The 66,460-nt window shown below is 50.1% G+C and overlaps 6 protein-coding genes and 1 long non-coding RNA gene across 12 annotated transcripts; 3 read left to right on the plus strand and 4 right to left on the minus strand.

Moving 5' to 3' along the window:
• Positions 1 to 858: 858 nt before the first annotated feature.
• Positions 859 to 5,071, minus strand: VAMP1 (vesicle associated membrane protein 1). 2 transcript variants are annotated; one of them, XM_084501474.1, is made up of 5 exons: positions 4,996 to 5,071; positions 4,670 to 4,790; positions 3,768 to 3,926; positions 3,486 to 3,537; positions 859 to 1,366 (listed from the first exon to the last, which is right to left on the minus strand). In XM_084501474.1, coding segments are annotated over exons 1-5 (372 nt in total). In that variant the 5' UTR covers positions 4,998 to 5,071; the 3' UTR covers positions 859 to 1,328. The 2 variants fall into 2 exon arrangements, with proteins under 2 accessions (XP_084357600.1, XP_084357601.1); XM_084501475.1 differs by lacking the exon at positions 859 to 1,366 and adding an exon at positions 2,944 to 3,092.
• A 2,804-nt stretch (positions 5,072 to 7,875) lies between these two features.
• On the minus strand, positions 7,876 to 8,538 carry MRPL51 (mitochondrial ribosomal protein L51). Its single transcript, XM_084501466.1, has 2 exons — positions 8,286 to 8,538; positions 7,876 to 8,148 (listed from the first exon to the last, which is right to left on the minus strand). Exons 1-2 carry the CDS (start codon positions 8,521 to 8,523, stop codon positions 7,952 to 7,954), a joined length of 435 nt encoding a protein of 144 aa, XP_084357592.1. The 5' UTR covers positions 8,524 to 8,538; the 3' UTR covers positions 7,876 to 7,951.
• A 125-nt stretch (positions 8,539 to 8,663) lies between these two features.
• NCAPD2 (non-SMC condensin I complex subunit D2) lies at positions 8,664 to 30,610 on the plus strand. The gene is made up of 31 exons (XM_084501458.1): positions 8,664 to 8,811; positions 9,544 to 9,619; positions 9,706 to 9,764; positions 10,199 to 10,380; positions 10,798 to 10,934; positions 11,252 to 11,379; positions 11,465 to 11,588; positions 11,670 to 11,817; positions 12,139 to 12,336; positions 12,876 to 13,010; positions 13,542 to 13,626; positions 14,221 to 14,392; positions 14,646 to 14,767; positions 15,709 to 15,918; positions 17,788 to 17,962; positions 19,334 to 19,418; positions 19,575 to 19,708; positions 20,798 to 20,930; positions 22,455 to 22,539; positions 22,643 to 22,804; positions 23,046 to 23,257; positions 24,256 to 24,367; positions 24,664 to 24,787; positions 24,972 to 25,127; positions 25,345 to 25,522; positions 26,415 to 26,509; positions 27,285 to 27,365; positions 29,444 to 29,630; positions 29,869 to 29,989; positions 30,113 to 30,280; positions 30,474 to 30,610. Exons 1-31 carry the CDS (start codon positions 8,688 to 8,690, stop codon positions 30,554 to 30,556), a joined length of 4,191 nt encoding a protein of 1,396 aa, XP_084357584.1. The 5' UTR covers positions 8,664 to 8,687; the 3' UTR covers positions 30,557 to 30,610.
• LOC311425549 lies at positions 27,031 to 27,928 on the minus strand. Its single transcript, XR_014686369.1, has 2 exons — positions 27,763 to 27,928; positions 27,031 to 27,489 (listed from the first exon to the last, which is right to left on the minus strand). It is a non-coding gene; the product is annotated as an uncharacterized lncRNA (long non-coding RNA).
• Positions 30,611 to 35,292: 4,682 nt separating the features above from the next.
• Positions 35,293 to 37,779, plus strand: LOC311425566 (C-type natriuretic peptide 2-like). Its single transcript, XM_084501506.1, has 3 exons — positions 35,293 to 35,465; positions 37,083 to 37,379; positions 37,617 to 37,779. Exons 1-2 carry the CDS (start codon positions 35,367 to 35,369, stop codon positions 37,359 to 37,361), a joined length of 378 nt encoding a protein of 125 aa, XP_084357632.1. The 5' UTR covers positions 35,293 to 35,366; the 3' UTR covers positions 37,362 to 37,379; positions 37,617 to 37,779.
• Positions 37,780 to 39,541: 1,762 nt separating this feature from the next.
• GAPDH (glyceraldehyde-3-phosphate dehydrogenase) lies at positions 39,542 to 43,542 on the plus strand. Its single transcript, XM_084501497.1, has 12 exons — positions 39,542 to 39,633; positions 39,994 to 40,047; positions 40,671 to 40,770; positions 41,088 to 41,194; positions 41,280 to 41,370; positions 41,542 to 41,657; positions 41,767 to 41,848; positions 42,019 to 42,170; positions 42,307 to 42,385; positions 42,595 to 42,678; positions 42,816 to 42,913; positions 43,246 to 43,542. The coding sequence occupies exons 2-12, from the start codon at positions 40,025 to 40,027 to the stop codon at positions 43,313 to 43,315; spliced, it is 1,002 nt and encodes a 333-aa protein (XP_084357623.1). The 5' UTR covers positions 39,542 to 39,633; positions 39,994 to 40,024; the 3' UTR covers positions 43,316 to 43,542.
• A 10,406-nt stretch (positions 43,543 to 53,948) lies between these two features.
• IFFO1 (intermediate filament family orphan 1) lies at positions 53,949 to 64,016 on the minus strand. 5 transcript variants are annotated; one of them, XR_014686382.1, is made up of 10 exons: positions 63,263 to 64,016; positions 59,423 to 59,483; positions 59,244 to 59,339; positions 58,793 to 58,933; positions 57,692 to 57,876; positions 56,658 to 56,778; positions 55,937 to 56,032; positions 55,680 to 55,810; positions 55,307 to 55,502; positions 53,949 to 54,077 (listed from the first exon to the last, which is right to left on the minus strand). XR_014686382.1 is itself a non-coding variant. In XM_084501517.1 (9 exons), the coding sequence occupies exons 1-9, from the start codon at positions 64,012 to 64,014 to the stop codon at positions 55,400 to 55,402; spliced, it is 1,650 nt and encodes a 549-aa protein (XP_084357643.1). In that variant the 5' UTR covers positions 64,015 to 64,016; the 3' UTR covers positions 54,540 to 55,399. The 5 variants fall into 5 exon arrangements, 4 of the variants coding, with proteins under 4 accessions (XP_084357643.1, XP_084357642.1, XP_084357641.1 ...); XM_084501517.1 differs by lacking the exon at positions 53,949 to 54,077 and having other exon boundaries at positions 54,540 to 55,502; positions 56,670 to 56,778; positions 57,692 to 57,852; XM_084501516.1 differs by lacking the exon at positions 53,949 to 54,077 and having other exon boundaries at positions 54,540 to 55,502; positions 57,692 to 57,852.
• Positions 64,017 to 66,460: the final 2,444 nt, after the last annotated feature.

A 66,460-nucleotide genomic window follows, 5' to 3' on the forward strand; every position in this document is an offset into this window, starting at 1 on the left:
ATGTTTAGATTGTATGTGCTACTTCAATTCACTGGCCAGTCCAGACACCATTCTTTCTCAGAATGGCTTCCATTTTTTGAATAATTAGCCGAGCTGCACTATTTTAATTTCACCACTGAGCACACATTGTTCTGATACGGTTTTGATGAAGTTAAGCCTGGACAAAAAGATTGTGATCAAAATATGTTGATCAAAAGGAAACCACAAGCCCCAGGGAGTATTGTTTACAACTTAAAGTTCATAACAGCAAGGGCATATGGACCTAATTTTAAAGCAAATCAACACCGGACAGAGTTATAATTTCTTTTTAATGAGTTTAAGATATACAGGTGAAACAAAACAAGGGGGCACTTACCTTTATTCCAGCCATGCTTCAAGGTATGTTGTGAATAGCATGGTGCTTTTGGAGCTCTTCATTTGGATCCTAAATATGTCCCAGCACCACTCCAACCCCCATGAAAAACTGTCTGGGCTGATGGACCCAAAGGTAGCTTATTGTAACTCAAAGGCAGCACAGCCTGAGGAGCAGGAACTACCAGCAACACATTCATTCAAGGGTCCATCTCCCCTTACATTGCACTGTGGCTGGAAGTAATATTGGCTTGCAAAGCCTCTCACCCCAGAGCAGTGAGTCTGAATGTATTGTTACAGACTTACCACTGAGTCAGTTCCAGTGGTATTGGAACTATACATGTATGCTTGACTAGCATCACTGCAATGGAAGACCGCCCGTTGCTCTGAGGGATAACACTTCAGGTATGTGTATGGGATAGAAGTGACAAAAAATGTTCTTCCAAAAAGCAGTTTGGGAACCCAGCCCTTCCCCACCCACAGACAGACCAGACAGACTCAGTAAGGTGGTGAATTATGTTTCTTAGAGACTGTTTAAAGTACATGAGCTGATTACTGTAACATGCCAAGGGGATTACAGTTATGTTTATAGAGGAAATAAACTGCACGTGCATAACTAGCTGTAATGCTGTGGACAGCAGAATCCCTCGCTTTTACTCATAGGGCCTTGGTGATTTTTTTCTCCCCCACACACAGAGACACAGAGGGGAAAGGTAGCAGAAGAAGCAGAAACATACAACATACAAGAGAAAGAAATGGAAAAGACAGCCTAAGGGGACCTCAGCCCCCAGAGGAACAGGAGAAATGAGGCACCAACAGCTTGTTTAGAAGAGTTCGAGAAAACTGCTGGTCTGGGGGCCTCAAGCTTGTATGCCCACCCCCTAAAAGGCAGCAGTTAGTACAAACAGGCTCCTCTTCAGCAGATGCACTTCTGACCATCCGTCACACCTCAGTTCCACTGGGAATTAGGCAAGTGCTCAGGGGACGAGGGCTGCATCACTCCAGATCTTCAACTCTGCTCTCACCCAAGGTAGGGAGGGATGGAATTGCAGGGAGGTGAACTCAGTGTAAATGAAATGCTTGGGCATGGAAGTGAGTGTGCAAAATCTAGCCCCTTCTTAGACACCCTGTGACAGGGGGAAAGGGGCTTCCCCAGCTTACCCACTGCAACCAAAAGCATCTGCTCCTCCCATTTTTTGTACTTTTGTACTGCACTCCCATATGGGAGCTCCATAGGTGTTCTTCCTCACAACCCCTTAAGCCTCAGCTGATCCCACCAGCGTATTCTACACCCAAGGCAGAGCTTCCTCAATTAAAGCCCTCTTTCCTGTCTAGATTACGGGCTACAACACAGCTTGTAAAGACAAGACGTACATTCCTCACAGGACTGCAGAAACTGAGGTACAGGGCAGCTCATTTAATCCCAGTTCGACAACACACTCATGCAATTCACAGCTCTGATTCTTTCTGAGGAACAAGGAAATTGCTTACAGAAAGCCATAGTGCTCCACACTACAAGTTTGTTTACAGCACAGACCACCCCAAATCTAGTGTTCAAAAAAGCCCACAGCAAGTAGGAAGATTTCAGCTTGACTGGCAAGCTCTCTAGAGATCAAAGCTGCCAAACTAGCATCTGATGCAATACCCATGCCCAAAGCAGCATTTCCCTTTGAATCCCTAACTAACAGTATTTTCCTACCTTCTGCTGAAACTTAGGGCTTTCTGGTAGAAGAAACAGAACAGGTGTTCTTACTGAAAGCTGTGTGGCTCACTCAGTCTTATTTGGAATACCTCCAGTCTCCTTCACCTCCACCTATCATGTAGTAGATTTCCTTTGACATTCAATACAGTAACACTAGAAAGCTAAACTCCCATTCCTTGTTCTGCTACTACCTCAAAGTCTTCCAGAAAGCTACGAGATAGTAGAAAACCATAAGGTCTTGGCTTGTGCCTGCATAGATGAAAAGGAATATTTGATACACACCCAACCACCACACCATACTCCTTGCGGTTGTTCATTTGTTACTTCTGGCAGATTTTATGCCCACACACGCCCTTCAGAAAGCAACAAGACTCCTTTCAATTAACTGTGTTCAGTCTGTTGCACTTCACTGAGTTAATCATACAGACTCTCCTTTATTATAACTCACACAGCCACATTCAGAGAGCAAGTTACCTTAAAATAAAGATAGGCAGAATAAATTGCTTAAGTGCTCAAGTGCTTATCTCTCTATGGCTAGAGCAATCTAGATGACTACATCTAGCTCAGTCAGGTGGTTCAGCCGCTAACCAGCGCAAATTAGCAGTTATTTCAGAAACTCAGTGAAAAGCTGAAGTCACTCTTTATGGAGAACACAAGAATCTCACATTAAATCCCGCATCCCCAAAGGCACTGCATTAAGGCATTCTGATTTTGCTAGTCTACAGAGGCACTAGTTGACAAGTTTACACCCAAAAATAAGCCACAGAAATTCCCCTGCAGAAGAGCAGGAGCCACCCACTCCTTCCCTGCTTCCCATTCCTTTGCACTAAGATGACCCTCCCTAAAGCTGTGGCAGCTGTGGAAGAGTCTAACCTGTGCTCAGTAGAGCACTTCAGAATCTTAAATAGAAGACAAACCAGAACCAATAAAGGAATCAATGAAGAAGCTAGGTGGAAGGGAAGATTCAGAGGCAAGAAGAGACAGGCAATGGGACAGTAGGTGGCAGACTGAAGGGGCTACATTCAAGTAAAAAAGTAGACTGGAGACAAAGCAGGAAAAAAAAAAAAAGAACACAGGAAAAAACAAAAGGGCAAGTTACACCAATAATCCCCTAGAGACATCCAAATCCCCCACCAGGAAAGGTACTTGCCAACCCACCCACTTCAAGATGCTGTCCCTCATACTTACAGGTTTACTTGATCAAGTAGGCAAGATTCCCCATTTCTACAATAGCCACCCCCACTTTCATTCCTTACTATGTAAATCATAGTATTTCCACAGTAAGTGTGGGAGTTCCAGCACCACCACCTCCCTTCCCCAGGGAAGGAAGTTACCACTTATGCAACCCTACAGATCATAAATCAAAAAGAAAAAGTTTCAATTCTGGAGCTGGGGCTTCTTCACCTTTGATCCCAGTTCTTTCAGTACTTACTTGCAATCACCACCACCATAATGGCACAGATCACTCCCATCATGATCATCATCTGGAGAGAGAGATTATCAGACAGTAATACTCAGAACAAGATAAGTTCACAGCTTCCCCGATAACCAGGGAACATAAGCCTGAAAGCAGGAGATAAAAAGCCTCTAAGACTTTCCGCAGTGAAATAACCAAGCACGTGATTTACTTATTAAGCTTCAACTGCTCTCTCAAAGGTAGAGCACCAGACTAATTTCCTTCTCATGAAGGAAATAATGAGATCAGGAAACTCACCTTGCAGTTCTTCCACCAGTACTTCCTTTTGAGTTTCGCTGCACTACTCTCAAATACAGAGGCACCAGCCTGAAGTGCATCTGCCCGGTCATCAAGCTCTGACAGTTTCTCATCTCGTTCCAGCACCTTATCTACATTCACACGCATTATGTCAACCACCTGGAGAATGAAGAACAGTAGAAGTGGTTATCATGGTAAAGAGGGTTGAAAGTGTAAGAGCAGTAACACAGCCAATAACTAACGTGAGATACTAACAAGTGAAAGCCTGAAATAAGGAAAAAAAAAAAAAGATAAACACATTTCAAACCATTGACTATTTAGAAATTAGGAGAGGAGTCCTAGACACTCTGCTAAAGCTTCAGTACCATTAAACTATGTTTTCAGCACCCCACTTTCATCCATTTTTAGAAGTCCTCAAGCCCATCAAGCCTATACCACGCCCTCATCACAGCAATCGTTTGCTCAATCACAGCTAACCGCAGAGACAACTTAGCACTACATGTTGCTGCCCCATCGAGGCGTGAAGGAGTTACTGCGTGTCAGCAGACACCAGCCCTGTAAGATCAGGCAGGGTTCCACTTTACCTACCAAATCTGCTCACGGGCTGCTCCCTTGGAGCTGCTGGCAGGGATTAGGAGCTGCTCTGGATGCGGTATGGCTTTATTTCCATAACAGAGGCATAAGATGAGGTACCAGGAATCTACCAGGACTACTCCTTAGATGTAGCACCTAGAATTAGGCAGCTTTTAAACCTAAGTTTTAAATGTAGAACTAATTCATCTCTTCCTCCAGCTTCTTTAGAGGCTGGTCGCAATGCTATTTCACTAGCCAGCACTACATTGACTATTTGCACGTTTCCAGCACCCACAGCCCCAAAGCGAGGAGCAGGCTCCGCTACCAACCTCCTCCACCTGCGCCTGGGTCTGCTGCAGCCGCCGGTTGCTGCTCAGGTTGGGAGGCGACCCGGGGGGGCCCCCGGCAGCGGGGACCCCCTCGGGGGCCGGCTGCTGAGCTGGGTCGGACCTTGGGGGAGGAAAGCAGAGACAAAAGGCGCTCAGAGCCCTGCTGTGCGAAGGGCTGACCCCCCCCAGCCACCGCGCTGCCCCCGGCTGCTGCAATGCGCCACCCGGCCGGCTCGGGTCGCCGCAACCGGGCCCGTGCTCGGCTGCCTGCTCCCCCCCCAGCACCCTCAGGCTGCCCCGTCCCGTCCCCGGTCGGGGGCACTCACATGGGCGGCCCGGAGTGCGGTGGGACCCCCAGGCAGGGCGCGGACGGAGAGCTCCGCACCGTGGGGCGCCCGGCGGCACACTGAGGGGGTAACGGCCGCGCGGCCCTTTTATAGCTGCGCCGGCCTCCGCCGCAGCCAATCAGCGCCCGCCGCTGCGGACCGCCCGCGGGAGTCTGAGCGGGCTGGGGTTTAGGGTTAGGGTTAGGGTTGTGTTTAGTATTAGGGTCAGGGTTAGGGTTAAGGTTAGGGTTAGCATTAGGGTTTAGGATTCGATTTAGGGTTACGGCGAGGATTATGGGTTGGGGTTAGGGTTGGGTTTCAGTTTAGTGTTAGGAATAGGGTTTGCATTAGGATTAGATTTAGGGTTAGGGTTAGAATTAGGGTTAGAGTTGGCTATGGTTATGGCTATGGTTATGGTTATGGTTACGGTTACAGTTAGGGTTACTATTAGGGTTAGTATTTCATTTAGGGTTGGGGTTAGGTTAGCATTAAGGTTACCATTAGGATTAGTGTTAGGGTTAGCATTGAGTTTTGGGTTAGGTTTAGGGTTAGCATTAGGGTTAGGGTTAGAGTTATGGTTATGGTTATAGTTAGAGTTAGCATAAGGGTTAGTATTGGGTTTAGGTTTGGGGTTAGTGTTAGGGTTGGTGTTAAGGTTAGCATTAAGTTTTGAGTTAGGTTTAGCGTTAGGGTGAGGGTTAGGATTTGGGTTTAGGGTTTGGGTTTAGGGTTAGCAATAGTGTTTGCATTAGCGTTAGGGTTAGAATTAGCATTAGAGTTATGGTTATGATTATGGTTATGGTTATGGTTAGCAATAGGGTTAGTGTTTGGTTTAGGGTTGGGGTTAGGGTTAGCGTTAGGGTTACCAATAGGGTTAGTGTTAGGGTTAGCATTAAGTTTTGGATTAGCATTAGGGTTAGGATTAAGATTTTGGGTTAGAGTCAGTGTTAGGGTTAGATTTAATTTAGGGTTTTGTTTAGAATTAGCATTAGGATTAAGTTTTGTTTAGGGTTTAGTGTTAGGGTTAGCATTATGGTTTAGGGTTAGGGTTTATGCTTAATATTAGGCTTATTTTAAGGTTTTAGGGTTAGGGTTATCATGAGGGTTAGCATTAGGGTTAAGGTCTAAATTTAGGGCTAACATTGGCATTTGGGTTAATGTTAGAGTATGGGTTAGCCTTAGAGTTAGGGCTTAGGGTTAGGGTTTGGGTTAGCATAAGCATTTGGGTTAGCGTTAGGGTTAGCATTAGTGGTTGGCTCAGTGTTAGTATTAGGGTTCAGATTCTGAGACCTACTGGATCAGGAGGGAGGATTCCTCCATTCGGGACAGAAAGGGAGGCAAGAACAAACTGGAAGAAGTCTCTCTGCAGCATTTTGCGTGGGGAGGAGGGTAGCAAGCAACTGCTTCAGAGCTACGTTGAACTACAACTTCGTAAGGTGATGCAGGCCCTAATTTAAAGCTTTTAAGGACAAACCTGGAAGATTAGGAGATACACAAAACAGCACATTACAACCTAGCATCCAAAAGGCTGTGGCTACAAAGAATATGGGGACTACTGAGTGTGAGAGAAAAGCCCAGCTGCAGCCTTGGCAGAACTGAGGGGTTTTAAACTGTGCCTTCGGACGAATTGTGAAGGGACAAGTGGGGGAAAAAAGCTTCTGTAGCTTGACAGCCTTCCCACTCCCATTGTCAGGTGAGGACTGCTCCAATATCCTTGTGAACAGAAGGCAGAGCTTGCTGAATTACTGCTTTGCTTCACTTGGTATGAATTCCTCTCGAGACCCAGGGCAAACAGAGCTGGTACGTGGGGACTAAGAGCTGGCAAAGGGAACCAGGTACTTTCCTCATACTTCTCCAGTTTCTGACATTTCTAGACAAGGATTTGTTACACCCATGCTTTACACTTGTGATAACCCCCAGAAGCACCTTCCAGGTGCTCACTCTGTCTCTACTTGAATCCGTAAATATTCTGAATGCTCAACACCTTTGACAACAATCCCACAGGTCTACTACCCTGCTCCGGAGAACACAGACTTTGCAGTTGCTTGAACAGAGAATTTGGCTTCACCTTCCTAAGGCACAGACCCAAACCCTTTTTCACTCCCTGCTGCTTCCAACCAAATGCCTTTAAAGACGGAGCAATGTCACTCTGTAACAGGATACATCAGCAGCAGGTACCTTCCCAATTAGCTAACAGCCAAGCTACAGCTCAGGCAGAGGCATGCTCGTCTTCCAGATTTTATGCTGATTTTTTCTGCAATGTGTAACAGCAGAGTTCACGAGAAACAGGATGCTGGACTTGAGGGATCCCAGCTTTGACTCTCTATAGCTTAGAAACAAGTAACAGTCATGGAAAATTAGAAGCTGAGAGTTTTTTTAAACCAACTAAGTGCCTAAATTGATTAAATGAAAAGCTACTTGCCCGGTGTCATTAGTATGGGGTTGTCATCAGTGTGAAACAGCAACTTATTCTAAAAATAAGTTTTGATGTATTTCAGCTAACAACTAAATCATTCAGACTTAGCATTAATCACAGATAAGTGGAGGACAGGGTGCAAGAGGTAAGCATGAAGTATTGGGAGGCACACTTATTGCTAACTTGATAATTTGGCTATGAGGAAAAACCTAAGATGGAGCATAATGAATTTGCTGGGTGTGAGAACCTGGGCCTCACAAAGACTGAAAGGAGGCTGGAAGCCTGGCCAAAAAGTGGAGGAGTCTCCAGTAAGAGTTAAAAGATGCAGGCTGGGACTGCAAGAAGTGTGCCAGAGATGGCTGTCGGGGGCTGAACCTACAAAGAGCTCTGTCCTGAGGCAGCAGCACGACCTTGGGACCAGCAACACACAGCACAGGCTGCAGGAAGCACTGGGAAACCAAACGTAGGAACAACAGTCTTTATTCAGACCACGACACCGCAGAAGCACGCTGGGCGAGCCAAACCCCCCTTGGCTCCTTCCTAGCGGTGCTTGCCGGTGCGGTTGAAGCGGCGGTACAAGAAGCGGATCCTCTTGCTGAGCTTGTGGTAGTCGTCCACGAACATGCGGTCGCCCACCATCCGCTTCTTGCGCAGGCACCGCTGCAGCTCGTTCCCCCGCCAGCCCCGCAGCCACTTGGGCCCCACGATCAGGTCCTTGGGGTGCATCTTGAAGCCGCCTGCGAAGAGAAGGAGGATGCGGGGTGAGACGAGGCGGGAAACCGGGGAAAGGGGGACCCCAAAGCGGCCGGCCCCGACCCGTGAGGGGGGTCCGTGAGGGGGTCCCGGTGCCCGCGGGCGGGCCGGGGGCGCTCACCCAGGATGCCCACGTTGTCGTAGACCCCGAACAAGGCCCGCTTCTCCGTCCAGCGATCCACCTGCTGCGGCTTGGGCGGCTCCCGCACGCGGAAGCTCGGCGACAGCCCGGCCAGAGGGGACGAGAGGGGCAGGAGGGGGCCCGGCCGCCCCCCCCCCACACCCCCACCGCCACCGATGCCCCGCGAGGCCGCGGGCAGCGCCAGGGCCCGCCCCGCCGCCCTCACCAGCGCCAACATGGCGGCGTCCACGGGCGCTAACGGCCGCGCTGAGGGAAGGCGGGCGGCGATTGGGCGAGGCGCCGAGGGGCGGTGGCCCCTCCGGGCGCTGATTGGCTGAGGCGGCGCCGGGGGCGGGGCGAGTGAGGCCTGCGCGGGCCGTTCGGAGGAGGCCGGCGGCCATCATGGCGGCGCCGTGCGACTTCCAGCTGCCCCTGGTGGCCGGGGACCTGCTGCGCGGTGGCGGCGCGGGGCGCTACGTGGTGCAGGATGTGCTGTCCGGGCGGGAGCTGCCGCCCGCGGTGGCAGGTAGGGGTCCTGCGCACCCCCTTCTCCCCCCCAGTGTCCAGGCGAGGGCTTGTTGCCACTGCCGCCATGTCCCCGTCAGCTCCCCCCCAGCTCCCCCCAACCCCCTCGACCCCCCCAGCCCTCCCCTCAGGCCCCACAGCCCCCCAATTCCCTCTCAGTCCCCCTCAGACCCCCCCACGTCCTCCCCTCAGTCCCCCTCAGCACCTCCCTGAGTCCCCCCCAGCCCCCCCAATTCCCTCTCAGCCCCCCAAGTCCCCTTCCAGCCCCCCTCAGTTCCCCCTCAGTCCCCCCCAGCCCCCACAATTCCACCTCAGTCCTCCCCCAGCCCCCCTCCAAATCCCCCTCAGTCCCCCCCAGCCCCCTCCAAGTACTCCCCTCAATCCCTCCTAGCCCCCCCAACTCCCCCTCAGCACCCCCCTAATTCACCCTCAGTCCCCCCACCCCCCCAATTCCCCCCCAGCCCTCCCCAATTCCCCCCCAGTCCCCTTCCAGCCTCCCCAATTCCTCCCCAGTCCTATCTCAGTCTCCTCTCAGCCCCAACAATTCCCCCCCCAGTCCTACCTCAGTCCCCCCCAGCCCCCTCCAATTCACCCTCAGTCCCCCCTCAATTCCCCCAGTCCCACCACAGTCCCCCCAGCCCCCTCTAACTCCCTCCCAGTCCCCCCTCAGCCCCCTTCCAACCCCCCCATGCCCCCCCTCAGCCCCCCTCACGCCCCCCATCTCTCCCCACAGCTTTCCGGGCCGCTTTCCGGGCGCAGGGCGCGCTGGCCGTGCTGCAGCACTTCGACACCATGTACAGCCTGCTGCAGTGAGTATCGGGGGGCTGCCTGGGGGTGCTCCCCCTCCCCGGGGGTCCGTGCGCTGCCCTGACGCGCTGTGCTTGCCTCCCTGCAGCAACTTCCAAGCCGTGACGCCCGCCCTGAGGGAGGACGCCCTGGAGCTGATGATGCAAGGTGGGTGCCTGCCAAAAGGGGGGTTTTGCCCTCGTTCAGCAGCTCCATGATGATATAAAGGCTAATGTGACTTGGCCAGCTGGGTTGCGCCCTCAGCCCATTCCTGTGTAGGGGTCTGTAATCTTGGTGGGCAGCGCAGAGCCGTGCGTGCTCGCTGTAAGGGCAGGCCGACAGAAAATCCCCTTCCCCACATCCCTGGAAAGGCAAATCCTGGGGGTGCATCAGCTCCGAGCGAGTGCTTCTCGCAGCTGACGGGGGGGCTGCGGGAACAGGGTAGGAGAGCGCTCCCAGGTTTGGGTTGCAGGGGGCAGCCTTACAGCTGGCAAGATGTGAGCACACATCTTTGGTAATCTGATGGCTGCTCGAAGTTCCCAACAAAGAGGATGGCTGAGGAACCTGGCCCAAAGTCCTCACCTCTTTGTGCCTCTCTCCAGTGGCGTCCCGTCATTCCAATGAGCTTCCTGCCATCTTGGGTGATTCTGGGCTGAGCCACGCGGACCTGAGTGCTCACCTGAGCGCTCTCAAGATGAACTGCTATGTGCTGACTGGCCTGTTGGAAGCCTTTGAAAAGGAAACATCCAAGAACGGGCTGGTAGAGGTGGATCCTGGCGGAAAGGTAGGTGAGAAGACTGGGGAGAAAACAACATAGAAAATGCAGGAGCTTGCTGAAATCTGGGTCAAATGGTATAACTGTGTTTATTTAAACGTGGAGCATGCAAGAGCAGTATTTCTGTGAAATCCTTCTTGGAAGGCAGACAAACACATGCCTAAACATCAGCCGGGACTCAAATGCCCAGGCCTGTGTTTCACTCTTCAGCTTTAGAGTTCTCTCCTGTGCTCCAAGAGGACAGCAACGGTCACTTGGTGTTGGCATATAAATGTCTTACACATCTTAATGTGTGCCCCTCAGTGCTGTAGGGTTTAACAGCTGTGTTCGTTGTCAAGGGAAGCAGGATGATGGAGTTCTCTTTTTTTTTTTTTTTTTCCTGTTGTCAAGCTACTAATGTATCACATCACGTAATTTTCTTTCTAGAACAAAAAGAACCGTGCAAAGGTCTCTGAATCCTCGTGGGAAGAGGAGAGGGAGCCACTCTTGCGTCTGTTAAACCAGCTGCTGCAGCTGGATCTCCGCCGGCTTTGGGGTGGCGTGGTGGAAGAAGATTTTGTCAAGTAAGGGAGCGCCGAGAGGGGATGGGATGGAGTGGATGTAGGTGTAAGAAGAAGGGGTTAAATGTTAAATCTGCCAGTGAGCTGGTGCTGCAGCCTTCTGCAGGATGCCCCTCACTGGGAGGCTGAGGAAACTGGGAGGCATTTCGGAACCAGTTCCTTTTCTCGTGTAGAATTCAGATGTTTGTTGCTCAGTTTCTGAAGGATACTGGAGAATCTCGCTGGTCTCAGGGAGAGATGTGTACCTAGCGCAGTTTGCTAGGCTGACATTGGTGCAACCTGCAGTAGTGAAGCTGATTGTCTCTTCTGTGTGGCTTCAGCTTAGTGACAGGAGTCTGCTACCGCATCCTGGGGAATCCAACTATCGGTCACCAGAAGCATCGGGCCACGCGGGATGCAGTGACACATCTGCTTGCCACGGCTTTGAGTCATTACGATCACATGTTCAGTGAGTTCCTGCTTTTTCTGCCTTCTTCTGGAAGCTGTCCCCAGGTATTTTCCCTGACCTCTTTCTCCCTCCTTCCGTCCTAAAGGTGCCACTCTGAAGATCACGCAGATGCTGCAGCACTCTGAACACGTAGCCCCAGTGTTTGTTCGGGCTGTGACGGTCTGGGCTACAGAGTATGGTCTGAAAAGTATAGTGGGCGAGCTTCTGAGGTGAGAAAAATACACCAAGGCTTCTTTTTCTAACCCTGGCAACCCGAGGTGCCCTTTTCCTTGTGTCATCTTTCTGTGCAGGGAAATTGGACAGAAAAATCCGCAGGATTTATCTCGTGATACTTCTGGAGTGAAGGGTTATGCCACCTTTATAACCGAACTTGCTGAACAAAACCCTGCTCTGGTGCTATCCAACATGAGTGTTCTGCTGCGTCACTTGGATGGCGAGGTACGTTTGCAAAACATTTACATGTCTGGAGAAGTCAAGTAGTGGCAGTGTTGCTCTCCGTTTTTTTTCTTTTTGAAAACAGGACCTCTTTTACAAAGATTAAGTAGCCAAAACCTGCCCTTTGGAATAGGTCATGGCCTTCCCTAAAATACTTTACAAAGAAAACACAAAATGTGATGTTGAATCTCTGTCACTTTCCGAAATTCACTCAAGACTTGAGCATGGGACTTAACAGGCCTGAACCCTGTGCTGTCCTTTCCATTGGCATACCAGGTCATGCTCTCTTTTCTGTTCCTGGTCCAACAACTCCTCTCTTTGCAGAGCTACGTGATGCGAAACGCCATTCTGGCAGCTATGACAGAAGTGCTGCTGCAGGTGCTGAATGGTGACCAGCTGGAGGAAGTTGCCCGTGGTACTCGGGACCATTTCTTGAGTACACTGCAGGCCCACATCTGTGACGTCAATGGATTTGTGCGCAGTCGGGTGCTGCAGCTTTTCACCCGAATCGTTCAGGGTAAGGTAAGTGTGGTGTGGAAGTGGTATTGCCTCGGTCACTCTCCCCTCATTTGTTTTCTAAGGGAATTTCTGTCACCCTGTTCTTTGTGTGCAGAGGCTGGAGTCTAAGTGAGAAAGATACTGTCCTCCAAAGGAATTGTCTGCAATTCCTTTTCACAAGAGACCAAAGATGCTAGGGTTAAGGGAAGTGGGGAACAGAAACTGCATGCTTCTTGTTATTACTGGGACAGAGTAGAAGGAAGCACATGATACACAAAGACTTTCGGGACATTGGTATGGGAATACACAGCACTAGGAATATTAAGACTACTCAACAGGACCTTGGCAAACCTAATTTAAGTCCTTGCTTTCAAGAGAAGTCATACCAGATGTGTCGTACCCTTCAGACCCAGATTTTTTTATGAATCTATAATTTGCCTTCCCGTAGACAAGCTTTTCAGTAGAACAGCACGCGGGTGTATTAATGTGTCTGCGAGAAAACAACTTCTTGCAAGTCTCCAGAGCTTCTCGATAACTTTACCTACACTCTCATTGTGCCCCAGGCCCTGCCTTTGACTCAGTTCCAGTCTGTGGTATCGCTGGCTGTTGGGCGTCTCCAAGACAGATCTGTGGTGGTAGTTAAAAATGCCATCCAGCTCCTGGCTGCGTTTTTGTCCAACAATCCCTTCTCCTGCAAGGTAATTCCTACTACTGTGCTACGTGTCTGTTTGCAGGCTATCTGCAGCGTGTTACAGGCGGGGCAGTGCTCTTTCTGTACCTTGTGGAAGAGACAGTGTAACTTCTAATGCTGCTAGCAGGAGCTTTCGGAGGTTTCTGTTGTTCAGGTCTCATTCTCTGGCTCTTCGCTCACTTGGTGTAATTGATAAATATGCAGGACCGAGAGGGTTATGGTCTTGATTGTGGAAAAACCTGCAGCAGTTTGATGTGAATTCACTGTGGGATTTCTCTCCTTAGGATCAGAATTAGGCTTTAGAACATTCTATGCAGAATTCTGCAATTCTTTATATTCAGCTGCAGCTCTTCCTGACTTTCTGAAGCTTAAACTGGTGTTTTACAGCAGCAGCCATTCTAGGATAGCAACCTGGGTCTGCTGCTTCAGTTTCGAAGATACAGGTGTTCTGAGGGGACTGATAACTTAAAGTAGAGAAAAGAGAATTCTAGAAAAAGAAGCTTAAGTAATCTATTTCTTCCCTTCCTGGCATCCTCAGTTAAGCTGCGCTGACTTGGCTGACCCACTCAAGAAAGAGGTGCAGAAACTGCAAGAAATGAGGGACCGCTGCAGAGAAACTGCAGGTAACTTCTCTTCCTCTTTGCCCTTTACAAGGTGTACCCTGTACTGTGGCCAGTAGGAATTATTCTGTACTTTTTTTTTTTTGTCATCTTACGCTTGCTCCCAGATTGCAATGGCTTTTGTCTCAGATCTTACTCATGTGAGACAGTAAGCCAGGTAACTGGAAATAAACTTTTTTTGAGTTTATGTTGTAATAAAAGCACCTTATGAATGCCCTGTTAACAGGATAAGAACTTAAAAACCTCTATGAACGTCCTCTGGGACTTCCATTGTCAACCCTTCAAGGAGTCCTGGCTTCAGCCAGGAGTTAGGTCCAATATTAATTTAAACTTGATTAACCTTGTGTCTCATGCTGCCTACAAAGCAATAAATAGCAAATGATGGTTCTCTCAGCTGCCCTTCAGTGTATTCTTTTTTTTTTTTTAATGCCAAATTCTTATCTACTCATATTCTTGCCTGGATGGGATCAGCAGTGGGAATACTGTCTTGTCTGTGGGGGGAAGAAAGTGTAGGATTACTTCCAGATGAGTTTTCTTTCCCTGCTTAGGGTATCATTTATGTCTTCTCCATTCCCCATCCTCCCTGTTTCGTTATAGCTCCAGCAGTCACCCCAGAGGAGGAGTGGGAAGCAATGCTGCCAGAAGTTAGAGCTGCCGTAGAGCAGCTCCTACCGCTTCAGGAAGAGGAAGATGAAGTGCTGGAAGTTGAAGAAACAGCAGAGGGTACATCAGAGCAAATCACTGGGCTTCTGAAGAAGCTGAATTACAAGTAAGAAGGCTCCACAGTTCGAGAGAGGATTTTATAATAGGGGATATGTCAGTCTATTGTTCTTTGTTTGAGCTTCAGGGTAAAGGGATGATTTCCAATAATGTTATTCTGTGGGAGGAGATTGATGAGGGTACCCAGCACAGCATGCTGTCAGGAACTGCTTTTCCAGGTGTTCAGGGCAAAGCTGGGTGTTTTCCCTTGTTTTCTGTCCGAACGGGTTGCTGACATCCTGTTGGGCGATGTTGTTGTCCAGGAGTGCAGTCCGCCTCACGCAGAAGGCCCTGTGCCGCTTCCAGGGGAAGGAGCCCTTTATTAGCTCCGAGGAAGAAAATGAGGAGGCAACAATCCTGGGCATTCTGAAGAGACTTTACATAGGTAACTGCAGCACGCTGGTCTTTCTCTTCCCTGAGTTCAAGCTGGTACCAGAGTTAGACCCAAACCCTCTGGAATGCCATATCCCTTCTTTCGACATGTAGGCTTCAGTTCTGCATGTACTTGGCAGCTGGATTATTGACTGTTTTATCAGTTCTGGTGGGAAATGTTCCATGTTCCCACTGGAAGTGCATTTCTAATGTTTTAAGTCATATCTGCTATGGGGGGTGAAGCCAGTGTTAATCCACTCCTGCACTTCTGTCCTGTCTGAATTTGTGTGGAGTTCTGCCTCCTGAACAGGTGGTGGCACATAATGCTCACTATTGAGCAACTATCAGATTCAAGCAAAGTCTTATTTCTCTAGGGCTCGTGCTTATATTTTAAGACTTTGCATGCTTTATCTTTTGTATTTGGTTCAGAATAAGGTCTCCCAGCTAATCCCCTTGAACTCATTTCTAGTTAAAAAAAAAAAAAAAAAAAACTACTATCTAAATTATAATCTGAACTTTGTCAGCTCCCCAGATTTGCATAATCTTTGCTACAGAGTTAGTAGTTTTTTCCTTCTCTGTACTCTGCTCTGATTCCTTCTTAGGCCCTTGTCCATCTTCAGGGAACTGTCAAATTCAGATTAACTCCTTCATTGGTTTTACAGAGTTTGAGTAAATTGGACAATGCCTCTCCCGTCCCCTGTTGTAGCTGGTATTTCTGTGGTGCATTATGTTGTAGTACTGGAGTTTATAGCACGTTGAGATTTTGTCTTTGTAGAAGTCTGATGGCAAAGTCTGTAATTTTTTCATTTGTTTTTTGGTTTTATTTTTTGTGGAAGTCTCTTGATTGTTACAAGATGTCAATATGGGGTGGAAGGAGAAGGGTTAAAATGCCCTGAGCAGTGCCTGTTTCTTTTATACCTTCAATACTGTTAACAAGCAAGTGTTTATGCCCAGGTAAGAACCATGAGGATTCTCCATGTGACAACAGGAGTCTTACAATTGAAGAAGTTGCGCCCAAAGAGCAGCCTCAAGAGCAGGCTCAAACAGAGCTGGTCAAACAGGAGATGTTGGTGCAGTATCTGCAAGATGCTTACAACTTCTCAGTGAAAATCACAGAAGCCCTGAGCCTGGTCAGCAAGCTGATGTATGAAAATTCTGTCTCAGGTGTGTGAAATAGCCATGGGGCCATTTTTTTTCCTCCCTTTTAGAGTTTTCCAGGTCCCTCCCCTTACTGAAGAGATGTAGGAGCGGTGGCACACCAAGGAAAAGGCTGGAGGAGCTGCTGTTTACTGAGCAGATGTCACAGGCTCTGGTATATTGGGTACAGGAAGCACTATCTAAACTAGTGTTGTGAAAGGGTCGCATTAGGGTGTGAGTAGGCTTTTGAGGCATGTGTAGGATTGATTTTTTAAATATCAGGATTTTAAAAAAAAAAAAAAAAAGACCAAAATTAATTTATGTAGGCTTCCCCTCTCTTGTGGGAGGAGATCCTCATCTCAGCTGAGGTTCACCCAAAGCAGGCATGGCAAGTTAAGCAGGGTTCTGTTACCTGCTTGATGCTGCTTCAGGTGTTACACCAGGAAAAAGAGGGGAACTGAGCAGCATGTCTCATTAACATCACCCCTCCTTAAACTTTATTCTGTAGCCAAAAGCAATCCTCGTCAGCAGGTCCTATGGCCTGGTTCTCTTCAGTTCTGTACCTTCAGTACAAAGGTGGACTGATGAGTAGTCCCAAATAGGGTTAATTCAGCTACTAATGTTAGACTTTTTTTTTTTTTCCAAAGTGTCATGAATCAGCACTCCTGAGACAGGTGCAGGGTGCAAATCCCACCTTGCTCATCCACTTGTCCCAACCCCTCATGTATTTTTGGAGTGTGGGTGGCTCTGGACACTACAGCATCTTAGCATAATGCAGATGCTTCTGGAGCTTCACCTGTGATGAGAACTTGTATCTTAGCCATGCTACACATGCAGGCTTCCTTCAGCAAGGTTGGGATGTTTTTAGCTGATTGCATACACAAGAACGAACTCGAATTCAGCATCTTTACAGGTCACTTGTAGTTTAAGGTTGAGAGAGTGCCCCTCAGCTGGTATTTCAGTGCCTGGTTGGTTGGTTGGTTGCTAGCTTGTTTTTTTATGGTTGCAGTTTTTACTAGCTTTTGTCCTGTGCAGTACAAGGATGGCAAGTTAGATATCCAGACAGTATGCTGCTGTGGTGCTGAGTGGGACTAAGGGATGTGTATGTTCAGATTTAATTTTTTTTAATTAAGATTTAAGATATGAAGATGCAATTTTATTTTTCTCTGGTAAGAGTGCACCTTCTGGTGTGACTGGGGGCAGCACAAGCATAGCAGACTGTCTAGACACAAGCACTTTCATGTCTGGTAGGGGTACAGCCTCTTTAGTGAGATGTTATTTTGCCCATACTGCCGTAAGCTGCCACTTAACCAGAGTTCGGGCTCTATAAACTGTTCATTGTACAGACTCTAATCATCAGTGTGGCTTTCTTGTGAATGCACTCTAACTTAACGTGTTTCTTTCTTGTCTTATGAACAGAAGACTGGGCTGTATATTTTCAGGAATTGTCAAGTTAGAATCAAATTATGTTATTCCTTATACGTGGCAAATGCTTTGTACCCCATCAATACATCGGGTACCTTAGCTGTTCTGGTTACAACATTGTACTGAGACAGCAGCTTTTCATCTGCTGTGACCATAAGATCTTTTTTTCAAAGCTGCTGTTCCTAGAATAGATTTATTTTTTCCTGAAGTGTGGCTTCTGTGCTCATTTCCTAGTTCTATCATGTCACAGCTAGCTATAATGTTGTTAACCTATGCCCAGTTCCTCCAGGACATCTGTATCTCTGTACTAGGGACCCTATTCTGACTTCAGCCATCTGCAGAGAGTAGCACTGATCTTCAATGCTCCCAGGGCTAGCTGTAAGAGCAGTGTGCCTGTGAATATGTTTTAATGGCCTTTCTAATAAGGAGAAGGAAGAAGCTTCACTAATGCAACTATTCTTTCCTCTGCAGTGGTTCAGGAAGCCATTGAGTTCTTTGTGACGGTCTCCCGGTTTGGTGTGCCCCAAGCACTGCTTGGAGTCCGCAGGATGCTCCCCCTCATATGGTCGAAAGAGCCTGCTGTTAAGGAGGCTGTGCTGAATGCCTACAGGCAGCTCTATCTGAGCCCGAGCGGGAATTCAGAGAGGTATGGGACATCCTATTCAGAGGGCTTTTCTTTCTTTCTCTTTTTTTCCCCTTCTCCATTTTCCTTCCTTTGGGGAGCTGTTGGAAATGGAATATGGACAGAAAGAGAAGTCAAAGTTGCCATGCTTCATGCTGAGCTGAAATGTAAGGTTTGTGTCTACTAGTGAAAATGTTTTCTCTTTGAACTGTTACTAACGCTTGTGCAGTTCCAATGTGGTTTTATATGTGTGGGTATCCCAGTGTTCCTCTGGGACTTACTGATGAGCTTGTGCTTTTGGTTTGTTGTAGTATTCACGTGTAGGAAGTTAACACAGAACTCCACATGAGACCTTACAGGAGGCAAAGTTACAAAGTCTTTTAAATGAAACTGCTATCAGGTGCTCACACTGAACTTTCTCCTAAATTTCACTCATACAAAGCACCACACCAGGAGGCATCTGTTCAAATGATCTGAGTAGGATCCCCATGTGTTGGCGTCAGCTATTGAATATTTGTCATGTCAGCTGGGTTCTTGATTGGCAACAATTAAGTGACTTTTGGGCACGTATTTCAATCCCTTATGAGATCAGCCCATAGCAGCTGGCTCCCAGTCTTGGAGCCATGGGATTTCACCCTCCTTGGGCAATGTTGTCATTAAGAAAATTTCTTTATCACTCACACTACAAAAGGTTGGTGTTTTTATTATGGTTCAGGTGCTTTCACACACATTTCATTCAGACCAATCTTAAATCTTTCTGTAATAGACCTCTGCACACAGAGGGTGAAAGGATGTTAATGGGGTCTTCGTTTGTTGCTGACTGTTACCAAGCTGAATCTTTGCTGTAGTGTTGGCACTTGCTCTTTTTTTCTTAGCACTTGACCACATGCAAATACCATTGGATGCATGCTCACTTATCTAAGCGTGATCCCTGGTGGGAGGTACCATACCTCACCCTCATTATACCATCAAGGCAGCAAACAGCACGCCTGCTTCTTGCCACTGCGTGCTAGTGATGACTGGAGAGGACTCTCCTGCAGATTGGTCTCGGGCCTTATTTGTTCATAGGCAGTTTTGCAGTTTCTTATGCTCTACTGAGTAGTACTGTGACTTGTGGTTAAGAGTAAACTGGGAAGTGGCTGGTGAGTGTCTCTTGTTGGGCATTTGTGCGGAGCATTGGGAAGAACAGCAATGGACTTCTGAGCTCATGGTGTGCTTGCTGAAATTGGTCTGGGTGACTCTGAGAACTGTAGCTTGTGGAAGGGCAAGTTTTCTTGTTCCCAGAAATCAGATCTGTTATCTAATAGTTGTCCTCAGCTCTCTGAATAGGTGAGTGAGTAATCATGACAGTTGCTTTCTTTTCCTTTTTTTTTTTTTTTCTTTTTCATTTCAAAGGGCCAGGGCCCAGAACCTGGTGCATTCTCTCTCTCTCATCGTGGTGGATGCTTCGCTAGGAACAATACAGTGCTTGGAAGAAATGGTGAGTATTTGCTTTGTCTGGGCTTGAATTGTATTTGTGAGCTTAAATATCTGTTATGTTAAAATGGCAGTCAGTGCCGGAAGTGTCTTTTTTGGTCTGAAGTCCGTTCATCCTCTGCTGCCTCTCACTGCTTGCTTTATTGTACTTCTTTTCCAGATCTCAGAGTTTGTGCAGAAAGATGAAATAAAACCTGCTGTGATCCAGCTGCTTTGGGAGCGGTTCACAGAGAAGTTGCAGTGCTCGCCTCTAGAACGACGTGCAGCTGTGATGCTGCTGGGGTTGATGGCACGGTGAGCCTAGGGCCCAGTGTGATCCTGTGAGTGAGAGGATGTAGAGGGAGATGACTTCTATTGAAGAACTGCTGGTGCTGCATCAGCTGACCCTTGGTTCTGCAGCCTTTAAAAAAAAATAGTAACCAGTTCATGGGGTATCGAAGCCTGGAATTAAAACACAATTTTGCTGGGTGCCAACAGCATGATCTGTGAATTAATATGATAGCATTACCTTCTTTGTGTTCTAAAAGTCCATCCCATCTCAGGTTTTACTATGACACAGTTCTGAAACTTCGTGTTTTGAGAAGAATCGTGCGATGCTGCCTAGAGCCTTAGCATGGTGGAAAAAACATTCTGCTTCCTTCTGTGGTCAAAAAGAGTGTAATTGCACTACAATTTGTTTTGTCTGAATAATTTATAATTTCAATTCCTCCATTTCCCAGCCTAGTAACCCTTGGGCATTTAGCTTACCTGCTAGTTTCTTGTTCTTCCTACTTCAGTCGTTCATCAGTCAGAAACAGACCTTCATGACATTCTTTGTAAAGGTCTTGGCTCTAGTGTAAGAGTGAACAGGCACTTCTACAATTTGAGTTTTATATATTCCTCCCAAGGTATTTCTACCACCCCATTCCATGTGTGTGCAGCACAATTGTAAACGTAAATTCAAAATTAAGATACTTTTAAAATCATGGAATTTCTACAAAAACATATTTCTGGGGTATCCTGTGAGGGGATATGTGGGCCACTGTGTTTCTAGACCATGGGTATGTTTGTGGAGTAAGAACAACACTTCCTTTTCCAGAAATCTGCTAAAGGGGGGTGATTTTTAGCTTTTGTTCTAACCCATTAGGATTATTATTTCTTTAAGATTCCTCTTTAAATATGTTAAATTTTGTTCTTACCCTTTTCACCCTGTAAATTGTTCATTCTAAAGCATGGACCTAGTGTCACAGGTAGGAAGGGGAGGTGGGTGTAATGATTTTATTTTTTTTTGTCCCCATAAGGTACTTTCCACAAGGTACAAGCAGCATTTCTATTGTCTATGTATGTTTACTGTAAACTTTAATCAGCACCTCACGTAATACTCCTGTGTCTTGTATTCCACAGAGGGAAGCCAGAGATCGTAGGTAGCAACTTGGATGTTTTGGTGACAGTAGGGTTGTCTGAGAAAGCATGTGAAGACTATTGTTTGGCACAAGAAGTATGCAATACGATCTCCAAACTTGCCAGTAACCCTAAGGTAAGACTTCCAGTTTGCCCATGAGGTCACAGTAATAGTGGTTTAAAAAAGTGGGAAGTAGCTTATATTGAGAAGAGAAATAAGAGAAAATTTTACTAGCTAGGGAGGGAGGTATTTTTTGTGTGTTGAAATGAGGTAGGTTGAGACCATTCAGCAGCACTGTCAGGAAAGCTTACCACACATCAGTGAACATACAGTAAAAAACTTTCATTAGGCAACAGGTTGAATTCAAAGTAGCAGAGAGTCCAGTACGCAAGAAAATCTGTTTTTCTTCGACTTCTCTTAGTCAGACTCCCAGTTCTAAGCTGACTTGTGTCTGCTTGGTCCTGGAGTCCTTTCATCTACTGGTATTTTCTGCTGTTGTTGCCTTTACCCTCCCTATTAATTGGTATTTGGGAGTGGCAGCTGTACAGCTGAGCATAAGACAAAAGATTTTCAAACTTGTTCGTGTTGTAACTGGTGACCTATCACATGGCTTCTCTGTCAAAAAACATTTTATACCTTTCCCCCCAAAGTGTATTAACAAATAAAAGCTTTTTTCTTTTTTGACTCAAATATTTAGGGCATTTCAATTCAGGAGTTCCAGTATGAAAGCAGTCCTCCTCCACACAACACAATCATTCTGTTTTGAGAATGGTGACGCTAATGCAGGAATTACCTTCATGAATTAATGGGCATTACAGCACTTGTAAATGTTCTGAAGATAGTTGTAATTTAATTTTAGGTTGACTTAACTCTGCAGTTCAGTTAGTATGTGGGAAGGGACTGATACTTGACTAATTGTGGTAGCTCTTCTGCCCCAAACCAGAGATTTAGTATGGAGAGTAGGATTATAATAAATTGAGAACTTCTGTTTCCAGCTAGTGAAAGCTGTTAAAACCTCAAGCAGTAGCTTCTTTTCATCAAGTATATCTTGATCAGATAGCCACAGATGTGCTGGGATATCCAAGGCATTGTCAGTTTTGTTTTAGTAGTTCTCTGGGTTATCTTATTCCCAGGCTAGTAGGTAGTGGGAGTGATACAGAGCGTTCTAATCACTGCAAGTGCGAGCTGATGTTGAATCCAGAGCTGTCTTCCACTATTTCTAGTGATGACATTTTACTTTTAAACAAAACCTTGTGGTGCTGGAGTACCGTACCCATAGCCAGGGGCATCCTGTTGATTTACCTTTGCTAATTCTGAAGATGCTCTGAAGGTTTCCATCTTCTTCATAATGGCGAATGAAGAAGCAAAATAACATCAAATCTAAAGAGTCATTTTGAGAATTCAAGAGTTATTCTGATTTAAAGTGAAGTAGTGGAACTGTCTGGTTTGGGGTCATCCTCTGGCCAGACTCTGAGTCTGCGCAGTGTCTTCAAAAGTGACAGAAATACCCCTGCGGTGTGTTTAGTTGCAGAGCTGTGCTGACTGTCACTGCCATGGGCATAGCAGGCTTTTGATTGGGATTGTGCACACAGCAAGATGAAGTGCCAGGGAGGGAACGGGGGAGTTCTGTTGTGTGGTTAAGATCTGTTTTCTCTGCAGCCAGCACTGGAGAGGAACAAAGCCCCTTTTCGACTGCCCCAGGATCACATGCTCTTTGGGTACCTGACTGAGGCTGTGAGTAAAGGTGAGCTCAGGACAGCAGGGGGGTTGGAGGAGGTGGAGTTGGGCTGTGAGACAGCCTGTGCTGTTGCTGTTACGCGTGGTACATGGCTCCGTTTTCTCATCAGGCTTTGTCCAGCCAAGTGGTGACTGGATCCCTTTCATGGAGGCAGCAATAACACTTATTTACCAGCTAGCAGAAGGGGCAGACGAGATCAGCGCTCGCATCCTGCAGGTGTGCAGCCAGAAAGTTCTGGACAAGGTGCAGGAGGCTGATGGGCAGAAAGCTGGTAAGGAAAAAAGATGGTGAAGAAAACCTGTTTGTAGTGCTGTGATTGGGGTGGTTTGGAACAACTGCAGGAGGAGAACAGAGTTGAACTAGTGGAGATGTTGGCATGGAAGGATATGGGTGTTGTGAAGGGGTCTGTGGAGAGTGAAGATGGGTTATGCAGTTAATGAGATTTGGCAGTAACTGGTGTGGGGGGGTAGAGTCCAAGTTAATACCGAACTGCAATCGTTTTTCTCCACTAGATCAAGAGGCTTCCCCCAGCAGAGTCTCTGGTGCTAGCAGTCTCCCTACGTTCCTGCTGATGCATCTGGTGTCCCTTGTGGGCCAGGTGGCACTGCAGCAGGTAGCATATTTGGAGGTGTCCGTGAGCGCAGAGCTGCGCAGACGCCGCATCCTCAAGGAGGAGCAGAAGACCAAGAAATTAGACAGCAGCACGACAAGTCAGAGGTCTCGGGTGAGGACTGAGTTGTGAGGTGTTGTAAGTAAAACCCCAACTGCTCTTGGGTTTGGAACAGGCAGCAGGGAAGAAGCGAAGGGTGTTATCCTAACCGGGTTTATCTTCCTGCTTGCAGAAAGTTTCCTCTCCACCCATCACCTCCTTTCTTAGCATTGCAATCTTCTTGCAATTGCTGCTGGTGTTGAACGCCCATTTGTGCCCTGAGTTTCACAAAAGGCCTTCCAGAACCTTGATCCGTAGAGTTCAAGGACCTACAGTCTCTCAGGGAATGATGATGAAAGTATTTCCCAGTAGCCTTCTTACTGGGATCTGTGTGATAGAAATACCATGGTCTGCCTCAGTGTTTCCTGGAGTCCAGCAAGGTTGATTTCTTTTCTTCTTCCTATTCTTGCTCAAGGAAAAGTCTCGTGTACTTAAGCTTCCAGTCTTTATTAGATGCCTACAATGCTGTGTTCAGAGAAACTTGTACTTCATTTTCTCATCCAACCTGCTTATCAGTAACTTCCCACATGGGAGGAGGTTACCATGAGATTTTCTCAGAAGTAGCAGTTGGATGCAGATTTGGTCCTGCAGATTTGTGTTGTTTTTTTTTTTTTTCCTTGCCATAAGGTTTCTGTAATCTTGCTCACAAGGCCACCAGTTCAAAGGCTGCTTTGATCTTCTTTCTTGCTTTTAGGATTTGTGTGTCCCTTGAATTGTGTTGGACTCGGGCACTGGTGCCAGGTGTGTCTTATTTCTGCTTCAGTTTGTTAGCTTCAGTAACTTAGACTTTCTTTGGTACTTGGTGGCATTTGGACTAGCAAATCCTGGATACCCTTCACAGCTTCATTTAATTCTTAGGAAAAAGGGGTTATAAAATTCTCTGTCAGTCTGTTCTTCCAAACTGTAGTCATGCTGCTGGTGACTTGCACCTCTTCTCTAAGAGAGAATTACTTCACGAAGGAAAGGATTATTGATGCCCATCATCTTCTTTTGCAATTGTCCTTTCTGCACAGAGCACAGGAAATGAGACCACTATGGAAGAGGAACTGGGCCTTGTGGGAGCTTCTGCTGACGACACTGAGGCTGAGCTCATCCACAGTATTTGTGAGACAGAACTTCTAGATGGTAAGTGTGGCTCCGCTGAAGAGCACAGGTTCTGTCTGCAGTGAGAGAAAAAGTACACTGGGTAACACATCTAGAAGGAGGGAGGCTGTTTCCTTCATAAACACTGTCATTTTTCTTCAGTATCAGTTTCTGTGTGCACTTTTTCTTTGTTCTGCCTCTCTGGAGTTGTTATTTTTGATGGCAGTTAGTATAGTCAGTATAGCCCCCAGAAATTTTGGGATAAATCGAGTAATTGTTTTTCAAGAGTACTGCTCAAATAGTGCTCACATACCTGCTGCCTTCGTTCCCCACTCTAGAAAAGCACCTGTTTTCCGCCTTCGTTCCACTGGTGCTCAAGATCTGCAACAACCCCGGGCTCTACAGCGATCCAGCACTTAGAGCTGCTGCAGCCCTGACTCTTGGCAAACTCTGCATGATCAGGTAACGCCAAGATCCTCTTCTAAACCTTCCTGGTACTAAAGCACAAGAAATGTTGCAACTCCTTTGCATTGGAGAGGGGGGAAAAGCAAAGAGCTTTCATACATATGTTGTTGTTTTGGTCTCAGTAGTATCAGAGGCTGGGTTTTGGTGTCCATGCCTTCTTTTCTTTACCCTGTCCCACCAGCTCTGAGTTCTGTGACTCCCACTTGCGCTTGCTGTTCACTATGATGGAGAAGTCCAGCCTGCCTGACGTGAGATCCAACCTCATTATTGCAGCAGGAGATCTGGCCATCCGTTTCCCCAACCTGGTGGAGCCGTGGACACCACATCTCTATGCCAGGTGACGCTGTGCTTATTGCTGGCAGCGGGCAGGTGATGAGGGCTCCGGGGAAGGGTGGCGCTGGGCCTCTGGGAGGTGAGAGTGATGCAGGAAAACAAATTTAAAAGTATCAGTGCAGGGAGACAACAGAGAACCGGCTTGTGGGGTAGGCTGTCAGAGGTCTTGGTGGCTTAGAGAGGCTCGGCTGCCTTCTGTGGTAACTGTGTGCTTCTGTCAGGCTGCGGGACCCCTGTAAGAGCGTGAGGCAGACGGCTGGAGTGGTGATGACACACCTCATCCTCAAAGACATGGTGAAGGTGAAAGGCCAAGTGAGTGAAATGGCGACTCTGCTTATAGACCCAGAAGAGGCAATCGCGGGAGTGGCTCAGAACTTTTTCAGTGAACTCTCCAACAAGGCAAGTGGATGAGCAGGAACCTCAGCTCACCAGAGTGGAGGGGGGCTGCTGAAGGCTGGGTTAATGATGCAAGAGTCTGTATGAAGGTGTGTCAGGGGTGTAGAGATTGTCTGTCTCTCTTCTGTGTTGACTGAATGTTGGTAGATAAAGGGAATTTTGCTAAATGAGTTCTGTTTTAACCCTAATGTTGTTGAATTTGACCTCGTCCATTCACATTGGAAACCAGGCTCCAAAGCAGAGCTTTTTCCCACTCACTTTCTGCTGCATGCCCAGTTCAAGTTTGGGAACAGATTTTTCTGCAGTTTACACTTTGATCTTGTAAGAGTTCCCTGACTTTAGGGCTCAGTCAGTGCATCATCTCTGAGACCGTTCAAGGTTGCTCTTGGCTTTGTGACTTTGAGATACTTAAATTGAGGCCGTTACAGTCCAAGCAGGTTAAGAGCTGCAGCAGTGTTACCCTCTGTATACTGATTATTTGATTATACTGACCACACTGGTTTCCTACCTCTGCAATGGCTTTGACTAAGCCACGTAAAAATAGTAGGAAAGGGAATCTGCACTGGGTCCTTTCAGGCAAGGTGGGAGGCAGTTCTTGAAGCTGTTTGCTTCCTTTATCAGAAGACTTTTGTGCTGGGATGTGACCAGCTTAGAAAAGAAAGAAACTGCATCCAGCTCTGCCAAAGAGCTGAGCTGTTGCAAATCAAGAGTTGCAGTTGTAAGCTCCTTAGCTTTAGCAAAGTAGCCCCGGCTAGTTTTGGCTGGCTGTGTACAGCTCGTTTTGTGAAGCTGATGCTTTCAGTCAGTACTTTGGAGTGGGGAGAAGCTTATTTGTCTTGTCTCAAGCTGTCTTTCATAATTCTGTGTCTCATGTAGAACCTTGTGTCCTGCACAGGGTAACGCCATCTATAACCTGCTTCCAGACATGATCAGTCGCCTCTCAGATCCTGACTGTGGTGTAGATGAAGAATCCTTCCGCACTATTATGAAGTATGTGAAATCTGGGATGAGGGTTAATGAAATCTCTTTTGACCGTGACTCCATTTATGCAAAGGGGGTGCCGTATCTAAGGAAGAGAAACTACAGTGACATAAAAAAAAAAAAAAATGCCTTTTCACTTGTGCTCCCCAGTCTGACTGTTCATAGCCTGCATCTGAAAGTCAGGTCGAGGAAAATCAGTTCTAAAGGCACATAGTTGGGGAGATGGGAAGATTCCACATTACCCAGAGAGGTTTGTGGAGTCTCCTTCTCTGAGATATTCAATACCAACCTAGATGCCATCCTGTGCAATGTGCTCTAGGTGACCCTGCTTGGCAGGGGGGTTGGACTAGATGATCAGAGGTCCCTTCCACCCTCATCCATTCTGTGATTCTGTGAAAGGAGCTGCTCAGAAGTAGACACTGCAGCTTTTTCAGCATCCCTCCTACCTCACACAGACATAAGCGCTTCTCACTCCAGACCTGCAAGAGTCTCTGTTTTAGCTGATTTCTTAGTTTCATCATAGGCAGACACTCAAACAAACACGCTGTTTTAATTATGTCATAGCAGCTGTCCCACAACAGTGACTGTGATTACTACATAAGCCATCAGCATATAACACGCTTTCTCCTGAACAGAGTCTGAGGCATGCAGGGCTCTCCAGTCTTCATGTTTGAAGGACCACCCAGCTGATCACTGGGTAGAAGAGCTGCAAGCATGCAACTGTGTAGGCAAAAACAGGGTTTCCTCTCTGGGCTTTCAGCTTTGCTATTTTTTTCCTTTGCAGACATCTCTTCTCCTATATTACAAAAGACAAACAGACAGAGAGCTTGGTGGAGAAACTTTGTCAGCGATTCCGGACTGCCAGGTGGGTTTAAATCCTAAATTTCCTGACAAAGTAAGTCTGTTTGTTTCTTAAGAATTGTTAGAAGAAACCAGCTTCTATACAGTGGGGGTGACAGGCTCCCATCATATTCTTCATGTCACAAACGCTAAAATAATAGAGAATAAACAGAATAAACAAGAGAAAAATAGAGAATAAAAGAATAAAAAACACCTCTAATTCAGGTGTTGTTTTCTTTCCTCTTTTCCCCATCTTCCTCTTAAAACTACTTGAATAAGAACAGAAGGTCAAAGTTGTGTAGATTTATTATATTGTGATTGGACCCTCTCCCCTCATCTTGGGGGAAAGGTTTTGTGACAATTTAGATCTGCATTATTTACAACTAGGCAAGGAGAATACCCCAAGTATGGCTTTTATGTACCTTTGTCCTTCTTCAGAGGCATCTCAACTAAGAAATCAATGTGTTCAGCTGAGGAGTTGAAATCTCTGTATTAGTCCTGCCTGGGTTGAGGGGCCTGTCCTTGTTCTGTGTGGATGAGCCGTTCAGTTCTAACTCTATGCCTGGGGCTCTGTTTTGTTGTTTGAGTGCTTGTGCTGCAAGACGTTTATTCCTTTGCTGCTCTTGCTCTGTCACACAGATGTGTGTGCCTTGCTCATGGTGCTGATTACAGAGCATACAGTACAGGGCCCATCCTATGAATTGGAGTATCTTTTTGTTTCCCGTTTGTTTGTTTGTTTTGTTTTGTTTTTTTATTGCTCCTTTCTCCCTGTTCCCAAAGAGGTAAATTCACTGACATAAATGTACGCTTCTTTTTTTTTCTCAAAGGGAAAAAGTAAAAGTCCATTTGCATCTTTACTGTATATTTTCATTGTTATCTTTATCTGCCACTGGATTTGGCATACCTAGCTTTCCTCTGTTCCGATGGTTTTCCTTCATTGTAGCTGTGACTTTGCCCTTGAGGTTTAAAGCTGTGTCTGCTTATCTTGGCCGTTTGTACACAGTGCCTGGGCATGTGACCTGCTCAGCTGCCTCAGGGAGTAGCATATTTCCCAGAAATAGTTGGATTTCGTTTCCTGAGCTGGAATGGAGAGTGGACTCTCCAAAATTTCCTCCCAGGAACGCTGGTGAGCTCTTCAGACAACGCTTGTAAAGATCTTTCTGGGTGTAAGACACATGTAGCCTTTGTTAATCTGTCCTAATATTGCCGAACCACAAAGATGATCAGCTCAGTGCACACTAGAGGCAATACTAGAGTAAGATTCTCATTCAAGGCTAACCAGGAGCCTACCAGAGAAGACTTTGCAGCCACCATCTTAGGATTTTTGGAGTTCTAAACAGCAGTGTGCCGAGTATTGTTGAGATGTTAAATGGAAGCACCTGGATGCTGCAGCTTTATTCTCTGTCTGCATTTGGACAGTGCGTTCTCAAAGTGTTTATGCAAGCCCTCTGCTTCGTATGCATAAATAAGAGGGGCTTCGACCTCGTGTTTCTTCCTCACATTTTGGCACAGTGAGTCATGTTAAATATATCAGTTTAGATCCTTTTTTTATATTAACTTTCACTGGAATCTGGACCTTGTTGTCCTTTGACACAGCAGATACTGCTTGTTCACTTTCTATATTAATGAAAATAGCCATCTTTATGCCTGTTAACTGGCCAGGTAGGGCAGAATTTCAAATACTGCTTCTGCTTGAGACAGTCTCAAACATGAAAAAATGAGCAACCATTGTTTTTCTTTGGTTTTTAGTTGAAATAAGGCCCTTCAAGAAGAGTTCTCACCTCACTGAGTGTTTTTCCTACTAGCCAACACTAACTTCTGACACCTTCTAAACAAACGACTGTGTTCTTTAACAGTGAAGCCTTCGTGTTTGTGACAGGCACTAAATCAGCATCCCTGGGACACAGTGGTTGTTGTGAAGTGCTTGGTGTGGCAGGGCACTCTGGAACAGATCTGTAACAAAACAGCATAAATCTCATGTACGAAAGGGGAGAAACACCAGCAGGAAAATGCCTCATCCCCATGTGCCATAGTTCTAGGTAGGATGTCTTCATCTTTGCACAGCCCTTTTCGTATGAGCTAAGGGCAATCTCTGCTTCCCAGGAATGAGCGTCAATATCGGGATCTGTCCCACTGCCTTACTCTGCTTCCCATCTCGGAACGGGGCCTTCACAAGCTGCAGGACAACTTTGACTGCTTTGCAGACAAGCTACAAGACCCAGCTGTCTACAGTTGTTTCCAAGCAGTGCTGGTTCGATTCCGCAGAGTACCCAGCAAACCTGAGAATAAAGTAAGGATGGTGGGAAGTGTCCAGGCGAGGAAAACTGCTTTTTACACATAATGATTGGAAAGACGTGCTGTTATCTGTGTTAAACAGGCTATTCCTTGGTCTCAACAATTTCTCAGAGATCATGATGAAATTCTGGGGTAGGAAGTATCTGTGCTATGGATGTAATGCTTCTCTCTGTTTCTTCCCTACTCTGTGTGGTTTTGTGTTTTTGTTTTCCCCTGTGTTACATCTATCCCAGGCTCTGGCTGAAGAGCTGGAGCAGAGGCTGTCTGCCTGCCATAACCGAGGACTGGATTCGGCAGAGACATGCCAGGAAGGCAGTAAAACTCCAATGCCAGCCAAGCGAAGGCCAACAGCAGGTATCTTCCTTCTGTGAGACCGCAGTCTTTCTCCCTCATCCTGAAGTACAGCAGAGACACCTAGGGACTTTTCCTCACCCTTTCCCTTTTTTTTTTTTTTTTCTTCTTTTTTTTCTTTTCCAGCAAGCTCACGCCGCCAGCCCCTGAGCACAGCCAACAGGGATGAGGATAAAGCTTTTGTCACCCCCCAGCCTCGCACGTTGCGGAATCCGAAGCGTGCCCAGAAAAGCCGTCCACGCAAAAAACCTATCATCACCTTCTCCAGTGATGAGGAGAACAGCTCTGAGGATGGTAAGTCATTGGACAGGTATGTCTAAGGGTAAAAGTGGAGACCTGGAGAAAGACTGTAGACGTGGCACCTCAAGAACATTCCTTTGGGAAGGGCAGAGGGTGTGTAGGGATTCAGAACACTGCAGGGGCTGGTGGTGGATTTCTCTGTTTGAGGTAAGGGAGTGCTGGTTATTGACACGCTTTACTCTCTTAGAGTTTTCAGCAGAATTAACAGAGGAAGAAACCCCCACCAAAACAACTCCCATCACCAGGTCTTCAGCCCGACGGCTACGCTGAGGCAACAATCTGCCCCTGTCTGTAAGCTAAAAATAAAGTTCCTTTTATACAACAGTTGTCTTCTCTTGCCTGAACTACCCAATAAACTTGTAGTGCTTTAAACAAAGAGAAAAGGGAAGTTATGCAGCAGCCTGAGAAGACCAAACCTGTCTTCAGAAATTCCCACGAAGAAAGGCAGTGATAAGCATGACTCCTGTTTTGACTGTTTGCACTGGCTTTGCTGGTGGAAGTTGCTCTGATTTAAAAAAAAAAAAAACAAACAAACACAAAAAATGGGAGAAAGGGCAGGCATACTAATGCCTGAATAAAAAACGCTCATTTCTTGCATCTTGTATGTGGTTTTAAGTACAATTTTCAGATTCTCTGAACACAGGACCACTGCTATTGCTGGGTTCATGCCATTTTATGTTTGATTTCGCTCTGTAGAGCCCAGTATGGCTTTGAGGGGAATGCTACCTGCATCTTTTTCTTGTACAAATCTCAAAGAAATCTCAAAGAAGAGGTGAGGGATGGGGGGGGGGAAGAGAAGGAGGTGGGGGAGAACACAGGCTCATTTAGACTGTCTAGAGTGTTTTAACAGAGAACATATAAGGATACAAATCAAAAAGTTTAAAAATATATACGTATATGCAGAATTATGGTTATGTTTCAAATAAGACAAGCATTTCACCTCTTTCCTTCTGGAGATGCCATACTTGGTGCTCACGTCAGGCCTGGCACTCCTTAGACTGTCATGTGAACAAAAAGTGCCTTAACTGAATGTTAATCATATAAACAGCCTTTAACCTCCTGTCTCACAGGCACGTTGGCATTTGGCCCAGGGCTATAGTGCAAGTTATTTCCTCCTACCTGTCAGTTGCCTAGAAAGCAGATGTTTCTTAGGCTAGTGACTGGCTGGACAGGAATCAGACTGGTCCGCAGGTTCCTTCAGATCTTTCCCGTCCTTTCTCTGAGGACCTACCTCTTCCTGCAGTCACTGTGGTATCCTCAGTTTACCAGCAAACAGAGCCTGTTGCTCAGTTCTCCTCTGGTCTGGCTGTGTAAATAGTGACAAAAGACTGCAATAGTTTATTTTTTTGATCGCTATGTAGAAGTAGTGGCAGAAAGTGCATGGTTTTGCAGTGTCCTGGGAATGTTTTTTATGCCAATACCTGACTGGACACAGGGCACGTTAGCAGTTTGTAGAAACAGGGGACCCATGGGGTCTCGCGTCAGCTTTATTCATGGAGATGGCTCCTGTGGACTGCGTCCCCTGACTCGCCAGAGGGATGTGCCCCCTTGCAGCTACTACTGCGTAATATTGCCAAATACCAATCCAACCCCTCACCCATCCAGCACAGCTGTGCGAACAGGACAATTGCATGAAGCTACAGCAATACTGTCCCACTCCCCCCACGTTAATATTCAGTGAAGACTACAAGAAACAGAGGCAGCAGCTCTGCATTCAACAGCAAATACAAGTCATGCGTACCGTACACAATGCTTCCACCACCACCCACAGCCCCTGTACGTCACTCACAGATGGGAACAAAAGAAAAAACAGCATCTATGGATTCCTACCTAAGCTCAAGGCGTTGCAAGTGTGCATAGTAAACCTTCTGTACCTACGTGAATGATACAATGTGTGGCGATACTTCATTGAGGGAAATCCCAGTGTGAATGGAGGTAGCAAGCTGGCCGTAAATTCGTGTCTATGTATTGGCTTACCTTCAGGCTACGCACTGCCCTTTTCCATTACAAGCAGATAAACTTCCTTCAGGAAAGCAACTCCCTAAGACAGTGCAAAGGTTTGGCAGTCAGTGACTGGACTGGCACAGCGGATCCTTGGCCGCTTTGCAGTCTGTCCTTTGCTCTTCCACGGGTACTGTACTCCCTGTCCAAGTGAGAGTGGTATTTTAGCAAAAGGGAGTTTCTGCTGGTCCCTGTCTGCAGGTTGTTCAGGTGGAGCATCCCCCTCTCCTCACCAGCTTCTCCTGACACTGGAGGAATCAGCAATTCTGTATCATGTACAAAAGTCCTGTGGATGGAAGAGGGGTTTGAAAAGTCACACAGAGACAGCTACCTGAAGCAGCCCGTTGCTGCCGTTCTGCTCACAAGCAGCTCTGCTTGTGGTTGCCATGATGACCATGAGTCGCTGCTGAAGGAGACAGCCTGTACTGCGTGTGGGATGAGTCAGTACCAACAGCAGTGCAGTCTGCGTCCCCTGAGGGGCTCCAGTGCATGGCGGCTCCAGACTCGTGCCCATCGTGCTACTGGAATGACACAAATACTGTCCTTACTGCTGGAGCCCGCAGCAACCATCAGCCCTTTGCACCACCGCGGGCCAACGGGTGTTCCCAGAGCGCTTCACCCAGTTCCTAGTCCTCCTGCTCTCTGTTTGCCCTGCTCCTTTCCCTTTGAGCGATTCTGTTTATAAAAGACTGATTGTGATTCAGCAGGAGACCTCGTTTCTGGTGGTCTTGCAAGCTCTAGAATCAGCGTCCCAGCATCAGAGGGGGAAGGGTTTTTACAGAAGAAACTTGTTAGCACCAGAGAGGAAAGAAGGACAATAACCTATTTGAGACTGAGAAAACTGGGGCAATCAGGGACTCGTCGTCTGCCAGAGCATTTTTGCCTCACAGTCATTGCCAGGACGTGACAGAGCAACTATTCAGTTACGCTGCACTCCCAGCAAGGATCTGGGACAAAGCAGCTGCAGCTTCATTGCACCTGAGTCGAGGAGTACCTGCAATTCACCCAGGCTTTGCAAATTTGCAAGAATTGGAAAAAAAAAAAATTAAATTTGCTACAGTTTCTTAAGTTTCTTGCTTGGTATGGGGTAGCAGTGACTCCTTCCCTCCTGCCAGGCCCAGCTTTTGCTGGACCCAAGAAGGGGACCAGTCACTTGAGAGCTCAGAGCCCATCCATCCCTGCAGCGCTCAGTTTGCGTGCAGCTGGGCTGGAATTTACAGCAATTGCAAACACATTTCTGGCATTCTTCTTGCAGCATGGGAGCTACCACATTCAAGGGACGCCAGACCAAGCCACCACCACATTTTGTATCAAAAACAAAGCATCATTGTTGTTTTTTTCTTACCTTTCACTCAGGAAACAGTTGACTCCTGGAATCCGTGCGTTCAAACTGAGATTTTTCTGGCTGTGGCCATCTTGCAAGCAGCATGAACACTGACAGACTGACTCAGCTGCTTCAAGATGGCAGAATGTGATCAGGTAGTAGAGGACAACATTTTCAGAGACATCTTTCACGTGGGATGAAGGCATGTCTGCTTCACACCCTCCCTCCCCTTTTTCCCACCCCTCTGAAACTTTCACACGTTTTCCCCGCTGCAATGGTGGAATCAATATACTTGGATATGCCCACACACGTCATTCTACCTGTGCAAAACCTCTCCTCCTTCTGGCTTCAGTGCTTCAGACTCAAGCCCCACACTCACTTTTGACAGGGTTGATGCAAAATGGTTTGTAATACTCTCTGGCTCCTTGGGCAGAGAAGAAAGGGTCCCACAAATCTGCATCTACAGGTGAAAAATGCTTGCAGAGAAGGGAGGAAAGGAAGGAGAAAAGTAAGGCAGGGCAAATAACTGAACTGTGACTTTTGCTACCTCTGCAAAAGACTCATTTTCTTATTTTCCTCTTTTTTCTTTCTTTTTTTTTTTTTTTTTAAAAAAAAAAAGGCAAGTAAATAACAGACAGCAGAACACTGCCTGTCAAGTTTTGTCCCACCTGCTTTGTGCAAGGATACTGAAGAACGGTATTGAAGGTATTAAACTCACCTAGCACGACTACTACTGCTCTGGTACTGGGGTACAGTCCTCCTCTTTTCTCCCTCAACAAACTTTTCTGATTAGTTTCTGTCTTCACACCCAGGCTGACTTCTGCACTCTGGTCTCCAAACAGTGACCTCATTGCCTTGTTCAGCTGGTGAGAAACTACAGTAAAATGGGAGAGGTAAACAAAGGGGGGGAACTAATGGCCAGAAGATTTAGGAGGTAAGAGTCTGCTCCTCGGTGTCCCACTGCCATTGTGCGCCCGAGCTTGAGAAAGTGCAAGTTCAGGCTCGATGAGCTCTTTTCTGTGCTGGTTCCTCTGGAAACTCAGCCCAGCCCTCCAGATGGTGTACGTTGAATAATGACACAGGACAACCAGCGTGCATGTTATGTTGTGTGCCCACATGTATTTAGACCCATGCCCCTGTCACTGCCACAGATCCCACAGAGTTAGTGCTGGAATTCACACGTCCACCGCAGCAAGGCTCCGTGTTCCCAGGCTAAATGGCTCATCAACATATAAATATTAAAAACTAGAGCCCGTGTTGTCATGCAGCTGAATTTGTGACAATTCCTGCAGAGAGCAGTGTGACTATCACTGGATGAGCAGTAGTTCATGGTCGCACTGGTTAAAGAAATAACATTAACAGCACTCTAAGAGGAGCATTTTCAGTACCACTGCACAATGCAATACCTTCAGTACCTTTCTTCAGGACATGTCTTGAAGTCTCACCCTGTTTCTGACCCTAACAGACACCTCCAGGTCCTGGCCAGCAGCAGCTCCACTCACATTCGTCTTCCCAGACACTCAGTAAACACCTTTGTGTCTTTTTTCTTTAGAGGAAGGGGTCTTGCTGAGCTCACCCTGAAATATATCACCATGGACAAAAGGGCTGAAAGGTTAAGGAGCTCCGGGGGGGTAGTTCAGCAGAGAGCTGGGGGCCAGGCGCCTGCCAGAACCAAAGCTATAAAGGCAAGGAGGGGACAGGGATCACAGATGCTGCAGATCCTGCCTCACCTCCCACAGGCCCTGGGATAAGAAGATGCTGGGGCTGCAGTCGTGGCCTTGCTCGCTTTTCCTCCTCTTAGTTCTGCTCTCTGCCAGCGTTCAAGCTATGTCCTTACCAGGACAGAGGCTACAGGTAGGAGGGGCTGGGATGGAGCTGAGGGAGGTTTCAGGAGCAGCAGGGGCAATTTTGGGAGGTCGTGTTTGAACCTGGGATGAGTGGTGAACCCAAATTCCAGCTTCCAAAGGGTGCTGTCTATTCTCTCTGCTCTTTCCCCTTCAGTCTAATAGCCTCAGCTCTAGGATGACTGTATCTTTATAACCCAGCTCCTTGGGGAGCACCAGCATTTCAAGGCAGAAAACAGACAAAAGTGTTTTAGTGCTCTTTGGTCTGTGGGAGGCTTACTGGGGGACTCCACACTGCCTGCAGAGGCTTTTAGCTGTAAAGAGACTACTCCTATCTAGCTCAGCCCTGTGCCAGCAGCCAGCAGAAATCACAGCCACGTCCCTTGCATTAAGTGACAGGCAGGCATGCAGAGGGATCTGCGAGAAATACTGTACGTAGTGGTTATCCATTATGCTCAGTGGCCTGGTTCTGACATTTCAGAAGGAAGGTGCACCGTGTGATGCTGGGATTTTTACTCCTAAGCTCAGTCATACCCCACATTAGGCCCTCTTTTAGTCCAAGAGGATGCTAGCAAGGCCTTCTTCGTTTTGGTAAATCTTTTACCCTCGCCAATTGCAGAAACAATACTTAGGGCTTTTGAATTTACCCAGTTTCTTTTTTTCCAACCCCTAACCTGTGCTCTGACATGTTGTGTTCACATCATTCACCCTGTCCAATAAGGAAAACTGCAGGGAAGTAGTTAGGAGATGAACTAAAAACACGAGACCGACTCTGCTATGACTCACCATGGAGACGCTTTCACTCCCCACTGAAGATGTCTGTGCCCGCTTCCATTAACTCACTGCTGAACAGAACGGAGCTAAATTGCAGAAAGGCAGCGTCAGCCTTGGGTCAGCGAGCATCCACAAGAGGAATAGATGTGGAACAGCTACTGCAGGCTGACCCCATGGGCAGGAATGCTGTGCCTCCTCAGGCCCAGCGTACCTCCCGACTCTTGTCTCCATACAGCCGGAGGCGGCTGGCAGTGACGGAGGCGTGTAATTGAATTAGCACATGCCCACCTGCACCAAAAACCTAGAGAATTTCCTAGCAGATGAGAAGCCTTTCCTTCCTCATGCCTTCTTCCACGACACGGCCATGCCTGCCTCTCCCTTATTTTAGAACCGAGTATTTGGGTTAGGTCCTGCTTCCCCACCAGCCCTCTCAAAAATGCCACGAAACAGTCTGAGCACACAGCTCAGCACTGGGAAAAGGATCAAGGACGGAAGCTTTGGTTATCTTCAAGTGTGTGTGGGGGAGAATCCTATTAACAACAGGGCAAGGGATGCACGGAGAGGCACACCCACACCAGCTTCCTACCTGCTCTTTTGGACAGCAAAATCATTTCAGACAGCGGGAGCTGCAGTTCCAGCCCCCTTGGTGACCTTGGTCTGGATGCAATGTCACAGACAGGGTGCTTCGTGCACAGACACTGTTTTATGTCCTGTCTGAGTCCGGGGGAAGGTGTGGGGCTGTGGGTCAGTGGGTTTGGGGTGCAAGGCTTATCACCAGGATAGATAAGTGAGAAACGGGAGCACAGGCACCTCGCTGTCACCCCATCCCCTCCCTGTTTATCCGCCTTCCCAGATGCTCCTTTCCCAGCTGCTGCCCCTGGACTCCGAATCCACGCAGGCTGAAGAAGAGAACACAAAGGAGGAGGGATCCAGCTCGGGACCCCAGCTGCTCTCCTCCACACTCCCGTTCCTCCCGTCTGGGGCCAGAGCTGCCCGCGCCCCGCTCTGGCGCAAGACCCTCACCAGTCGCAAGTGGGCACTCCCTGGAGACTGGGCCTGGAAGGCCGTGCCCAGGGGCTGCTTTGGGCTGAAACTGGATCGGATCGGGACCTTCAGTGGTTTGGGGTGTTAGGCCTGCAGGGACCTGGAGGTGAGCGGGCTGGCAGTGAGGGGTCAGCAAATGGAAGGGGAGACTCAGGGCATGAATTACGGGGAGGGCGCGGAGTGAGGGGGGGAAAGCTGACCCCAGAATGGGTTATGGGGCAAAATGAGCTGAGTGCTGGTGGGGTAAACGCAATGAGGGTGGACACGGCAGTGCTGCGTGGGGGACGTGGGGCACAGCCGGTGCCTGGCTGCTGGGCAGCTCATCGGCCATGCCTGTCCGCAGGTGGAGAAGGAGCCTGCGGAGGAGCAGCTCGGGACCAGAGGGGAAGGAGCACGGCAAGGCAGCGGCTGCAGCCCTGAAGGCCGGGAGCGCGGAGGAGCCGCACGGCGCTCCTGCTGCCCGCTCCTCGCGCGTGAGGACTCGCTAATTAAACACAGCTAATTAACCGCCGTGTCCGGGCTCAGCGGCACCCCGCGAGAGGATCCCCGCTCATCCCCAGGGGTTGTGCTTTTTGGGGGGGGACCACGACACCTCCTCGCCCACCGGGAGGTGGCGGCAGAGCCCGCGGCACGGCCCCGGCCCCAGCCACAGCCCCAGCCCCGGCGGTGGCGGCGGCGGCGGCGCGGCCCCCAGGCGCGGGGCCATTTTGGGCGCCCGCCGCCATTCCGGGTGGGCCGGGCGGCACGCAGCGGCCCGGGGCCGGGGCCGGGGCTGCGGGGCCGCTGCCAGGAGGCTGAAATATCGATTGTGGGCCCCGCTCGGGGGCAACGGGGCCGCTGCGTTGGCTCATCCCGCCCGCACTCTGCCCCCCTGCGCGGGGAGCTGGGCTGCCCGAGTGTTTGCTGAGCAAACACGGCGCCTCCCGTGCCTGCTGGGGGTGCCCGGGCAGCTCCCCCCCCGACCCCGCGGCCGGCTGCTGTGCAAGGGGTGCAGGGGGGCTCCCCCCCGCCGAGGGATCGCACCCCTTGCAGCTATCCCGCAGCAGCTCTCCCCCATGGCCTTTAAGAAAAGGTCGTAACCTCGGCCGGGGCTAAACTTAGCCGCCTGCCCCTCTGTGCACCGGGAATAGCAGCTGTATAAGGAGAGTTGGGTTACGTACGAGATGTGTGACCCCTTGCTAGACACCCACCCCCCCTACTCTTCCCTCGAGCGTAGCTGGAGTCCTGCTTGGCTGAGCCAATTCGGCCCTCCACATCTGCAAGCCAACATCCCATGCCTTCCCAAACCTTCTTCCTTTCCTCCCCGTCTCCTCTTAGGCACCATATTCCAGGTTCCTGCTCCCTGGGCACCCCCCTCCCGAGGGATGGAGGCTTTCAAGCCTAGCGTGGGTCTGTCCCACAGAGCCCCGGCTTGGGCTGCACCAGCCCTGTTGCTTCCCGGCGGCACACGCCGAGCCAGCACGGCACAGCTTGGAGAGCCTCTCCAGCACGTGGGGCGCCAGTAGGGCCACGGTGGCTGTCACGCGGGGAGCACTCCTTTTTCACACAGCCCAAACCCAGCCGGCCGGCAAAAGGCGGGCCAAGGTGGTGGCGGCACGCCGTCAGCTCTCCCGGGGCGGTGGGCAGGATTTCCGCCGTCACGTCCCGCGGGTAGCAGCAGCAGCAGCGCCGCAGTTCCTCATTACCATGGTCCTCACGCTGTGTGCCGCGCTGCCTGCTGGGGAGGCAGCCGCATTCAGAGCATGGCCTGACTAAAACCACGCAGGGGGGACAGAGAAAGGCTTGGGGGCCCTCACAGTGGGGACTAGCGGCCATCCTTGTTCATGTTGTGATGGCAAGCAGCGGGCATGGCGACCTGCTTCTCCCTCGGTGCAGGAGGCTTGGGGGACCCACTGCTACCACGTGCGAGGGCCCAAGCAGGGGGAGCGAAGCAGGCAGCAGCCCAGCACAACCCTCTCTTTGTTGCCCATCTACCACGAGGTTTCCCCCCCATTCCCTATACTGCGTGTGGGGAGCCCCCAAGTGCCAACCCCCGTCCCTATCCCCACCACCACGACCACGAGGGGCTTTGTCCGCCCCGCCACACACACATGGCGCTGGAGACCCTGGCCCCATTCCTCCTCCCCCCATCACTTTTTTTTTTTTTTTTTTTTTGGGGGGGGGGGGGAGGGGGTCCCTTTGTTGCGGGGGCCGCTGGCTGGGCGCACGTAGCCCCGGCCCGGCCCCTGCGCTGCCATTCGGCGGCGGCCGAGCGGGGCGGAGCGGGGCGGGGGGGGCGCAGCCTCGGCGGCTATAAAGGGCGGCGGAGGGGGCCCCGGCCACCTCCTCACTGCGCGCCAGGCACCGAGCGGAGGCAGCCGGTAACGGGATGGGGCTGGGTTTGGGGGGGGGGGGGGGGCTGTGGGTTTTGGGGGGTGGGCTGGGGAATGGGGGTGGGGTGTGTGGGGGGGTGGTGGGCACCGCAGCCCCGCGGGGGGATGGGGAGGAGGGTGAGGGGCTGGGGGGGGGGGGCACAAAGGCACAAAATGGAGGCGGTGGGGAAGGGGGGGGAGGGAGGGGGCTGGGGGCGGGATCCGAACGCGCGGCGGGGGGGCCGTTAATGGGGTTGGGGGGCGTTAATAGGGGTTGGGGGGCGTTAATAGGGTTGAGGGGGCGTTAAGGGGGCGGCGGATCGCGGGGTGCGGCGTCCCGAGGGCTGACGGCTGGTTTTGTCCCCGCAGGAACATCTCTCCCCCACCCCCCCGAGGCAAGATGGTGAAAGTCGGAGTCAACGGGTGAGCGCCAGGGCCGGGCGCTGCGGCACCGGGAGGCGCCCGGCGGGGCGGGGATGTGCATGGAGGAGAGAGGGGGGCTGGGAGGATGGGGCAAGGTCGGCTGAAGGACGCGGGGATGGGGTTTGGGGATGGGGTTTGGGGGTGCTGCGTGGGGACCCCCTGCACCCCGGGTAACGGCCCCGCGGAGGGCGGGGTGCTGAGTCACTTCCCCGCAGGGACGTGGGGTGAGTCACCCAGGAAGGACCGGCGCTGCCGGCGCGGCCCCGTCTCCATTTTGGGGTCCCCCGCGCCCCGCTGCGGGCTGTGGGGATGGTGGCTCCCCAGGGAAAGGTCGCCAGGTGGATCGTGTGTCGGCAGCGCCCCGGGAATGTGACCTTCTCCCACCCTGCTGAGGAGTAACCAGATCCCCCCGGGGCTTTCAGTAAATTTAGCGCCTGACCTTTCTGGCGGGGTTGCTCCGGCTGGGGGTCGCTCTTAATTTTTAACCGTGGCTCCTTGGCCTTTGGACGCCGCTGTTGGACTCCCTCCTGCCCTTCCGGGCAGGGAGCGGTGGATGTTCTTCCATGCCCAGTCAGGCGTGTTGCTCGCTGCTCCTCCTCATCTGCATCTCTTTTTCTCCCCAGATTTGGCCGTATTGGCCGCCTGGTCACCAGGGCTGCCATCCTGTCTGGCAAAGTCCAAGTGGTAGCCATCAATGATCCCTTCATTGATCTGAACTACATGGTGAGTTGCCTTGGAGTGCCCCCTCTGGGCACTGCGTGTGCCTTGCCTCTCCTGGAAATAGCACAATGGGGCAAGAGGCTCCCCCAGCTCTGTTCTAGCTGCTCCCCATGGCAACTACGTGTCGGGCTGGAGGTGGATTAAGGGACAAATGAGACATAGTAGTGTAGGCTAGGGAGATACGGCAGAGCCAAGTACAGAATAGCAGTTGGACAAGGTCACTGAGAAGGTGGAGAGCTGAGATTGTGGCATAGGCAGAGCAAGGGGTGGGGAGATGGCAGCCAGGATGTCTGACCTTCCTTCCCCGTTCTCCCTGCTAGGTTTACATGTTCAAATATGACTCTACTCATGGCCACTTCCGGGGCACTGTCAAGGCTGAGAATGGGAAACTTGTGATTAACGGGAATGCCATCACCATCTTCCAGGAGTAAGTATTTTTCTCTGCTTGCCTCTTTGGAGAATTAAAGAAATTGGTCTTGTAGAACAGCTCTCAAGATTTCATCTATTCTCAGGCGCGACCCCAGCAACATCAAGTGGGCAGATGCTGGTGCCGAATATGTTGTGGAGTCCACCGGTGTCTTCACCACCATGGAGAAGGCTGGTGTAAGTATGCCACTGTAGCGTGTGGAGAGATGGGATACTGCTGATCCTTCCTCTGGGTCACATTGAGAACCCTGTGGGTTCTTCGGAATAGGGAGGAGACTGTCTGAGGAAGTGTCTTGCTGCTTAGCTGTGGGGCATTGCAGGTTATCTAATCGCTTTCCCTTTTTCCAGGCTCACCTGAAGGGTGGTGCTAAGCGTGTCATCATCTCCGCCCCCTCAGCTGATGCTCCCATGTTCGTGATGGGTGTGAACCATGAGAAGTACGACAAGTCCCTGAAAATTGTCAGGTAAGGAGAAGGATGCTCCCTGGCCTGCGATTTTGACCAGCTGCTTGGGATCTCACCTCACCTCTCTAGATAATGTTGCCTCTGGCTGATATTTGCCTTTCTTCCTCAGCAATGCCTCTTGCACCACCAACTGCCTGGCGCCCTTGGCCAAGGTCATCCATGACAACTTTGGCATCGTGGAGGGTCTTATGGTAAGTCTGGAGCTTGCTGATCAGGAGGGAGCCCTACCCCCAGGCTCCTCATGTGTGAAGAAAAGCATCCGCCCTCACTACCTCCCTTGGGATGGAGGGGAGGTGCTTGAGATGCTTTTTTTGGAACATCAGCAGTGTGCTCACTGTTGTGCTCTCTTCCTCCCCCGCAGACCACTGTCCATGCCATCACAGCCACACAGAAGACAGTGGATGGCCCCTCTGGGAAGCTGTGGAGGGATGGCAGAGGAGCTGCCCAGAACATTATCCCAGCCTCTACTGGGGCTGCTAAGGCTGTGGGAAAAGTCATCCCTGAGCTCAACGGGTGAGTGTCGGCCTTCCTTGGGTGCAAGGAGGAGGTGGCAGCCGGTGCTTGGCTGGCTCTGACCTGTTCCTAGCAGGATGGCGTGCAGGCAGAGGGATGCTGGGTGCCGTTCCCTGCTGACTCATGTCTCTTGCAGGAAGCTTACCGGAATGGCTTTCCGTGTGCCAACCCCCAACGTCTCTGTCGTGGACCTGACCTGCCGCCTGGAAAAACCAGTAAGTGTTGTGGACAAGGAGTAACAATCTGCAGGCTCGCTCCTGTGTCCTCTAAAATTATTTTTACCTGCAATTACCCCTTGTGCATCCATTTCTTCCCTAGAAAAACTGATTTTGTGTCTCGGCTGCTGCGGTGCTTTTACCTCCCTGCTCTGCTGATGTTTTGTGAGCTGGCATCTGACAATCTTTTTAACTTTGCCTCTTCTTAGGCCAAGTATGATGACATTAAGAGGGTAGTGAAGGCTGCTGCTGATGGGCCCCTGAAGGGCATCCTGGCATACACAGAGGACCAGGTAAATGGCTTCTATTCTCAGCACCTGCGACTGGGGGTGCTTGTATCGCTTTGATGATACCAGCCTTGCTGGAATTCCGGTTCAGGCTGTTAGCTAACTGTGGGGTGATGGTGTCTGACCATATTCTCTCTGTTCAGGTTGTCTCCTGCGACTTCAACGGTGACAGCCATTCCTCCACCTTTGATGCGGGTGCTGGCATTGCACTGAACGACCATTTCGTCAAGCTAGTTTCCTGGTACGCACCGCCTTGGGGTGGTGGGAAGGCTCCGAGGGGTAGGGGCTTGGCACTTCTGTTGCCTGTCTGCTGTTCATAAGCACCAGCAGACAGTGTGTGGCAAAACATAACGCACTTGCTGAGTTAGGGTGGCTCCAGCATTTAAAAGTCTCTGGAGTGAAATGGTTTCATGCCTGAAATGGCTGCAGCCTTCTTCCTGTAATGGAAGGTGGGGGGGGGATGTTGCATACTTTGTAAGAAGTGCATGGGGAGTCTTCTGAGGCAGTTAAGTGCTCTGGGTGGAGGAGCATTAACACACAGGAACAGTCCTGACAGCATTTCTGTCTCTGCAGGTATGACAATGAGTATGGATACAGCAACCGTGTGGTGGACTTGATGGTCCACATGGCATCCAAGGAGTAAGCCAAGCATGCAGACCCCCTGCTGCCTAGGGAAGCAGGACCCTTTGTTGGAGCCCCTGCCCTTCACCACCGCTCAGCTCTGCATCCTGCAGTGAGAGGCCAGTTCTGTTCCCTTCTGTCTCCCCCACTCCTCCAACTTCTTCCTCCACCTGGGGGAGGTGGAGAGGCTGATAGAAACTGATCTGTTTGTGTACCACCTTACATCAATAAAAGCGTTCACCATCTGAAGTGCCTTGTCTGTCTTAGTGGGGAATCAGAAGGAATTCAGCAACTGTTAGGTGCCTGCCAGCCCAGCACAACTGCTGGGCCAGCTCTAACAAGTGCTCTATAGTGTTCTGTGCCCAGTCCTATGCTGACAGCCTGTCAAGGCCATGAATCCAGGCAGCAGAGGTGGGGGGAATGCCAGCTGGTGGTTTGGACAGCTCTGGTCATGCATGGGCACGGAGCAGTCCTGGGAGACGTGATCTGTAAGGAACAGCAAGCGCCCAGCTTCACCGAGTGCGTGGCTCCTGCCTGGGGAGCTGCGGTATGTGGGCTGATGAGCTACCCATGCCTGTGGGGAGGGGTGGGACTTCTGCCCCCGAGCCAAAATAAGGTGTGGTGCAGGGCTGGGACTGCAAGAACGGCAAGGCTGTGGTAGAATGGAAAGCAGCTCTGCTTCTCCATCTCCCAGCTCTCTGGATTTGCTTGTCTGATGGGTGCATGCAGAATGGAGTGCTGAGAAATGACTTGGCTCCATTTGATTTGGCAAAATGGCACAGAAAGCAGTTTCTCTTCCCCCTTCTTTACTAGCAAAGTTACAAAGAGGATTTTTCATTCACTTTTACAGAGCTTAAAGTGAATCAAATTGCCCTGGGGGAGGCCTGTGGAGGTAGCTAGAATTAAGCACGGCCCTGACTTGCAGGAGCGGCAGTTGCAGGCAAGCTCGAGTACTAAATCTCTGCAAGTATCAGCCCCCTGCCAGGAGCTGCAGAACCTCTTCCTGGAAGCAGAGCAGGAGCTGAGCCTTCCCTGACCTGTGAGTGGTAGGGTAGATAAGCAATGCACTGCCACCAAGGCTGTGACACTCCTTTCCTATTAAATTTACCAGGGCTGTGAGCTGTATCAGAGGGTGCGTGTTGCTGTCTGTGTGGGAGGCAGGGTTGGAACTGCTGTCTGGAGCCCAGCTGCTTTTAGAGCCTGATCCTGGAGCAAGGGTTTGGGCTGGAACAGAGTTTCCTGGAGCTGCTCATCTCCAGTGGTATAGCTGTGTGAAAACTAAATGTTTACTGGACTGGGGGCAATGACTCCAATTTGCTTTGCTTAGGGAAAATAGGCCAAAGGCAGGTTATTCAACCTTACAGTACGAACCGGGGCTCTGAGCAGCTTGTTAGCTTTGGGACAGCAGCAATACCTGACTTATCCTGTAAACAGCCCTGCTGGAGCTTTAGGTAGCTCTGAAGATAAATTTCAGCTGCCAGATGGTTTTTGGTTGTGCTGGGGCTCACCAGAGGCAGCCTGCCTGTGTTGGAGGGTTTCTGCCATGGAGCGGGTTAGCCTGTGGCTCTCTCAGGCTTCCAAGCATGCCCTGCGTGGGTCCCATCCTGTCTTAAATTGCTGTGCTTGGGTGCTTTGAATGGCTGGCCTGTGTGCTACTGCTGCATACTTGTGTGTGTGCCAGCGGGCTCCTTTGATGACATGAAAATGCTGGGAGGCAAACACCTTGAGGGGGAGTTGCCTCTTTTTTTCCACGTAAAACAAAGATATTAAGGTATTTTTGAACTGAATAGCCTGGTTGTAAGGTAGTTTTTCATCTAAGAAGTCTTATATTTCCTGAGCAAGCTAAAGCTGCCTGAAAAATTCACCCAGAGCAGAGATCTCGTTATTTATCAAGAGTCAAATTACTGTGGGAGCGAGAGCAAATTAATACCACCTGGGAGGTGGGGTAGAGTAGGGAGTGGAGGAAGAGTACCTGTTGTTCTGAGGAACAGCAATTGCTGTGTACGTTTCAGATAGAAAGTTTCGTTCTGTTTTCATTAAAATGCTATTTCAACCAGTTTATAATCTTCCTTGAAGAATGATACAGGCAGCTAGGGGGAGCAAGCTGGGAACCACAGAATTTAAAACACGGGTGCTCTTGTATGGAAATAGTGAGAAACAGCTTGACAAATAAAGCCGTGCAGCCCTTAGACCGCCTGGAGGGCTCAGTTTCCTGAATCATCCTACCAGCTCCCTAGCTCCTTCCTCCAAATCTGCATTTTACATCCGGACACCGTGCCTGCAGATGGCACCACAGCAAGGCCCCTCCGGACAGATGGAAAATCTAGCTCAGTGTCTAGCCACCACCGGTGCCACACTGTCCAGCAAACTGCAGTTTTTACCGTTGTAAAAAATGGATTAAATACATATATGTATATTGCCAATTTGAAAGATTGCCATTGGGATTAAGAAGGAAGCTCTGCTGTTGCGGCTGACTCTTATGCTGCAAAAGAGTTTCTGACTATGCAGAGGAGCTCTAGGTTTGCTCGTAAAACAGTTCGAAGGAAAACTCATAGAAACGATTGCTCAGGGGAGTCAGGCTCTTGGACTGCCATAAAGAGGTTCTTGCTCAGCAAAGGAGCTAGAAGCAATCATGCCACTCTGCCAGGACAAACCGGCTCCAAGAACAGCTATGGTTAGTTAGCCAGAAACCACGCTGGTCTATGAACTTCTGGGAGGGAGAGATACCTGCGAGACGGGTTCAGTCTTCTGCAGGGTTGTGCTGACACAAAGCACGCCAGCCGACCCAAGGGATATCTCTGGCAGCCAATCATTTCTAGGGGTGGTCAACTGCAAATTATTTTTTTTTTTTAGTCTTTTTTTAAGACAGAGGAAATTCAAATGAAGGTGCGGTATGGTAATTAGCAGTGCTGTTAGAGGAAAATGCCCTTTTATGGCAATTTTAAATGTTAAAATAATTTAATGCATTGCTGGCGTTTGCACACACTATCACACACGCATCACTCCCCAAGACATGGCTGGAGTAGTCCTCAAACCACCTTCTGAAGATGTCAGCAGGAAAATTCAGCCTTAAGCAAAATGTTGTGTAGTGAAAATCAGCTTGAGCAGTTGTGGAAACTAATTCATGCTATGCAAATAGCACAACAAAATGGCAACTGCATTAAGCACAGTTAAAAAAAAAAAAAAAAAAAAAAAAGCAGCTTTGGCCACTCAAACTACGTCCAATTCTCAAGTAAACTAGTGGCTGATCAAATCAATAAAAAAGATCTGTGCAAGGAAGATACAGGTCTCGGATAGAAAAGACTATGAGGCAACGCACGTATTGGACATTGGTACGAGACAAACACCTTAAATGACAACGTTCCAAACTCTTCTTTGTAACAGATGCCATTCACAAAACACAGGTTCACAGCTTAGTCGTGGTACACAAACAGTGCTGTGTGCACAGTCACTCACAAAAAGCAGGCGTTTCACCAAAAACAAGCTGCCTACATTTTGGCAATCTTATTTATATACACTGCAAAACCAAATAATTTGTTGCTTACTCTTGTGAGCTGAATATAATTCCTTACTATGGCACAGCTAACTTACCTCCATGTATTATCTTACTATAGCAGTGGCATCTTATCTTCTCAAGGGAATTATTTTCAATTAAATGTACATCTCCTAGAAGAAACAATAGTAATGTGTTATACTTTACTGCATAAGATTCAAAGAGACAGCCTTCAAAGAGCAGTTGCAGTAGTCAAATGAAAACAGAAGAAAAACTCATAAATAATAGCAAATTAAATTTTAAAGAGCCTAAAAAGGGCAGGTTTTAAGGAAAATATGTGACAAATAAAAAAGGTAGTATTAAAACCTTTTTCAAATGCATCTCAGACACAGGAAAGCTGCCAAAGAGCCGTAAGATGGAATGGGAACATTTAGGGAAGGCCACTGTAGAAAAGTACAAGCGATGTTGTTGCCATGTAGGGGTATTCCCAGATTTTTCCCTCAGCAGAGGTGAGACAAAGACACCATTGCCAACTGAAGTGTCAGGACTTGAGAATATCTCCACGATATGGAGCAGCAACCTGTCAGTACCAAGTGCAAATCTCAGATGGTTTGGGGCATGAAACAGCTCAACAGTTAACTAAGCTGCAATTCATTATGCACACCAGACCTGACAGCAAAGGAATAGAAATTTACAGATGTGATGGCAGATTTTTAGAAAGGCTCACCAAAGAGTCCAGAAAGTAGAGAGAAGTATCAGTTTTACCTCTGTATAAGACAATTCAGCTGAAGCCCAGCATGGTCAGCACCTGGTTGACAGTGAAGCAGTGGGGTAGGCTCCGTGTTGCTTTCATTGCAATAAACTATGCCTCCGAGGTCTGTTTGCACCCTTGGATGCATTTGTCAATGTGATTGCTAGTAAGAACAACTCACGTGTTGAAGAGCAAGTGGATTTAGAAAGGATAAGAGTGGCCAAACCTTTTAAAGGTAGTTTGTAATCTCCAGCTTTTTGGTTACCCTAAGGGCATGCTGACATTTCACTGAATGCCTCCAGTCTCCCCAGCTCCTCATAGTCCTTGTATGCCTTTCTCAGCCTGATTAAACAGCCATATAGATCATCCTCATGGGCAAAAACTGTCATTTATCCTTTTTTGAGGAGCTAAAGAGACTAAACTTTTCACTCAGCACATTTTTCTCCAGCCTGGAATCAGAGTTAGGCCTCTTTGCTCCAACTACTACAAAACGTGATGGTAACCTGGACAAAACACACCAACGCCAAACAGGAATAAAAGATGTTTAAAGACAGCTGGCTGAGAACTCACATCAGGCTGCTGCTGCCTCAGTCTTTCCAGAGCTCCTGTTGTCCCAGGTACAGTCAAACACTATTATTCCTTGCTCTTAGATTTATCCATGCATAGCTTACATATTGACTATATATGTATGATAACAGAGCCTGTTTTAGCCCTATTTAAAAACTTAAATTATGAAATTATATTTCAATGCCTCTCAGCATTTAGTTTGAGGCATTTACCCCTTTTGGGACTAAAATGGTAGCAGATTTGTCTATCAGCTTCTTCTCCCTCCATGTCCATGCAGACTTCTTCCATCATTTCCTGATTTTTACCTTCCTCCCCACTGGTTTCTCATCGGTTTCCATATGTGGGCTGCCAGGCTCACCACTTAGGTAATTTGTTCACCCATCTGCCCAGTCATTTTTAAATGGATCTTCCCCACTTCATTTAAGAATTGACATCAACAAACCATGAATTTCAGCAGCCAGCACTTTTTCATCACCAACGAGATTAGGGCGCTTTCTAAAATGATGTTTGCAGGAAAGCAGCTGCAACAACACTATGTTTTTTTTTTTTGTTTTTTTTTTGTTTTGTTTTGTTTTGTTTTGTTTTGTTTGTTTGTTTGTTTGTTTGTTTTCCAGGGTCACTCACTCCATCTCCCTCAAGCAGCCTCAGGCATTGTGTAGTGGCTTGTTCACACCACAGCACCCCATGCATTTCTCCCCATCAGAGTGCTCTAGGTCACCTGTACCTGGAAAAGTGAAAGTGTTCATCCTGAGAAGATCCTATCAAGAATTCGCCTTAATTACTACTGGCTTAGAAAGTGCTTAATTCCCCTATGACCACGTTCTGCTCTTTACAAATATAGAACAGACATATCTGATGAGTACTTCCTTTTTTTTTTTCTTCATTTAGGGCTTTTTTTTTTTTTTTTTTTAATCCCCATCAAGAAAAAGGCTTATATTACTGCAAGGATTGATTTTCCTTTAAATATAACTAGAACAATGTGTTAGCATCCTTAGATATCCACCTATAGGTATTTTAGGTATTTATTCTTGAGGTCATCAGCCACTCATGTAACTTTTTTTTATACAGCTCAATTATTTTGTCATCCCTGTATTTGTCTTCCTCCACACACAATCACTGCAGTTGTTACAATGTTTATTTTATTTTTATTAATTGAGGTAATTTTTTTTTATTACTTTTATTAATTATTTTCAAGTACTACTATCACATGGCCACTTAGTCATGGAATTGTTTTACTGAAAGCTATCTTCTCATGCATACTAAATCACAGATTTTCAGATAACTGAAAAAAAAACCTCTCATCTTCCCAAGGATCTTCCACTTAAATCACAGTTTCCTGATACTTCTCCTAAATAATTCCACTGTAAGAAAAGGCTATATAATACCGCACAGTTCTCTGTTGTGATATTTTTGTCCTGGGTGATATCTTGATTTGTTTCTCACTCAATTCCTTGTCTTTAGGCAACCACAAATTCTAACTCAATCTTCATCTGTCATAAGGGCATGTAAAATCATTGCCTTACTTGGGCATGCCATTATTTGTAACTTGCTGAGAAGCTCCCCGTGGCATAGCATATTCTTTAGTATTCCCATCCAAAGTCTCCCATGACAACATAATTTTCCTTTTCACTTGAAGCAGCGAGGTACTTAAGAAATAAATCACTGTGTTTTGTTTGGTGACTGAGGATTATACAAAAAACCTTCCAATGCCTTAATGAACGTGTGTGTCAGATCATAGTGTTTTTACTGTTGGCTCTAGAGGGAATGTGGTTTTTAGCACAGCTTGCAACTGCAATTCATGATTGCCCTTCCCTACTCCACCTTTACCAGTGGGTTAGACTGGTGAGCTGGGAGTTCTGTGATGTGATGTTGAACTTAAAAAATGTCAGTTAATCACATTTCTTCCTGTCCTGAGAACTCTTACTTCCTCTTGCATGTTGCCCAGATGCACTGTCTTCTGCAGAAGCTTAAATTGTTGCCTCTTCCCATGTGTTGTAATATTGATTCAACTTGATTGTGCCATCTTTTAGCAGCTGCTAGAACCCCTTTTCCATAGCATTTCCTTAGTATCTTCCTGGCTATTGTAGCTGCTTCCCAAGTTATAAAATCTACACCCTTTCTGTCAGGGGGCCTATAGCATCCTCTCCTTGCTCATGTCCCAAGCAAAAATGACCCAATCATTTAACAAATTCACATCTAGAACAGTTCTCATAGTCTCATACTTCCTTTGGAAGATTTCCAATGGTGACTGAACTTCCCTTAAGCTGCCTGTAGCCCATCCAGTCCTCCTTGCTGCCTTACCAATTGTTCCCAGCATTAATCACCACCAGCAGGGGCTTGTCAGATGATTTCGTGAGCCTGCCCATGCATCATAAGATGAATCCCCAAGGAGACAGCACTCCACTGTGTTCTGAGTTAATTCTGACCTCTCTTCATGTAGAAGTGGAGTTCTTCGTGTAGAAAGCCTCAGCACGAGTCTGCACCACCCTTGGATGCTCTTAGGATCACTCGACTGCAGCTGGAATCGACAGAGCTGCTGACACAGCCAAGGCTCTGGTGGGGGTTTATCTTCTGGCCTAGCTCCACCTTGGCTGCCTCACAGCAGGATTTCAAACAAGGCCTGCCATCTATTCTCAGCTCTTCTTCAGAGCTGGCAGGCAGATCTCTCCTTAGAAGATCACCACCGCCACCTAAACATAGAAAGAGTTTTGCAGCAGAGGTATGAGGCTCAGGAAAGCCAATCTCCTAGCTTGAATGTAGAAGCAAGAGCAAGTATTTATGCAGCTTTAATTGCTCCTGCCCTCCTAGCTTAGCACAAGAACGAGATAAATAGAACACTACACAGGTTACCAGGGAATGAAAAGCTGCTCCAGTGAAGGCTGTCAGCACCACATTTAGGACCATTAAAGGGATCCTAAAACAGGGAAAAGCTATCTCACACAAAGCTGACTCATGGGGCAGGGACAGAGCCTCCAGCAGAAGGTTGCTGGGTGGAAAGCACCACCAGACAGCTGAACAGACAGACAAGAGGCTTTTTCAGTTCTGAGGTATGATCTAAGATAGATGGGACCCAGGAATGAGCAAAGGGAGGGAGAGGGCTCAGACCTGCTTAACAGAAGGAAAAATTACCTGGGCTGTGTAGTGGTTGGGTGACTGAACCCTTCCTAGAGCCTGGAAGAACATCCCCCATCCCCGTGATGAGGTGCAAGAAGCGTGATGCTCCCTGACCTCTCTGTAGGGAAATCTGTTAGTCCTCATGAAGGAACTCTTCATGATAGTTGCCCTGTCTGGACAGCCGGTGTCTTTGGTATGAAAATTCACCTTTCACGTGAAAGAGGGAAGAGGAAGGAGAGGCCACTCTGCCTGCCACTGGATCAGAAAGGCAATCAGCAGGGAGACGGGGCTTAGTCCTGCCTTACAGCAAAATGCCTGGCATTGTTTGTTGAAGCGCCTCGCCAAGAGGCTGATCTCAACACAGCAAGCACAGAGCACAGCAGCCAAGGCAGAGAACTGCATCCTTCCCTCCAGCTCAAAGGCTGGCAGTCTCCCCTGGTGCCTTATGGAGACAGGATGCTGACCAAGTGGATATGTCCCAGCTTTTGTATCGAGGGATGATTTTCATGCCACTCCCACTGCTGTTAAATACTTGCACCTGTCCTCACCAACAGTCCAAATGTTGGAGAGGGAGAAGCCATAGCAAACACTGGCACGTTCCCAGGCTGCCACAGTGATTCTGCACCAACACGGACTTCCACAGTGTGGGCAAGCTGAACCAGCCTTCCTAAATACTCAGTGGGAGGGCTCCAACACCAATCCAGAGACACAATTGTAAAACCATGGTCTTTGATAGATGGTCATGTAGATGACCAGACAGCAGTCACATCTGAAGGGTCCTGAGATGGATGCTGGCAGGACTGGCCCAGATGCATCCTTCCACGCGACCCCATTCAGTAAGACACATCCGTGCTTGGACTGTACTTAGGCGATAAACATTCACATTAATACGTGGATGCTGAGATAGGACTTCATCCTCTGCATGCCAAGGTCCACTCTGGTGCTCTAGGGAGTAGATTAGGCTCAGCTGCTACATGTTCCCAGGTGAGCAGGGTCAGCTGGAGAGTGTGACTGACCTGCTCCTCCAACATTCATTTCATCAACTCATCTGCTGGGTCCAGGATAGGAAAAGGCCCCCTCCATCCACCAACAAGCTGCCCCTGCAACCAAGATTTTGAGAAAGCTTAGGCCAAACAAAGATTTTCAATGGGTTGTGGTCTGAGGATAAACGAGACTCATGATTATTCCCTATGAGATGACTGCAGGTGTCCACAAAGACTAAGTAGCTAAGACCTGGGTCTCCCCTAGACAATTTCTTCTGATACTGCTTCTTGTCAGCGCTGCAGCGAGGTGTCCTGGAAGAGGGGTGAGGCTGGGGCATCAAGAAGCAACACAGTGCTGAACAGTTCCTAGATACCACAGTTCCAGAGAAAGCATGCTAGCATTCCCCAAGAGGAACAGAGAGGAGCCTACAGAGTAGGGTTATATAAATAGAAGATCCACATCTCCTCATATCCAACATCAAAGATGTGGAGTCACTACTGAAGGATAGGCAGATGCAGGGGAGATTGTCCAACCACCACCAGAGGCTTTGGGCTGTGCTTCCCATGCTGAGAAGTCACAGAGGGAAAGGATCAGCGTTGCATGTCCTGCCAGCGAGATCTCATGAGCTTCCATACTGGTGAGGATCAGAACCTGTGACCAGCAATGCAGTTCACCAAAGGACATCATCTTGCAGAAACGTGATGGAGACATCTCAGTTTCACTGCAAATGAGATTCTGACAAGTAGTGTGGGACTGGGATACCCATGCGCCCTGGTGCACGGGTGTCTGACAGCACCAGGTGCTCATCTGGGCAATGATTTCTAGAGGCAGAGATGTTGGTCCTTCTACTCTTCATGCTTGAAATCTCTCAGCATACATTCTTTAGAGTAGTGGATTTCTTAAGCAGCACAGACAGATCAGAGGCCAAGATATGCATGCCATGGATTACACACGGGGAGAGACAGACTTTGCCAGCTAGTCATAGAGATCTCCACATCAGAGAGAGAGCAGAAAATGCTGCAAGGAAATATATGGGAAAGGGGATTTGCATGAACCACAAGAGCCTTCGGGCAGGACAGAAAGCGATCTTTGAGCTACTGCGTGTGAGGCATCATCACTCAAAAGAAAAACCACGGATTAAAGTATTTGGTCTGTTTTCAGTTCTTTTAGGAAGAAAAGATAAAAGGCAAGAGGAAAAGAAATGGAAAGAACCAGGGAAGGTGGCGTGGAGGTAAGGCCACGAGGGTGAATGCCCAGTCTCTCCCGAGACCTCCTGTCTGTGCAACTGCGTATTGCAAGGGCAGGAGGGGAGCACCCCTGTGCTGGCATTAAGCACACTGCTGCATGCATCAAACATTCTCCCATCTTCTCGGTGAGAGGTGAGCGTGGCACTGATCCCAGCAGCAGCAGCAGACCATCAGCTAACGAACCACAGTGTCCCCATCCCAGCAGCAGTGCCCTGGCCCGGAGGTTTCCTTGCAGCTGGCACAGCCTCACCCTCCCACCCCCAGGAACCAGGCCTAACCAGACAGCTTTACGTACGCCGCAACACCAACACGTGCTGTAACACGTCTTGCAGCCACGCGGGGAGGACCTCACCCTGCTTAAACGCCGACCCTCTGCATCGTGACGTGCAAATGCTCAGGTGCTCGTGTGCACGACAGCGTTAGTTACGCAAGCCAAACCTGGGAAGGTAAATTATTGCATTCCCCCAGCCCGTATTTTATCTACCTTACCTAATCTTACGGGTGATCCAAAAAAACTCTACTGTGATCTACTTTATCTTCCCTTCGGGGCCTTTTGCAAGAGGTGTTTTTCTCTGGAGCTTCACCTGCTTTTGCTGTGCAGCCCAGGTCCGCTGATCTGCAGACGACCCTGCAAAACACTGCCTCTCAGCAGGGTACTTCTCCCACCCAAAAACATCCCGTCACTGCAGGAGGAAGCGCAAGGTCCACACGGGTAAAGGCTACAGGAGGTGGTGAGACAGGGGCACCCTAGGTTGGATGCAGAACTGAGGCCAGGTAAGGAGATGCCCTCGGACACCTTGGTAAAAAGCTGCCGCAGCAGAGAAGAGCCAGCTCTTAGGCAGGATGGTCTGCAAGGCACAAGCCATGTTCAGCTTTGTTTCCTCCACAGGAACACAAACCTCTCCCGTCCCTCAGTATTGCTCAGTCATTCCCCTCAGCAACCAACCTCAGCCTGCTGTCAGCTTTGTCTAAGTGTTTTTTTTTTGTTTTGTTTGTTTTTTAAACAGGAATTGGGAGAAAGCTGGAGTGAGGATGCTGGCCTGTGGTGAAGGGGTGCAGACACATCAGAGGAAGGTGCCATTGGCATCAGTGCAGATAAAACAACTCGGTTTGGTTTTATTTTAAGCCTGGAGCCTGGCCCACGCAGTACCAGCGTTATAGGTGGCCCTTTGAGGGCCTTGTAGCTGCCCAAAGAGGGATCTCACCGCCAGCACCTTCCTGCCCGAGGGACGGGAGCATCCCGGGGAGCAGGGCCGGGCAGAGGAGGCCCCGCTTGGAGCAACGCAGCCCTGTGCCTGCTGCAGCCCAGTCAGAGCCCACACCCGGAGAAGCTGTAGAAAAGGCAACCGTCCCATTTAATGACCCCTCGCCCCTGTAACAAATGCGCCACCACCGCGCGCGTGGCAAAGCAAAGTGCACGGTGAGCGGGACTCGGTGTCCCTGCCCCACAGGGAGGGGACAGCAGCGGTGCCTGGTGCGGTGCCAGGCTCACCCCAGCGCCCAGGGAGCAGCGAGGGCTTGGTCCAGTTGGCACCAGTGTCGGGTCCAGTTTGCAGGGAGGCACAGCTCGGGTTCGGTTCCTGCGCGGCATGAGGAGGGCAGGGGGCAGGCCAGGTGCACCGGGGCAGAGCCCGGAGGAGGTGGGTTTGGAGGGCCTGGGGAACAGGTCCTGGAGAGCGCCGCCGTGGCAGGTTTTGGGGCCACCCTGCCCGAACCGCAGGTAAACCGAAGCAGGGAGAAGGAACAGAGAAAGGGCTGGAGGGCGAGCGGCCCAGACAGGGTCTACCTAGCTATTCCCATTCGCAAGACACCTGGCGGCAGGCGGATCTGCCCCGAGGCGGGGTGACAGGCGTTTACCAGCAGCTCCGTGTCCCTGACAGTCTCTCCCAGGCGCGGCTCAGACACCCCCCTGCCAGGAGCGGAGGGCGGGGGGAGCGGGGCCTCCCCTCATTATCTGATGGAAGCGTCGCTGGGGGGATCCCGGTCGGACTCCTCGCTCTCCTCATTGGGCGCCGACTCGCTGGTGGAGGCCGGGGTGAAGGCAGGAGACTTTCTGCAGAGGATAAAGGGCATGGCGATGTCAGGAGGAGCCCCAGCAGACACGGCACCATGCACGGAGGCTGCTCACTGGGAGTCCAACAGCCCCAGCCCCGGGACCTGCCCTCTCCTCACCCCACACAGGACTGGTGCTACTGGCTGCTACCACGGGTATCTCGGCCCCGCTGCTCACCTGTCCCCAGACTGGGTGATGAGCCGCCGGCAAGTCTCCATCTGCACGTCCAGACCTCGCTTCATGCTGCACATCTCCATGTATTCGTGCAGGTGCCGGTTCATGTCGTTCTTGGCCGTGGCCAGCTCCAGCTACAAAAGGGAGACGGTGCAGAGATAAGCCCAGGGTGCTGCAGAGCAGGGGGCAGGGCCAGATCCTCCAGGGAGAAACCCGCTCCCCCCATTTCCCACCCTTCTGTCACTCCCTCCTCCTCACACCTCTATTTGGTCGATGGTTTCCTGGTACTCCTTCTCACGGCTCTTGAACAACGACTCTGTGTCCTTGATCACCTTCTCCAGGCTGTCATCCTGTTGCTGGGGAGAGCAGAAAGCACGTTTAGAGGCAGGCAAGTGTCCAGCGTGATGAACCAGGGGAAAGAGAGAGAGATCAGAGAGAGAACCGGCAGCAATGAACAAAAGAAGAAAATTCATGAGCGATATAGCCAGGGTGACAGAGAGGACATGAATCAGTCCTGTCAACACATGGCAGAGAGACCTGAGACATGCCACACTGGACAGCAAACACATCAGCCCAGAAAAAAGCTCATCAAAGCCAGAAACTTTGGAGAACACAACTGCTGCCTTGATGCCCTGCACACAGAGTGTGTTCAAGCACTACATGTCCCCACTGGACCACTGAGGTTCAAAGGTACAAGGCATCAGGGGCGTTGGCCAGATTTTGGAGCCTCAGTTTGGGCAGAGTTGCTGCCCTAGATGTGATGTGGGCAGAGAGGGACAGAGAGAGCCACAACAGCTCAGCACAGCTTGAAGATCCAGCCGGGACTGGAGAAAGCATCTGCATGAACCTCTGAGGGACAAAGGGGGTCTGAAGCCTGGTCACCAAACAAGCACCTCCCCAGGCTCCAGCAGGACCGAGCACCCCAAAAAGCAAGCACAAGCCCAGGGCAAAACCCAAGAGGGAGGCTGGCACCACCGTTACCTCCCCCTGCACCTCTGCAGCAGCAATGGCGTATCCGGAGAAGTCCTCCCAGAGCAGCAGTGTCTCTTCCGTCTCCTCCCACGTGAGGCTGTCACAGTCATCTTCAAAGTCGTATTCCCTCCTGGGGGTGAGGGGACGGCACGTCAGCACCAGGCAGAAACACCCTCACGGGGAGGACAGGCATGGCAGGGGGTTGTGCTGGCGCTGAAACCCTTGCCCCCGCTCGTGGGCAGGGCTGCAGCTCTTGGATGTCTGCGTGTGGGTGAGCTCAGGCATGCCCAAAGCCGACAGCTGACGGGGAAGGGGCCAGCTTTATGGTCAGGAGCCTCAAAACGAGGCAGTGACTCAAAAAATCCAGGAGCAGTGGTGAGAGGAGGGGCAGGGACAGAGGGAGGGTGGCTCAGCACTGCTGCTCAGCAGGCACGTGCTACCCACAAGGGCATTGCCATGGAGGAGAAGGCACAGGGGGGACTGAAGCAAGCCCTAACGGGAAAATTAAACATCCTCATGAGGCTGTGGGGATGGGAGCGGGCTGCAAGCACCCAGGGACAGGAGGGCAGAGCTACAGAGTGCAACCAGGCACCGGGAGCAGCATCCTCCCCACAGCCAAGGAGGGCTCAGGAGCTGGTCGGTCCCACCTTGGTGCAGCCACAGGGCACGGGGCACAAACGCCAGCCCTGATGGAGCTCCCACCTCACCCTCACCCTGAAACAGGAGCTGCAGACTGCCCCCATCCCTTACCTCCCCAGCCACCAGCCTGCATGTCCAGGGTGCCCACAGGGGAACCTGGTGCCCAGCGGGGTGGAGAAGAGCCAGGAGGACACGCACCACCACAGAGCCTCTCCCCTTGGGAGCACGGCCCCGGGGGCAGCCCAAAGCCACAGCCCACAGCCGGGTGGGCCATGCAGCCCCTCGGGTGGTGGGGCTGGGGCTCAGCACCACGCCGGGAGCGGGGCAGCTTGCCCAAGCACCTTGCTGGAGGTGGGACAGCAGAGGAAAGGCTCTCTGCAAGAGTGAGGCCGGGCCGCACTCACAGCTGGTTCAGCATCCTCTGCATTTCCTCATTGATACTCATGGCCGTGGTCTCATCCTCCTCCTCCTCTTCAGGCTTCCTGGAGGCATCGCTCTCTGACAGCGACGTGTCTTCATCGCTCACCTGCTTGCGCTCCCGCTTCCGCCCCACCGAGGCTGGGACCTTAACGGGAGACAAGTGCAGAGACTACAGAAACGAGGCCGGGTCCGAGGTCGGGAGTAGGTAGTTGAGAGGAGATGGAGGGAGAAGGAATGGCGGAGGGACAGAAAGACAGGGAATGAGAGAGAGAGAGAGAGAGAAAGGAAGAAAGGAAAGAAGGAGAGAGAGAGAGAGAGAGAGAGACGGGCTTATTATGATCAGGTTGAAGATGGTGCAATGAATAAAATATGGCTTTAGCATTTTCCAAAATTAAAACTAAGCAACCAAAGATGAATTCTATGAATTTGATGAGACAAACAATGAGGTTTTATTGCAGAAGAACTCAAAAACACCCACCACCCTAGACCAGAAACAGAGGGCAACACAGCGACAGAAACGGGAAAAAAGAGACAGTCTAAAAAAAGTGAAACATGTCCGTATTTACAGTCCAACCTTATAGAAAGCTTATAATTTGTACAATTTCTCAACTGAATGAAACTAACCAGTTGCTTCTGTAGGAAAAAAAGAGACAGAAATGCAGCAACATCCAGAAAGAGGAAAGAGACAGAGACAGAGAAGAGTGACAGAGAAGATGACGGAGAGGGGAAGGGGAAGGAGAGAGATGGAGTTAGAGACAGACACTCAAGAAATTTGTCTCCCTCCTGCAGCTGCTCTCCTATCGCTGTGGTGTCTCAGGGCCCAACACAACAGATTGGCAAGAGGTCGAGGGGCCTGCTGACGCTTGAAGCAACGTTTGGAGCTCTCAGACTCCTCTCCGTGCCCTTTTGTCTGATGCTCCCAAAGCACAGCATCCAGGAGAGACCGAGAGCAAGGGACCACGAGGAGTAAGGGGCAGGGTGACCAAGCGTCTCCCCTAGCGGGGTCCTGTTGCTGTCTCTTCTACCTCCTTTGGGAACTCCGCTCCCCAGAGCTGGCTGCCGAGCCTGGGACAGGCGCATCTCACCTGAAACATCTTGATCATGTCCTCGCAGTTCCGCTGCTGCGCCACGTCGCACAGCTTGGCAGTGATGTCGATGCGCCGGCAGATGTCCATGTCCACCTTCATGGCCTTCTCCTGGATCTTCGTGTCCAGCTCTGTGATGTTCTGAACCCGCAGTGACCGTCACAGCACCGCGAGGGAGGGACAGAGGAGGAGGGTTAGGCAAGGTAAACGGCAGCCAGAGCCCCCATGTTCCCCTGACAAGATAATTCCCCGTGTTATAGGGCTGGGCCTGCATTCCCACGGTGCTCACTGCACCCAGGACCACCTCTATCTGTCTGGTGGTGATGTGCCCCAGCACAGGGCTCTGAGCCAGCACAGATGCCTTTCCATACAGGTCTGCTGTTTGAGGAAGCACACCGCAGCCTGGACCCCACCACTCCCACAAGACACCCGCTGCTGCCTGCAGACTCACATTGCTCATCAGTCCCTTGAAGACAACAAGCTCTGCCTTGAGCTGCTCCACCTTCATGGCCAGTTCTTCTTGGCACGCTTCAGCCTCTTGGGCTTCCTGCACCCAGGGCAGAAGGAGAGAGACGTGCACATCAGCGAGGGGCAGCCGGGGAGCAGGGGAAAAGGGGCGGCGATGCTCACCTCCTGCAGCTCAGTGACTCGGTCCTGAAGCTGGACACGCACTGTGTACTCCTCTTCCCATCTAGGGAGAGAAACGTGCGGGTCAGATCCCACCCGCCTCGCATCGCGGGCTGCTGGAGAGGACGGGGTGGCAGCTGCTCACCCCAAAGCTATCCCGGAGGGGGTGAGGGTGGCAGCAGGGTGGGAGGGAGGACGTGCCCAGGAATGCATTGCCGTTTGTTTCCAGGCAGCCACAGCTGCCAAACGCCCGTCAGCCCTCCTGGCCACAAAGCCAGCTCCGCAATGCTCTTCGCTGACCTCACGCTGGGCTGGCCAGCAGCTCCCGTGGTGGGGGGAGCTGGGGACACCAACCGCAGGCTCCACGCAGCAGCTGCAACACGTGGGAAGGGGCTTGGAGCTTCTGCGGGTACTGCAGAGCTGCACCCACCTGCACCACATTCGTGGCTGCATTTGTGGGGCTGCATTTGTGGGGCTGCCCTTTGGAAACACAAAACTCGATATAGTATCAGGCCATGTTACGCGGCTGTGCTGCGCTTCGATGTGAAGGTTAGAATAAAAAACTGTTTTTATCCTGCAAGGAGGACTGACGGATTGGCCCGGTTTTGTGCCAGGTTGCACCACGTTAGCCCACGGATTGATCGGGTCGGGTGGTGGGAACTGCATTAGGCTTTGCAAAAAGCTCTGCAGAAGACCACAGAAGGCTGAGCTGCAAGGTGCCCAGGACCACGTCACCCAGCAGCAGACTCCACTGTGTTTTGCAGCCATGAGATCATCGTCTTGGGCCGTGTTGCGGCGCTGGCCTGGCCCGTGTTCATCTGGGAGGCTGCACTACTGTTTGCTAAATGACAATCAGGGAGAGCAAATGGGTTGGCACGTGCCCTGTGCCCACTGCTGCCCCGTGCGATGCAGCGTGCTGCATGTCCTACCCCCGGCTCTCCTGGGACAGCAGGATTTCTCTGGGAAAGCAACCAGAGCTGGGCCCTGCCTGGTGCTGGGAGCTCTGCTTTCTGCTTAATGCCTGCAAGCAGTGATGGCCCCAGCTTTTAAATGGCATGAGGACACGAAAAACCTCTTCTCCCACTTGCTTACACTAAGGATGGAAAATAAGTCCTGAGGACCAGGAAACCAGAGAGCTCATGAAAAGTCCTCGCTCTTGTTATTGTAGGGTAAGAAGACAATCTGATGATTTGGGCGAGTCCTGACTTATGAATTTCCAAGCTCTTTAAGCTCGCAGTGCTTCTCCTTATGAATAAGGGACAAAGGGTGCGCTCCTAGCGTTGGTTTTATCCCACAGCTCCAGAAGGGGAGGCAAAGGGGTTTTGCATCCCTTTGCGGGAAGAAAAAGACAAAGAGGGAGGGGAAAAGAAAGTCCAAAGGTATGATTTTCCTTATATGGGAACTGCTCAAACAAGGCCTCTGTCCCAGGGGAGAAAACGCATTCCATCATTTAAAAAAAAAATTGTCAGCATCTTCCTCAGCATGGAGCTCGCCTGCTGTTTGGGTCTCCACCTCCTTCTGGGTCTCTGTACAGCCCGGACTTCCAAAACCTTGGAAGAATTCGTTTCACATGGATGCCATGGAAGACGAGCACAGATCAGATAAATGCTGATCTAATGGCAGAGAGCAAGAACAGTTCGCCCCGAGAGCGAGGAATCTGCATGCCCATCCTTTTACGAACCCCTCTCCCGCGCGCTTGCCTCCTGCCTGGCTCCGTTTCCCTCTTCTGTTCTGCAATGCACCACTCCTAATAATAACCCGACTGCATCACTGCACCCACAGCCCGGAGCAGCCAGGAGCCTCTGCCAGGTTGCTGCTGGTCGGATCCAGGCTTTGCCACACAGCCCCGGCTCGCAGCCTCCTTGCTCCACCATCACCACGCCAGGGGGACAGGCGTCCTTCCTGTGCCACCATGGCACAGTGACGTGCCCAAAGGGAGAGGGCAGACAGCAAGGTCCTGGCAGCAGCAAACCCAAGAACCTTTAAAAATGCTGTTCACTGCAGGTACCAGGTGCCTGGCTGCATGTTTATGGCAGGCTGGTGCTGCTGGATGCCCCTCCGACTACTCGGTGCTGGAAGCTGCGCGTTTCCCTCTCTCCTGTTATTTTTGAGCTACGCGGCACACCTTGCTGGAGGGCAATTGCAGCGTGTGTGTGTGCTCCAAAGGCCTCTTGACCCACACAGGATGCAAATGGCTGCCTGGGGACACCACCATCCACGTTGTCCCCACGGCAGCCCACAGCAGTCCCTGCTCCTGCGCAGGCAAAGGGAGCGTTGGGGTTGGCCCTCAGCACAGACAAGAGCACGGAAACGGGATCCTCCTCTCCCGTCCCCTGTTTGGGACCCGGTATAGGAAAGGGTCTGGGGGTGGGGTCTGCTTCCTCCCAGCTCCTGGTAACACCGTCCAAAAATAGACCCCACCACCAACATTGGCCCACGGCAGCTCGTCCCCGCTGCCTCGGTCACTGCCCCAGCGGGCTTTACCAAAACCTGCTTTCCCAGGCGGGACAACCACCAGGAGCTCTCCTTTCTTCCCAGGTTTCATCAGCACCAACCAACAAAACAGAGTCAGGCACTCCCAAGCCCAGCAGCTTACAGGCTCACAAGCCCAGACAGAGGCTTTGGCATCCCAGCTGTACCTAAACGCCGTCTCCCTTCCTGCTTCGGCGCTCTCTCCACTTTCCCTTTCCAAAAAGGTGGCTCCGCGCCCAGCTCAGGTTGCCCTGATGCAGCACTAGCTCCGGGCTATCTGATCCAAAAAACGCAGCGCAAGGCGAGCAGACCACCCCCGGGGAAGGAACCCGACCCGTGCTTAATAAAAAGGCCTTAGGTGCACAGAAAAGCGGAGGCGATCAGCAGGACAGATGGGGCGCCACCTTTCTTCCTGCAATCCTCTCTTGGTGCCGTTGGAGCACTGGCCATGCAATAGTCACGTCTACTCAGCCTTATAAAGCCAAAAACATAAGGTGTCATCTCAGATCCTAAGCCCCAATTTTGGCACCAGACCCCACAGCCCCAAGGCACCGGCCAGCAGTATGGTTCGCTTGGGTAACGCGCTGTGCTTGGCTCCTTTGGGTGAGCACTTAAGCACTAAGTGCTTCTACAGCATCATGAAGCGATTTATCCTCTTCAGGAGTCAGACACGGGGGCAGCAAGCAGCCAGTGACTGCCCTGCCCTGCCCGCTGCTCTCCCCCAGGCCCTGACCCAGCACTGCCGGCTCGCTGCCTGAGCTCACCCTGCATGCAGGTCCTGGAGCAGCCTCACCAATTGCCCTGAAAACACCTGGTGGGATGGATACTGCTGGGGAAAGCCCCAGCCAGGCTGTGAGAGCACGGGAGGAAGGAAAGGGCCTGGAGGACCCAGCCACCCAAGGGTTTCTCAGCACATGCCCATGTATCCAGAGCCCTCCTTCTCCTCCTCCTCCTCGCAGCCTCTTCCTACCCAAACCTGCTCTGCTCCTGCCCCGCTGCGCCTTCACCTTCCTCACCTACTCTCCAGCTGCTCCTCCTTCCTAAGCATCTCCAGATGCCCTCCCCTTTCAAACCCCAGCTCCTGGCGTCCCGCTATTCCTTCACCACTCGAGTCCCCGCTTAGGAAGGCGCTTCTCCTCCTGGCACTGGGCTGAGAAGCCAGAAAAAGCATCCCGACGGCATTCAAACACTGGGAGCAGAGCGAGGACATCCGAATGCTGAGAGCTGATTCTGGGGTCCACCATCCCTTTTGCTTTGCCTTGCTCATGTTTCCCAGAGCCAAGGCTCCAGAGGAGGGCTGAGGAGAGGCTGCCAGCCTGTCCCACACCACCCCGGCTGGGTGAAGCCCCCCAGCCACCCCCTGCTCCTCACCTGCGCTTGTACTCGTCGCGCTCCCTCTTCACCTTGGCCAGCACGTTGTAGAGGGCCCGGATCTCGGGCGTGATGGTGTCGATCTGCACGCCCACCCCGTCCGGGTGGATCCAGGACACCCCGGGGCCCTGCACCAAGGTGGTCTCCGGCCCCGGCCCCAACCTCCGAGCCTGCGAGAAGGACCAGATGGTGCCGGGCATGAAGCGGGACGAGGCGGCCAAGGGCGGCGGCGCCTGGGCGGGGGCGCCGGGGTGGCAGCCGGGGGAGCCCAGCGGCCGTGCGGGGCCGCAGAGGGCGGCGGGCCGGGTGCCCCCCAGCCCTAACCCTAAACCCAGCGGCCGGATGGGCCCCACTAAGCCGGTCTGCACCGCCTGGTCGCGGCGAGGGGGGCCGCGGGGGCGGCCGCCTTCATCCAGCGCCTGCTGCAGCTGCTTCTCCAGCTGCCGGTTGCGCCGCTCCAGCTCGTGGACCTTGGCCAGGAAGCAGCGGAACCGCAGGTTGAGGGTCTTCAGCACGCTGATGTTGGAGCCCAGGTCGTTGCGGAGGGCCATGGCGGCGGGCGGCGGGGGGAACGGGGCGGCGGAGGAGGAGGAGGAGGAGGAGGAAGGCGGCAGGAGGGGGGTCGGGGCGCCCCGCTCCGCCGCGAAGGGCTCGGCGGGGCGCGGGGAGGGCAGCGGCGGCGGCTCGGGGCCGGGCAGCCCCTGCTGCTCCTGCGGCAGCAGGAAGAGGTTGGGGCCGAGCAGCGGGTTCATGGCTGCGGCGGGACGGGGCCGGGCTCGGGGGGGAACGCACGGGGGGAGCGGGGGCCGGCCCCGGCGGCGGGGGCGCGGCTTCCGCTGCGGATGGGATGCGGCGGCGGCGGCGGAAGGCAGCGGCGCTGCTCGCAAGCCTCCGGTTTTGTCGGCTCACACTCAGCAGGGGCACTGCTGGCCCCCAAGGTGGTTCCACAGCGCATCTGGCTGCGCTGCATCTCTTAGGCAGATTGCATGTTAAAATCATGTCCCTTTCCCTGCCCCTTTGAGATGCTCCCCCTCTTCCAGGTCACAGAGCCTTTTAGTGCATCCTCCTGGCACAGGTGCTTTGTAGATGAAATATTGCCTCAGTTACTCAAATTAGCTCCAGTGCTTTCCTTAACGCTGTCATTTTGAGACATACATGATGCTGGTGCGTATAACATCCCCGTGTAACCCAACTCCCTAGTGTTACAATCTCACTCGCACCAGGCTCTGCTGGAACTGCGTGTCCAGCGTGAACTCTTCAAGTCTTGCAACTTCCGAGATGCTGCACTTTAACCCGCCCCTAAAATTGCTTCTGTCTACAGCTAGAGGCTGCCACGAGCACACAACTTGTGGACACGTTTCTGCCTAGTAAAGCCAGCAGCCCAGAGGTAGTTACCTAGATTTGGGTGCAGAAGGACTGGCAGCAGAAGCTGGGAAATCACCATACTAACCTATCCACAATGTCGCTATCTACCAGCAAAGGAGGTAAAGGATTTTATTTAAAGAGAGAGAGAAATGCCTTAAGCACCAGCCCAGCTGTGTAGCCAGCTCTCATATGTGAAGGCAGCTCTAGGTGCCTTACTCTTCTCAGCACTGTGTCTTTGGCTAAGCCAGGCAGGTCGGACACACAGGCATCCTCTGCGCAGGCTCTCCAAGTTCTGCCTGTTAGGAACACGGATGGACAGCTTAGATGAGCAAAAATCTACTGCTGTAAGCTCCTTGAAGTGTATCCACGTGGTTATGTACAACAAGAGCCAGTGCTCCAGGATCTAAATGTTGTGCCCAAATTCCTGAAACACGCAGTATTTCAGTCCCTTCCTCTGGATGTAGCCTGACAAGAGACAACACTGCTGCAGGCTGCAAACCCTGTGTTGAGCACAACATCACTGCCATCAGTGATAGACCTATATTGCCATTAGATTTTTTTTATGTTTCCATTATGCCTTCAATATTGTCTTCAGCTTCTCCCACAGAAACCTTCAGTTTCAGCTGTTTGCAATCGTGCTTTGCCTCAGTTCTTGCTTTGTTCTGCCCCAACTCGTGCTTTTGCAAGCTATTTTTGCAGCAGTTTTCAGACATTCAAACAGCCTCAGACCAGAGCACAGAGACCAACAACCAAGAGGAACCATTTTTCACTAGCTTCTTAACCCGTGCAAGTTTTCAGCGTGCACAGGATGTTCTGCAGCCATCTACACCAACTGGGGAACATCCTGTGGGTGCTAGAAGCTGATGGTGAAGTTGAGGGGTCCTAGGATCTGTTCTTCTAATTGGAAAACAGCAAGCATTTGTTTGCTGTTCGTCTTCTCAGTGTTACCCATACTTTTACATCCCATTGTATCACTTCTTTCCCTGTGGTCCCTTCCCCATGCTAGGGAGGCCTAGACTCTGGCTGCTCCTCTTGTAGATGTACTTGTCCTCTGACCATTTCCCATCCCTACAATCCTTTTTTCTGACAGAGGACACTCGAAACGCAGACAGAAGTAGTACATGCATTGTTACTTCAGACAGGGAAGTAACCTTCCCCATTTTGCTAATTATTCTTTTCATATCAGTGCCTAGTATTGACTTGTTTTTTTTTCTGAAAGACCCTGGAAAACCCTAGGGTGTGTATTAGGCAGTCTAGAGACTTCACCACACAAGCTCGAAGTGAGACAGATGCATTCAGAGGCTCCTCCCTGCCCTGATTTTCTGTGAAGCAGGGGGAAAAGCAATTTATAGCTGTAAGGAGATGTTTAATGGCTAGTCAACACTACAAAAAAAAAAAAAAAAAAAAAGAAAGAAAGAAAAGCAGAGCTGTAATAAATTAAACACACAGATACATAAGCCCTAAGAAGATAAGAAGGGCTGTAACAAACACCAGGACTCCTAAGACTGACAGACAGAAGGAGTACAGGAAGGGTATTCTTGAAGAGGTTCACCCAGAAACCTTGTAACTCAAAAGAAAACAAGATCAGCATGAGGTTTTAGAGGAAAAAGAAAAAATTGTCACAGGACCTTTGAGGGGAACTGTTGTACTTCGTAAATTTTATGCAATGCTAAAGAGGATTATGGGGGCCAAACTTACTACGGGATGTTTATGGGAAGGATCAAAAGTGGGGAAAGGGAGGCATCAAGTTAGATGAGGGAGAAATAAGCATGGGAAAATGGAGAGGAATATATACAAGGTCACCTGGAAACTGGCTGGTTAGTAGGTTTGTCC

Source organism: Aythya ferina, assembly GCF_964211825.1.
Source record: "Aythya ferina genome assembly, chromosome: 1".
Classification (NCBI taxonomy): Eukaryota; Metazoa; Chordata; class Aves; order Anseriformes; family Anatidae; genus Aythya; species Aythya ferina.

Bases quoted from the DNA above. Each gene is read 5' to 3' on its own strand.
- VAMP1 (XM_084501474.1), bottom strand. The intron at 3,927-4,669 runs GTTGGTAGCGGA...TTCATTCTCCAG, and splicing joins CCCAGGCGCAGGTGGAGGAG to GTGGTTGACATAATGCGTGT. The intron at 1,367-3,485 runs GTAAGTACTGAA...GGGTGAGAGCAG, and splicing joins TATGGTGGTGGTGATTGCAA to AGTTGAAGATCTGGAGTGAT.
- MRPL51 (XM_084501466.1), bottom strand. From the start codon at position 8,523: ATGTTGGCGCTGGTGAGGGCGGCGGGGCGGGCCCTGGCGCTGCCCGCG. The intron at 8,149-8,285 runs GTGAGCGCCCCC...TTCTCTTCGCAG, and splicing joins CGACAACGTGGGCATCCTGG to GCGGCTTCAAGATGCACCCC.
- NCAPD2 (XM_084501458.1), top strand. From the start codon at position 8,688: ATGGCGGCGCCGTGCGACTTCCAGCTGCCCCTGGTGGCCGGGGACCTG. The intron at 12,337-12,875 runs GTAAGTGTGGTG...ATTGTGCCCCAG, and splicing joins CCCGAATCGTTCAGGGTAAG to GCCCTGCCTTTGACTCAGTT. The intron at 29,990-30,112 runs GTATCTTCCTTC...TTTCTTTTCCAG, and splicing joins CAAGCGAAGGCCAACAGCAG to CAAGCTCACGCCGCCAGCCC.
- LOC311425566 (XM_084501506.1), top strand. From the start codon at position 35,367: ATGCTGGGGCTGCAGTCGTGGCCTTGCTCGCTTTTCCTCCTCTTAGTT. The intron at 35,466-37,082 runs GTAGGAGGGGCT...CCGCCTTCCCAG, and splicing joins TACCAGGACAGAGGCTACAG to ATGCTCCTTTCCCAGCTGCT.
- GAPDH (XM_084501497.1), top strand. From the start codon at position 40,025: ATGGTGAAAGTCGGAGTCAACGG. The intron at 41,371-41,541 runs GTAAGTATGCCA...CCCTTTTTCCAG, and splicing joins CCACCATGGAGAAGGCTGGT to GCTCACCTGAAGGGTGGTGC. The intron at 41,658-41,766 runs GTAAGGAGAAGG...TTTCTTCCTCAG, and splicing joins AAGTCCCTGAAAATTGTCAG to CAATGCCTCTTGCACCACCA.
- IFFO1 (XM_084501514.1), bottom strand. From the start codon at position 64,014: ATGAACCCGCTGCTCGGCCCCAACCTCTTCCTGCTGCCGCAGGAGCAG. The intron at 58,934-59,243 runs GTGAGTCTGCAG...CTGCGGGTTCAG, and splicing joins TCAAGGGACTGATGAGCAAT to AACATCACAGAGCTGGACAC. The intron at 55,503-55,679 runs GTGAGCAGCGGG...TATCCTCTGCAG, and splicing joins ATCACCCAGTCTGGGGACAG to AAAGTCTCCTGCCTTCACCC.